General features: G+C 40.8%; 1 protein-coding gene across 1 annotated transcript; it reads right to left on the reverse strand.

Moving 5' to 3' along the window:
• Positions 1-2133: 2133 nt before the first annotated feature.
• Positions 2134-36124, reverse strand: LOC122656499 (outer envelope pore protein 37, chloroplastic). Its single transcript, XM_043851044.1, has 6 exons — positions 35681-36124; positions 33909-33998; positions 33584-33751; positions 33028-33122; positions 17427-17547; positions 2134-2354 (listed from the first exon to the last, which is right to left on the reverse strand). The coding sequence occupies exons 1-6, from the start codon at positions 36071-36073 to the stop codon at positions 2223-2225; spliced, it is 999 nt and encodes a 332-aa protein (XP_043706979.1). The 5' UTR covers positions 36074-36124; the 3' UTR covers positions 2134-2222.
• Between the last annotated feature and the right edge of the window lie 35965 nt (positions 36125-72089).

Consider the following 72089-nt stretch of genomic DNA (forward strand, 5'->3'; position numbering starts at 1 on the left):
TTGTTATGCTCTTGATTTCCTTGTTGTTACATATACCCAAAGTGGTTCGAGTTGATGGATCATTTGTGGCCGTGATGATAGGAAGTTGTATGCCGTATGTTGAGGCATATCTTCTGCTGTCGTTCGACACAAGTGGGCATTAATAGGACCAAAGTACTTTTGAGTGAAAGTGGGATTTTGGCCAATTCCAATAAAAACACATGTATTAATTTTGCCCAAGTGGGAGATTGTTGGGTTATTGGGCTTAATTAACATGGTTTGGCTTTATTGGGCTCATAAGGTGTTTTATTTCACTCCAAGTTAAGTGAGGGTATAACTGACCTTACACATTGTGGGAGTGTGATTAGAGTCAGGGAGAATATTATATATTCAACTCTAAGGTCCCCACAGCCGTCACTTCTTGTTGTTTTTGAATTCCTACTCACGGGAGAAAAAGTGAAAAGATTGTGGAAACCTAAAGGGAAGGAGAAAAGCTTGGGAATCGACTACAACCGTCGTTAAAAGGTAAGTTCTATTATTAGATTCTCTGTTTATGGTGTTCCAAATCTATGTGGGAATATACATGATTGATTGGGGTTTCTAAATCCCTATAGTGTGGAGTCTGTGGAACTTCCAAAGCCAGAAAACCTAGGATTTAAGTGTTTATTGGGATGCAAATAAACAACATTTGTGTTGGAACATTCAAATGTCGATCTTAAGGCAAAAAGCGAAGGCATGGCTAGGATTGCTTCAAAGGTGTGCAGAGGATGGGCATGAGGTGAGAGCTACTGAGGAAGGGCGGGAGGAGGTGGGGCCTATGGGTGGAGGCGGGAGAATGTGAGGGAATTGACAGAAATCGCAGTGGCTGGGACTTTTGGAGGTGATGGGGTGCTAGGTTTTGTTAGGCTGCATGGGAATGCTCTACAGGAAGGGAGATTGGAGGAGGAGCCAGGAGAGGGAGGAGGAGAGGAGGAAATTGAGATTTTAAAAATAACCTCATTTCAAGGGATGTTAAGTGACGTGGCCAAGGATAGAAATAAGGGAGTACAAAAATTTGTTGCAACCGTCTATGTTACAAACATCTTGTCCTTTTTGAAAACCTTTTTTCTTTTAAAGAATAAAAAGAGCAGAAAATGTAAGATAATAATCTTGTTATAACCAATCTTTGAATAGAATCGAAATTATGATCAGCTAGACACAAGGTCCACTATTTCCATGTCGAGATTTAACAAAAAATTAAGTAAATACTGACCAAATGCCAAAAATTAAACCGTCGTAAAAAGAAATGGACCACTCTCTCTCTCTCTCTCTCTCTCTCTCTCTCTCTCTCTATATATATATATATATATATATATATATATATATATATATTTAGTTTTTGGGACTCCTAACTCTCTTATTTTAATAGTCATGCTATCATGGTCTTGTTACAGGTCTATAGTAGTCCTGTTACAATCGCTCTCTTCCTTTAGTCTTGCTTTCATGGTTTTGTCATGGGGCCTATAGTAGTTCTGTTACAATTTCTCTTTTCATGTTTTTTGTATTCACATGTACGCTGAAGAATTAGCCGTTGTCCACCTTTGGGTAGTCACAAATTCGCTATTCCTTTAGTTTTCATATCTTCCTTTTCTGATGGTGAACACACAACACCACCCCAACTATGAAAAACAGAAAGAAAAACAAAGAAGTACAAAAGAGCATCTCTCCTTCCAAGTTTTGGTTGTAGACTACTGTCTATCACCTGAGCAGGATATACAAACCTCCTATTTAAGCCTACATGACGTCTTCAATCTTGATATATCAGGAGTATATACGTTCCAATTTGAATTGGATTTCGCATTTTACCATTGACTTCAATTATTTGCTGCCTTTTATTTTTTTATTTATTTTTGGTTGAGGGGGGGGGGGGGGGGGGAACCTTCAATACAAAAAGAGAACTACCAAATTCTGCAACCAGGGACATGATGAGAAATAAATGAAAGATGTATTGAACTGAATTGTTTTGTTCATATAGAAATGAAAGTAGAGGGCGAAGCTCAGTGCAACAGTAAGGTTGCTCCATTGCGACTTAGTGGTCGCAGGTTCGAGTCTAGAAACAGCCTCTCTGCGAAGCGAGGGTAGATCTGTGTACATTACACCCTTTCTTTATATAGCAATGAACATCAGTACAACAGGCTATCTTGCTTTTCTGAACTGAAAACTGAAGAGTAAGAACATAAATAATGGTTCACCAATGCTAAGTTCTAAAATTCCCACCTCTTCTTTACCCGGAACATGAGGGCTGATGATCCAATGTCATCTTGAGGGACTTGGAGCATGAACTGGACTTTCATCTTCATTGGGGCCAATGTTACTTTGCCCTCTTCATCTCCAACCTGAAACAAGAAAATTCAGAAGCCCAAGTCAACACTTTTCAGTCTCAACTGTTCAGTTCAAGTATATAACAGCATCGCGTAGTAAAAAAACAATTCTGTTTAGCTGCATAATGATACACTACAACTGATCATTGCACACACACATACACACACAAAACTTTCCAATCTCAACTGTTCAGTTCAAGTATATAACACCATTGTCTAGTAAAAAAACAATCTGTTTAGCTGCATAATGATGCAAACACACAACACTTTTCAATCTCAACTGTTCAGTTCAAGTATATAACACCATCGTCTGGTAAAAAAAAAATCTGTTTAGCTGCAACACTTTTCACTGTCAACTGTTCAGTTCAAATATAAAACACCGTCGTCTAGTAAAAAAATTCTGTTTAGCTGCATAATGATACACTACAAGTGATCATTGCACACAAAAAAAAACACCTTTAAACTGGGGTGTAGATCTTTCAAACTTGCACTTTGGTACGGCTCCTGTGGCATGTTAGATGAGCCCAAAATTTTATCGTTGAGTAGGCCCTATTCTCCCCTATTTATATGACAATTTTTTAGTTCAATCAGACACTGTCAAGTGTCAAAATAAACCAAAGAAAATTGATAGGAAAAAAACTCAAATCTTCAAAAGATTTTTGAACCATCAAAGATGCAAGGGAATATGCACAATACAAGGTGGTATTTTTTTTTTCTAAAGGTCAGTAAAAGATTATATTAAAGAATAAACGATGTAAAGAATCAACATCTAGGCATTCTCGGATGGAAAAGATACAGCAAAAGTCTTGTCACTCCACCTACGGCATTGCCATCAGCAGAGCATAAAACCCCCCACTTTTGAATAAGGGCCGAAATTTGACACCTAATAATGCAGGTAACCAAGTCAAGCTAAGCTAAAACAGCCATATCATCGATATCTGCCTCCTCATATGGGTAACTCAGTTGGTGCCCAAATGTTGTGGACTGTAATAGACCAAATTTTGGAAGCCCTAATATGGGGTATGCATGCTAAGATGTATAGATTTTGAAGTGCATGTCATGTGATGACGTGTGAGCATGGATGTGAGCTAAGGATATGTGTGATACATGTCAGTGGACGTGCATACCTGATTTGGTTGTTGCATGCTACGATGGTTGTGTGATGTGGCATGACGCATGAAGGTTTGAGGGATGTGAGGTATGTATGAATGTGCATTATAATTATTATTTGGGTGCATGTATGTAAGGATTAATAGACATATGGATCATGTATGTAAGTATGTAGGTATATATATTAATGGTTGGTTTGGGCTTCATCAAAGGAGGGGGAACCAAGTGGCCCTAAAAGAGAGGGGCGCTATCTAAGTGGACCCCACTTGTGCATGACCAGATAATAAGCAAAAAATAGGGGGAGGGAGGGAAGAAGGGAAACCAGTTATGGATTTTTCACTGAGGAGGAAGATTTCTAGAAGATGGGGGAAGGACTCCCTTGTGCATGGACAACTAGGAGGATAAGTTAGAAAAGCAGAAAATAAAAGAATAGAAAGAAACCTTAGACAAGGTAATTTGGTTATGGGAGGTTAGGGAGGGAAATCCTAGATTCCTTTGGCCATAGCTAGTCAAGGAAATAAGTTAAGAAAGGAATAAAAAGGGGGGAGGGAAAAGGAAACATCGTATTTTGTACTTAGACAAGGGAAGGAGGGGGACTGTTTTGGAAGGAAATTATATAATAGAAGGAGAGAATATATTTTGGGGAGAGTCTAATGATTTAGGAAGACTTCCCCTTTGCTGAAACCATGAGAGAGAGAGAAAGAAGAAGAAGAAGTTTGTTGGGATCTATTGCTGGAGGATTAAAGAAGAAGAGTGAAAGAGACAAGATATAGCTTTTTGCAAGTTCAGTTTTGAATCCTTTCAAACCTAGGTCAATTCTAACAGCATTTTCAGGTTAGGTTTTGTGATTCCTAGTTCATGTTATTGTTGAACACACAGTGCAGGTGGCAGTGACTGTGTGTTGGTTGCCATTGTTGTCAACACAGTGCATGTGTGTTGGTTGTTGTCAACACAGTGCTTATTGGTGCATCATAGTGTTATTAGGAGTGTACAGTGGCAGTGCAGGGTAGTTACATGGGTCGAAACAGTATAGGCAGCATTTAGGATGAGTTGGCAAACTTCTAGCAATGTAGGCAGTGATTGGACAGTGTTCCTAGCATCCCCAGTAGTTCTTATACTGTTCACAGTGGCAGTGAAACCATTACAGGGGTTTGGCAGTGTACACAAAGGTCCCACAATGTTTGGAAGTCATCCAAGGGTAATTTTATCATTTACAGGCATAGACAGCATTACAAGGGTATTTCTATAATTTTACAGAGTACAGATGGCCTAGACAAGTTACAGTCAGCATATAGGGTTGTTTTGGTGATTATGTCAGTCACAGAGGTCAATGGAGTGTTGATACAGCTCACAGGGGTATATTGGTCATTTAGCAGTGATATGACAAATTGGCAGTGATGACAGAGGATCCGGGCTTATTTGGCGGTATGGGACACTTCACCTCAGTGTTTTAGAATGTTTGGCAGCCCTAGGCAGCCTTGGGTGAAGGTCCAGTGTTATGGAAGTGCCAGTTTCATAGGATCATGCATGGGCAGCATGCTCGTCGGCATTTTCAGAGGGTTTAATGGAAGAACTGGGCGTAGAAATCCACATGAGAATTGTAGTTCATCCAGTCTTCTTCGAAACGCAACTGGAATTGTGCAATTCCGAGTTCGGACGGTGAAGTTACAGCGATTTTCATTTGGGCACCTGAAAATGAAGGGCATTTTAGACAATCCGAACTGTTTTTGGCTTTCTAGAGAAAAGCAATAAGGAGTTTGCTGATGTGGCCAATTTAGATTGGTAATGCTCATCGTCACAGACACGAGGCTGCAAACAGCGCTCAAATTGGAGCTAAGACAAACAAGTTATAAGCTAGATACCATTTCGGGCTCATTGGTTGGCTGGGAGGACAGAAACAGTAGTGCTTTCTCAAGCATTGCATCAGAATCCGAACGGTTGAGAACGCGCCACTTGAAGAGATCTGAAATCAACGGCTTCGGAGAAAGCGCACTTGAAAGATTCCACCACAGATCTGACTGCGCAGGCCACCGTACAATCCAACCAATGGGGAGGCAAAACGTTGCCAGCCATGTCGGGGTTGTTACGCTCCGTTCGTCACGAAGTTAGTTCCCGATGTGACACCACGTACGATGCATGTCAACCGAGATGTCTCTTTTCGCGCTTCTATTTGTCAGTTGACTAACCCACTGACGTGGTAAGACTGACATCTGATTGTTGACCTAATGGCATGGTTGTCATTGTTGGCAACTTGGTGACAGTAGTGATATAAGGAGTGTGTTAAGCTTGACTACAAGTTGGAAATAAGGAACACCATGTGAGCCTCAAAGCTAATAAATAAAGTCCCCATGGCATGTGAGCTTCCAATGAAAAGACAGAAAGCATGACCTAAAAAATAAAAGAAAAAAAAAAAATTAAGGCTGTAGAAAGGCAAAAATCATTGGGTGCCTAACTCTTCTTGCAAGCCAAGTGATGCATATGGATAATGCCCATAGCTCTCTAAGAGGTTTCCAACTCATGACAGGTATGCCAATGGTTGCATGATCCTTCTAAGCTTAGTGTGGTAGCATACTATAGGTCAGTATATCATATTTCATCATATTTTAGCCATACGTGTGTGTGTGTGTGTGTGTTCATGTATTTCATTTAAGCCTATGTTTGAGGTGTGGATGTTCCGGCATTCATGCTCATCATTAGGACTGCTTATGACTCCAGCACATGTATTTTAATACTGTTCTAACTTCCATTTTGGAGTTCTGTGAGTTCTAATGGTTTTGTGAACAGTTCATGGAATGCCTATATTGGTTCTACAAGCATGGTGTTTGGTTTGACATTTGACTTTTTTAAGCATAGGTGGTTCTGGCTGTTTGAAGGCTTGACTGTGTTTATTTCAGTATTTTGAGTTTGCTCAAATCAAGTCTCAGCAACAAATCAGCTTGGTGGGACCCACACAAGCTTCCTTGGTAGCCCAAACATGGTTTTTAACCTATTTCAGCAAGTTCAGTAGTACATCAGCTTTTCTGATGTTTTGGAGCCTTTATAGCAGTTGTTTTTGGTGTATGGAGATATTTTGAGGTGTGGTGGGGCCCACACTGTGTTTACATGGAATTCCAGTTACCCAAGTGGCAGTGTGCAACTTGAAATTGTCAAGATTGTTCTATAGCAGATTTTTGGAGTCTTGAAGATATTTTAGAGGAGAATGTGGACCCATGTCCAATCCCATGTGAGAGATGAGATGGAAGTGCCACTTGAGCAAGAGACTAGCCATTTGTGGAAGTGAGGTGCCCAGTTGTGAGTTTTCATGAACAGCAATACTTCCAAGTATAGTGGTGATCATGCATTTTTTAAGGCCTATAAAAGTGTCAAAGAGGGAGAAAATGAAAGGTATTTGTGTAAAACTATAGAGAAATATTTTCTATGTGAATCCCACTGATCCAAATGGAAATAAAGTCCACGTGGAATCCCAAGAGGAGCCCACAATGTGGCTTGAGAGTCACTGAAATGCGAAAATCTGGGTTGGCTGTGATCATGAGTAGTTTTGGAAGTGACATTTAGAGATGATGGTGGGCCACCCCATGTGAGAACACATGGTCATTAGAACCCCCAAGTGATGCTCTATCACGGGGTACAAGTTTATGCTAAGATAGCATCCCAGTTGGTAGGAATACGTGGCTAAATAGGACTTGACAGTCGGCTTGGAAAATAATTTTACGAGTTACATGCAAAGCTGACTCTGGCAGGTATTTGGATCATCGTTTTGAGATATTGGTGGGCCCCACCGGTTGTACTATGGGTGAGTTAGATTCCCGATGTGATGGACTTTCAAATGGTGTCAAATTCTGGCCAAGGAGACATCCCAGGTGGCTTGTACACACGGACAAAGTAATGATGACAGTCAGTCTAACAATAAAATCTGGGTTTTGAGATTCCTTTTTGGGAGATTCTATTAGAGCGGCAGACTGAATTTCCTACACCTGCGCTATACATAGTGGACCTGGGTCGTTACATAAGACAGGTCACTACTTTAAGTAGTGACACACGGCTCATCACGAAATATTTTGCACATGCTAATTTGAGAATTTAAGATTCCAATCTAATGCATCTTGTGTCTCTTGATTAGTCAACATCTGATATGATCCTAAGGGTAAAGTTTTAATCAGATTTCAAAGGCCAATCTGACGGCTCTCAATGAAGTGGTGTTTGAGATCTATGGTACACCAGCGGGGAGTCAGAATGCAGAATAGATTCCTTTTTAAGCCTTTCTAAAGGCCGGAAATCTGACTTAGGGTTTGGAGGGTTTAAAGCTCGATTTTGGGGTTTTGCACAGATACGCTTCCCCCCTTAATTTTTCGAGATCTACACGGTGGTGGTCTCTGTTTTCTGGTTTGAAGCATATGTGCAAAGATATTGCTGTTTTGTGACAAATAATGGAGTTTTGATCAATTTTTTGCATTGGGACTCGTGCAAATCTTCTCCAAAACATGCAAGGTCGTGTCAGAGGTGGTTTGGGCATGGTTTACCTCAATGGGATTGTCAGAAAGGTATTTATTGTTCCAATTCCTAGATTGGTGCATTAGGGCATTATTTTATTATTATTTGCTTATGTAATGAGTGAGGGAATTGGGGATTAATATTTTAATTGTAAAGAGCCTGCAGTACTGACTCTGTGGGTGTGGGGAGTAATTCCTGTGTGTTCCTATGTCATAAGGAACTGTAGACCTGAGTTATATGGTTTTAGTGAAGAGTGTTGAGCAAAGTACGAACCCCGTGAGGGGTATTGCTCCATGGACATAGGCCATTATGCTGAACCACGTATATGCTTGTCTTGTGATGTGTATGCTGCTATATTGAAGTGCTTTGATAGCAGAGTAGGTGTGGATCACTAGTAGACCTCAACTACACTTGTGGTGTGAGGTGGGTGACCATACGTGTGTGTGCTTGCTAAATTTGGCTGTTGAGAAAGGATTTTTAAATATACAAAGATTCACCCCCCTCTCTATGTCCAGTGCCATTCATTACTGATCTGACGCACTTCTGACGAATCTTGCGACCAAAAATTAAAGTGCTTTTGGAGATCTAAATCCAACGGCTTCTGAAGCTGCCGATGATGCACATGTGCAACACTAAATCAAGTGCCACTTCACTTTTTCGCGTGCATGCTAAATGAACTCCCGAGATTCCATTTTGAGCCCTGACATAGGCCAAACTTCAAAATGGAATATCTCCCTCATCCTAGCTCCGTTTATGGTGTTCCAAGTTGGAGATTTCTCATCTCTCCGAGCTCTACCCACTAGAATGAACAAAACACACAGGTGGTAACCTCTATGGAGCAAAAATCGCAGAAAACCTCCTTCCCCTTTGATTGAATGTATGAATCGATCCTCCACTTGATTGATTGCATCCATAGGGCTTCATTGAGGGTATTAGCAAGGATAGAGAGGGTTTATTGTTGATTTTTGTGAGGTTTATTGCATAAAGAGAAAGAAAAAGAAAGGAGAAGAAGAATAATGATGAACCAGATTTACATGCTTATCCCCCATCCAATGATGATGACATGGCTGGTTACTATGAAGATTTGGGTAATGATACTCGAGGTATTCATGTTCTTACTCAAGTATTGATGGCTGACACGGCAGAAGATGAAGAGGTGGTTGAGAGCATTCCACAGGAAGACAATAACATTCAAGATGCTGTTCTTGAAGAGGTGGAGCTCGATGAGAAGGTTACTACCACTGAAGACTCTATGGAGGTTGAACACATAGAGTTTGTTATGCCACATTGGTTCTTTCAAGAGAAGGCTCCACGAATTGAAGACTTTATTCATACTGCTCCAGCCTCACCAGAACTTTGTTCGGGAAGTATTAAAGCTGCTGCTCACATGTTGTTTCCCTCTCATTATTCCAAAATTCGAGGACGAGTTTCTTCAAACTAAAACAATACCTGGAGTCATACTAATGATGTCAAGAAGCTTAGCCCCGAGTCGCAGGAGCGTTTCATAGACTTCACCCGTTCATCGGAGATGAATGTTTTTAAGTCGGGGAGAGCTGATGCAGATCCAAGCATCCACGAGCCAAAGAAGCCACCCTAATCATAGGGCCATAGCTAGGAGCCTTAGTTATTTTAGCCTTAGTTTATTTTCTGCATTCTATACTTAGTTTTTTTTTAGTTTAATTGTAAACTCAAATTGAACCAGTTCATAGTTGGTTCAATTTAAGTGAAACGATCCAATTATTGGTAGATTAGGGAATCTTGCTTTCAAGTATTTTAATTCCATCCCTCCATGATTTTTAGAGGGAAAGTTATTTAGATTTGTATTAGGAATTGGCCTATGGCCATATTATATATTAATAAATCGTGGGAGGTTCCCCCACACAATATTCAGATTTTAAAAAATTCTTCGTTTGCTGCTGCCATTGCTGTTGCTGTTTAGCTCCACGTGAGTGTGCCTTGTAAGTAATATCCAGATGAAGGGATTGGTGGACTCCGATCGACTCCTTGCATCTTGTAGATCGGAAGGTCCTTCTTCTAGTTCTTCGAAGCTGCTGCCTTTGAAGATCTTCAAATACAAATAAGTAATTTACAGCTTCAGCATCCTCCTCCTTCTAATCCTCCAACCTACACCCTCCATTAATCCAATCGATCCACCCAAACCCTAGGTTGTCTAGATTCTGCCCAGCCCAATTCCACCATCCGAATCCTTTCATATTTCAACCACAGCCCCTTTACATCATTCCCCTCACTCGACCTTACCCTCAGACCCAACCTAGCACATAAACCCTAATCCCCCTTCATCTCTGTTAAAACCCAAAACCCTAAAATCTACCTAAACCTAACCAGACATCAGAATTCACTCAAAGCACAGCCGAACCATCCCCTTACTCCCTCTAACACTCGGCAAGAAAACCATCCCTGATTTCCCACCCTAAACTCAAATTTCTTCCTTGTCCTATTTCCCAAAACCCGAAACCCTAATCCTAATTTTCTGATTTTTAAATCTTCACTCAAACCTCACCAAACCTACATCATTAGGCTTCTAAAAACCTGCCTAGCTTTACTAAATAAGATCCCACCCTATTACCCTAAGTCTAACCCTAGTTTTGACCTAATTTCCTCAAATCTGCCCCAATCGGCCAGCTGTTTTAAGAAGGTCCTGGTTATTGGCTCCTAGTGAATTCATCATCTATCTAGGACTACATTACTTTTGACCAAAAAACCAGGTTGGCCCAGTTGCGTCTCGGCTTGGGTCTCCAAAGTGGATCGTTTTGCTCCAACCATGCTAACGCAACTGCATCTGGCTTAGGTGGCTACCGAGCCTAGTTATCTTCCTTTCCTTCTTTCTCTCAATCACAGGACAGAATTTTCTGTTCGCTGTATCCTCAGCATATCTGATTTTGTTCAAGGTTCAATTCTGTTCTGTTGCAAATAGCACATGTTAGAAGTTGTCGATGTAAGGGGGAGGAAGTCATCAATTAGCGCTAGAGCTAATTCACGATTTCCCTCTTAGGGGCGTTTTTGTCTTTTGCTTTACCCTATTGATTAAATTATTAATATTGAATGTTTTGGGGGCAGTTAAAGATACAGCTGTGACTCCCAACCTGTTGCAGCAATTCTTCTTCTCTTCCTCTCTTTTCCTTTCTTTCTTCTTCTTTCTCTTTAATATTATTACATGGTATCAAAGCTGGATCGATAGGGACTGGTTCACGCTTCCAGGAATCACTTGTTCTCGTTTGATCAAGGTTTTACAGTGGCTGAAGCCTTCTTCTACAAACCAATCAAGTTGTAGACTCTTCAGCTTTTTGTTTGAAGGGGTGCAGCACCCTATGCTGTATTTGGTTTTTTTCTAGAGACTAGTTCGCGATTATATGAAGAACTAGGCCGATTTTTTGGTGATTTTGATGAGTTGTTTTGGGAAGTGAAGATTGATGGAGTAATAACCTGAAGTCAGCAATATTGGGATTATTCACGATTTTTTTTTTTTAATCGTGATTTTGTGTATTGAGTTGCCTTTATGCTTTAGAGGTGATTCACGATATATATTTTTTTTATTCATGATTATTTGGTGGAGCGCTCTTTGGCTGTTTCTGCAATTTGAAGGTCCTTTGGATTAGGGAGATGTTTGAGATCAAGACTACGGTGACTGAACTTTCATCTTCTCAACGTATTCCTGACCGGAAGTTAGAGGGACTATCGAATTTCCAGCAATGGAAGGTGGTCAGATTGACTTTGACTGGCCGTGATGAACAGGATCACTTGACAAAAACGAAACCTGTTGATGATACATCATGGGGCACTATGGATACAAGGATATTGAGCCAGATGCTGAATTCAATGGAAAATAGATTGCAGACTTGGTGACTCATATTGATACAGTTAAGGAATTACGGGAATATTTGAATGTCCTGTACTCTGGCCAGGACAACTTTTCACGTATATATGATCTGTCCCAGGCTTTCTATAAAGTGGATCAAAAGAATCTCAATGTTACCCAATATTTGCTGACTTCAAACGGTTGTATGAGGAGCTGAATTCCGTCCTTCCTATTACATCGGATGTGTAAGCAATGCAAAACCAGCGAGAGCAGCTTACTGTTATGGTATTTTTGGGTGGACTTCGTAAGGAATTTGAGTCGTTGAGGTCTCAGATTCTTGGTGGAGATAAGGTCACCACTCTTTCAGAAACCTTTTCTAGGGTTTTATGTGCTTCCGTGAGAGCAGCTACGATTCCACCAACGCTGAAAATTCTGCCCTTGCTTCCTTTCCACCAAACAGTGGTCCTAATGGTGGGACAGGTAATAGTGGTGGTGGTCGTGGTCGTGGGACTGGTACTGGTAAAGCTCCCACTTCTGGTGCTCCAGAGAATTCAGGACAGGTGAGGACTTGTCATCATTGTGGTAAGCCTGGTCACATTCAACGCTTTTGCTGGAAATTGCATGGTAAACCACCACAATTTGCCAATTCAGCTAGTAGTGATTCAGTTGTCCCTTCTCCCTCCAAGTCTGAGGATAAGACTGTGACGATGTCTGATGAAGATTATGAGCGTGTTACACAGTTTCAAAATTCTCAGTCATCTCAGTTCTCCGCTGCTACTCTTGTTCAGACAGGTATACCATTGCGTGCCTTTCATCCACTTCTCGTCCTTGGATCATTGATTCAGGTGCTTCGGATCATATGACTGGGGTTTCAGGTATTTTTTATTCATTTCGTGAGTCTTCTTCGAATGTTGTGTTAGCTGATGGGTCTTTAGCTAAAGTTTGAGGTACAGGCACTATGCATGCTACCTCATCTCTGTCATTATCCTCTGTTTCTTATTTGCCCAAATTTCCTTTTAATTTATTGTCTGTTCACAAGTTCACCAAAGCGCACAATTGTTCTGTCACTTTTTTCCCTGGCTATTGTGTGTTTCAGGATCACCAATTGAAGAAGACAATTGGTAGAGGTCGTGAATCTGGGGGACCGTATCTACTTGAAGACACATCAACAGTGGCATGTTCGAGTGTGGTGCTTCCTCATCAGATTCATTGTCGTTTGGGTCATCCTTCCTTGGAGAGTTTGAAAATTCTGGATAGTCGTTGTAAGTCTTTTTCTAGTCTTAATTGTGAGTCATGTCAATTTAGGAAACTTCAGTGTGTAAGTTATCCCCGTTATCCCCCTAGAGTCAATAAACAGGCTGCCCACCCTTTTTATTTATTTTCATTCTGATGCATGGGGCCCTTGTCCAGTTATTTCTCAGTTGGACTTTCGTTACTTTGTAACTTTTGTTGATGATTATTCCAGATTTACCATTTATTTAATCAAGAATCGTTCTGAGTTATTCTCCATTTTTTGTGCCTTTGTTCTTGAAATTCAGAATCAGTTTACTATTTCATTAAAAGTTCTTTGTAGTGATAATGCAAAAGAGTACTTTTCTGCTCCTTTTAATGCATTTATGGTCCAGCATGGCATAATTCATCAGTCCTCTTGTACGAACACACCTCAACAAAATGGTGTGGCCGAAAGGAAAAACAGACATTTGATGGAAGTCACTCGATCTCTTTTGTTTAAGATGAAAGCGGCTAAAATTTTTTGGGCCGATGCCGTTTTGACATGTTATCTTATTAACCGTATGCCATCTTCAGTTTTACGTGGGGGTATTCCATTATGCTTTGTTGTTTCCTTCTCAACCTTTGTTTGTTTTACCACCTCATGTATTTGAGAGTGTTTGTTTTATTCGGGATCATCATCCTGGTCGCTCTAAGTTGGATCCTAGGGCTCTTAAATGTCTTTTTGTGGGGTATTCTAAAACTCAAAAGGGTTGTTACTCTTTTGATTTAAAGAAATACTTTGTTACAACCGATGTCTCCTTTGAACCTACTCAGTTTGTTGAGTCTTCGCAGCCTTATTCAGCTTTGGATGATGATCTGCCCGTCTATGTTGTCAAACATTCTTCTCCTTTACAGGATCCTCTGCCAGCAGCGCCACCTCCTACAGAACCACTTGTGTCTCAACGTCACTCATCCAATGAGCCGACACCTCGCATTACACTTACACCTATGGAGAGATATAGCACCCAGTTAGATACCTCTACCTTGTCTTCTTCACCTCCGAATCCTCCAATAGATACTTCCTCTTTATCTACCATTCCTATTGTTTCTGATTTAGATGTCCATATTGCTATTCGTAAGGGTGTTCGGAGTTGTACCAAACATCCTATATCTAACTTTGTGTCCTATGTTAGTTTGCCCTCTACTTTTGTTGCTAGTTTGTCTACTGTTGAGCGTTATCCTATTCCTAAGTCTGTTGCAGAGGCCTTGTCTAACCCAAGGTGGAGGGTTGCTATGACTGAAGAATTATCTACATTGAAGGAAAATCAAACATGGGACCTTGTTTCTTTACCCTCTGGTAAATCTGTCATTGATTGCCGGTGGATATTTGTGGTGAAGGTCAATCCTAATGGGTCTGTGGCTCGGGTAAAGGCCCGTCTTGTTGCTAAAGGATATGCCCAGGTCTATGGTATCGATTATCTGGATACCTTTTCTCCTGTTGCGAAACTTGCTTTTGTTCGCATTTTAATTTCTTTGGCTGCTACACACCATTGGCCTTTGTTTCAGTTGGACGTGAAGAATGCATTCTTGCATGGTGATCTCTATGAGGAAGTGTATATGGAGCAACCTCCTGGGTTTGTTGCTCAGGGGGAGTCTGGAAAGGTGTGTAGGTTAAAGAAATCGTTGTATGGGCTGAAACAGTCGCCACGAGCGTGGTTTGGCCGGTTTACAAATCTTGTGTTGGAGTTTGGACTGACTCGGTCTGAGAGTAATCATTCGGTGTTTTTCCGGCATTCTGATGCAAGGAGGATAGTTTGGTAGTTTATGTAGATGACATTGTTATCACAGAAGATGATTCTCCAGGTATTGAGAGCTTGAAGACACATTTGGGACAGCAGTTTCAGACTAAGGACCTAGGACGACTGAAATAATTCTTGGGTACTGAGGTAGCTCAATCACGGAAAGGAATTTTGCTATCAAAGCGAAAGTATGTTCTTGACTTGCTTTCAAAGACAGGGTTACTGGGATCTAAACTTTTGGATACTCCTATAGATCCTAATTTGAAACTTATGGCAAATGATGGTGATGTCCATGATGATCCAGAGAAGTATCAGAGGCTTGTAGGGAAACTTAACTATTTGACTGTCACTAGACCTGACATCTCCTTTCCTGTCAATGTACTGAATCAGTTATGTCCGCTCCTCGGACATCTCATTGGGATGCAGTTATAAGGGTTTTACACTATATCAAGAAAGCTCTGGGACGTGGTCTTCTATATGTTGATCACGGTCATGGGAGGATTGACGGTTTTACTGATGCTGACTGGGCAAGATCTCCAATTGGTCGAAGGTCTACTTCAGGTTATTGTGTTTTTGTTGGAGGAAATCTTGTTTCATGCAAGAGCAAGAAACAGACCATTGTAGTTTGGTTCAGTGCAGAGTCAGAGTATCCGGCTATGGCGTATGGCACTTGTGAGCTGATGTGAGTTAAACAGTTGATGGCAAAGCTTGGGTTTGGTGATGATTCTTCTATTTTATTATGGTGTGATAGTCATGCTGTCATTCATATTTCTACTAATCCTGTGTTTCATGAGAGAACGAAACACATTGAGATTGACTGTCATTTTGTTCATGAGAAGCTGCAACAAGGAATTATTTCTCCTCGTCATGTTCGAATAGGGGAGCAGCTTGCTGATTTGTTTACAAAGTCTTTGGGGAGTGTGAGAGTAGATTATATTTGCAATAAGCTGGGCATGATTAACATATATGCTCCAGCTTGAGGGGGAATATTAGAAGTTGTCGATGTAAGGGAGAGGAAGTCGTGAATTAGCGCTAGAGCTAATTCACGATTTCCCTCTTAGGGGTGTTTTCGTCTTCTGCTTTACCTATTGATTAACTTATTAATATTGACTGTTTTGGGGCAGTTAAAGATATGGCTGTGACTCCCAACCTGTTGCAGCAATTATTCTTCTCTTCTTCCTCTCTTCTCCTTTCTTTCTTCTTCTTTCTCTTTAATATTATTACAGCACACAAGTTAGTATTCTGTTTTGGCTCTAAGCTTAAGTTTGAGATTCTAAGATTTCTAGTCAATTGGCACTAGTTCTAGACTTCTAGTTCTGCTAGTCTCTCCCCTAGTGGTACTAGGATTCTTTTAGATTTCTCTATTCTGTTATCAGACTTGCCTAAATTCTTGAGGCTGATTCTATTAGTCGAATAAACCATTGAGCTGAAGTTATGGTCTATCTTGAGATTCCTGAGCTTTATTATTAAAGTTCTCCAAATTTTGGTTTTGCTTCTGTTTTTGATTCTGTTGTGAGCTAGTTTTCTGGTTTGGAAACTGTTTTGCAATAGATGAGGAAGAGGAAGAACCCCTGTACGAGCGGGTGGAGCAAAGGTGCCTCTGTATTGAACAGGCAAAGGATGCCATGGTCAGCATTTTTCATAGAGTCTGAGCATTCATAGTGTCAACCCCAGCAGTAGCATCAATCTACCAGTTACGTATTTGACCCTCCCCGGAATTCTATGTAGTATGGACATAGGATTGGTTTAGTGTCTATGATGAGACATTTTGACAATGGAAGCAACTTTATGTATGATTGACTATTATATGTTTCATACTTTGATATAAGCTTGATAATTTTTATAGCTCTTCACTTTTAGAGCATATTTCTATTGGTTTTGATTGAATGTTGTTTGTTCTAGGCTTAAATTATGTGAAGAATATGTTATATAAGTGAGAGGATATTGTAGGCCACGCTATACACTAGCAAAATAGTAGGCTACAGTATACACTAGCACCATAGGATCTAACGCCAAATTGCCACTTTGTGTTTTTTTTTCATCTAATGATTAAAATGTGTATTTATGCTCAAAATCACTCCCTGAAGCTTTATGAAAAAATATTTCACCATATAGGGCACATTTCAGGCATTTCTGTAAATGTTGACAGATTTCACCATCATTTCGGTAATTTCACCGAAATATTTCAGTGTCAACAAGAAGCGAAATCACCTACCCAGAGGAATTCTTGAATCTTGGCAACCAAGTCAACAACAATGAAACATCAAAAAGTTGGAAAACTTTTTCTTTGTTGAAATTTTTTTGTCAAGGTTCAGCCTCCAAAAATGGGCAACTTTTTCTTTGTCGTAATTTTTTTGTCCAGGTTCAGCCTCCAAAAATGGGCAATTGATTGGAGCAATGGTAAAAGGTTTGGACTACAAGAGCATATGCCCAGGATCAAGTCTTGAGAGTGGTCACTTAGTGCAAAAAAAATTGATGAAAGTTAGGACCATCTCCAATCTCCACCTAGGAACCCCGCAAGTGGGACCGGCACTGGATAATGGCCCTTGATGAATAACCTCTAAGAGTTCACTTCTATATAAATTAAAAGAGAAGGCCACTAATGTCAGTGACAAATTCATAATTAAAAGAAACTAGATATGAGATTTAGTGAATTACCCATAGAGATGCCCAACCAAGTCGGACCTCTGAATCATAGCCAGCCTTAAACTTGAGGTCCTTCCCAACTGTATGCTTATATACCGTACTCCAGTAATTGGAATCAAAATTGTACCAGTAGCTGTGCAAAAAACCATTAAATAAATAAGAAACCACATAACGTTGCAAATAAGATTCATAGCAAATGGCACTGCAAAAGGAAGAACTACTACAGATAAAAGATGATTCCAATTGAAAAGTTCATAGAAGGAAAAAAAAAAAAAATTCAGTAACACTAGCTAATAGTCTAATGAGGATACTTCTACGTCATAGTTATCAAGGCGGCAAGGCGACCATGGTGTTGGAAGAGGGTCCAAAATCAAGGTGACACTAACAAGGCAGCAAGGCGACCAAGGAGCCTGGACGCCTTGAAAATTATGTTCTACGTTGTCTCAGCTTGCAATCTTTCTAAAAGCAAACATGTGTCAGCATGACCAACAGAAGTATGCATTTGAATACACATGTATAATTGCTTAAGAACATATGTTAAAATGCAACATGAACGTATAGGATTTTCTGACGTTCATCATGAGTAAATTAACCAATTCTTTTCCATCTATGTTTCCAACATTTTTCAATCAAATACTTCCAATGTAGTAGTAGGTGTTCTATGGTTTATATTACTTGCTTCCCCTGTGTGTCTAGCAGTCAGATCATAGCAGATTCTAAAAACTACTTTAACCTATGTTATATGCCGATGAGAGACCAAGGCATAGTTCAAAAACTCATCTCGTTTTGGTGTCTCGACCAGGTCTAGACAACCAAAATCTCGGCGAGACAATGCTTTTTTTTCGTTTGTTTCAATTTTATGTTTTGGTGGGTAAATGGCCATAGTTGGCTCTGTAACTTTAGGGAAAGCTTATTTTAGGCTTAATAAACAAATTTAAATCTTCCAATTGTTAAAAAAAAAAAACAAAAAAAAGAGGCAGAGAGAAGCACCCAATTTGGTGTTTTGGATTTGCACCCTTGGTTGGTAGTAAAAGTCAAACCCTTATGGAATATTGTCTATTCTACACATTGTTTGAGTGCTATGAGACATATTTAGGAAGTAAATTAAGCAATAATGGATGAAGACGCATATACTGAATAATTATTGAAGAAATAGTTAAAAAGACTTCGAAACTACAGAGTATAGTGGACAATGCATATTAAATGGACACCCAACCCAAGTACAGTGAACAATACATGTGTCATAGACACCCTAGTCAAGATCTCGGAAAACTCAATTGAAGCAATGCAGGTTTGATATTTTGTATGCAGTTTCGTCTCGATGATTTTTGAACTATGGACCAAGGTGAGGGTAGTCTACAAAAAGACTATCAACGATTTAGTAGCCATCCAACAGGTACACTTCCAGCTGCTCTTGTTCTTCTTCTCCTTCCCCCCCCCCCCCACCTTCTTCTTCTTCTTCTTCTTCTTCTTCTTCTTCTTCAACCTCTATCTCCCCTTCTTTTTTCATGAAATAATAATTTCTTCACAATTTTTCATCGTCTCCTTCAGCAGAGCATGCTGTTGATTCCACTTTCTTTTTCGTTCTTTTTTTTTTCAATAAAGAAAATTATACTACTAAGTAATGGGTAAATATATCTAATGTGTATCCCATAACAGTACCAATGTGCATGTAAAAACAGTTATAAAGGCAATTGAAATGATTTCTAGGAACCATTTCTAGAGAAGCCAATAAATTTTATCTTAAACAAAAAGTTACCAAGTAATTACCAGCTATAAATTGTAGGAAATCATTTTTGAGTAAGTAAATAACATGTTACAAGTAATTATAAGCTATCAAAACAACTCAAAACATATCATTGGCAAAACAGTTTTTGATATTTCGACAAAAATTGCGAAACTGTGGGGAATTGTTTTGGCTTGGCCAAGGATCGAAATGTGTTAAATTTAGGGAAATATTTTGGTATTGCGAAGGGGTGAAATCACTACCCCTAGCAAAACTTGACACATTGGTGCACTACATTATCCAATTTTAACAACTTTGAAATCCGATGAAATTCAGCTAATATCTTCAAGGAAGACTGAGCTAAAAGATTTTCTTGCAGGTATTTTGGCCATTTTCGTAAAGGAAAGAATACACATGCATCCATGTATCATATAATTGTACCATTACTTTCTAACTCAAAAGATGTTTTCACTGCTGCCAAACCCAAAGGAAAGTAGCATCCGCCCAATACCAACATCCCAACTCTGACTACCAAGGATTTAGTACTTAAACTGGGGATTGGATCTACCACTGCAGACCCAATCCAATCCCAAGTAAACTTAGTCAAGATTGGACATAAAAGGGGGTAAAAAGGGGTATAACACCCTCCTGTATCACCTTAAACTGAGATCGGGACCGGCCAATCCAATACCAAGTCCTAAATTCAATGCCTACAAAATCATTTTTTGGAACCCCTTAAATCGTGGAAAAGATATAAAGAAAAACAATTCACATCTATACTGAATTTTCATATATTTTTAAGAGTGACCAACATACCCATCTTGAGAAGTCCGCTTTTGCTCTCTATAGATGGCCCCATTTTGGGTTGGCATTAGAGGTGACTGTTAGCAGCCCTTAGAACTGAACGCTTGAGTGATCAGAATCGATCACCCAGCCTCTTTATTTATAATAACTAGAAAAATACAAATCATAATCAAAGTAGGAATGTCCCCCTTGCCTATTCCTATTAGGAATTCCCACTCCAACTAGGAATCCCAAATAGAAATCGGCTAGAGGGAAAAAAAACAGAAAAAGAACTCAAAATAAAAGATAAAACAAATAAAACAAAAGGACTACATTACCCCTATTGAGTAAAGTAGCCTATCTCAACACTCCCCCTCAAGTTGGAGCAAAGATGTCGATCATGCCCAACTTGACTAGATTGGGATGAAACAATTTCCCAGACAATATATCAGCAAGTTGATCAGCAGATGTCACAAAGGGAATACAAATCAACCCATCTTCTAACTTCTCCTTGATGAAATGCCTATCCACCTCATCATGCTTGGTACGACCATGCTGTACTGGGTTGTGTGCTATGCTGATTGCAGCCTTGTTGTCGTAGTACAACATTATAGGAAGATGAATAAGGACACCAAGATCTTGTAGCAAACCTTTAAGCCAGAGTAACTCACAAATACCTTGTGTCAGTTTGCTTCTTCCTACGCCATGTGACAAGATTTCCACCTACAAAAGAGCAATACCCAGAAATAGACTTGCGATCCCCAGAACCAGCCCAATCAGCATCAGTGTAAGCTTCTATCCGTAGGTGATCATGTGCAGACAAAAGAATTCCTTTTCCAAGAGCTGCCTTCAAATAGTGCAAGATACGAAGAACAGCCTCCATATGAGAAAAGTAGGGATCATGCATAAACTGACTCACAGTACTCACGGCGACAGCAATGTCAGGACGAGTGTGTGAGAGATAAATCAGCTTCCCTACAAGTCTTTAGTACAGGCCTTTATCAACAGGCTCACCCTCTTTTTCCTTGAGCCGAATAGTAGGGTCCATAGGAGCATCTAAAGGATGGCAGCCTAACAACACGGGTTCAGCCAATAAGTCTAGGACATACTTCCTTTGGGAGAGAAAAATGCCTTTAGAAGATTTGGCCACTTCAATCCCAAAAAAGTATCGTAGATTCCCTAGATCTTTAATCTCAAATTCTTGTCCAAGGAAGGTCTTCAACCGTCTGATCTCATCACCATCATTGCCAGTAACTACTATGTCATCAACGTAGATTATAAGAACAGTGAGTTTTTCACCAACCCTCTTTATAAAGAGTGTGTGATCAGCATTACTCTGCTTATAGCCCACAGAAATCATGGCCTTATGGAACCGGCCAAACCATGCTCGAGGTGACTGCTTCAGCCCATTTAGTACACGCTTCAGCCTACACACTTTTCCTTGGTTTCTGTCACAATAGAACCCTGGTGGAATGTCCATATACACCTCCTCATCCAGTGCACCATTTAGGAAGGCATTTTTTACATCTAGCTGCTGCAAATCCTATCCAAGGTTGACTGCACAAGATAATAACACACGAACAGTATTTAACTTCGCAATAGGTGCAAAAGTTTCCTGGTAATCAATGCCGTATGTCTAAGTGAACCCCTTGGCCACGAGTCGTGCCCTATACCTATCCGCAGTGCCATCCACCTTCTGTTTCACCACAAACACCCATTTACATCCAACGGTTTTCTTCCCAGGTGGAAGAACCACAAGCTCCCATGTGTTATTTTTCTTCAAGGCCTCCATTTCTTCCATCATAGCTGCCTTCCACTTTCCATCTGATAGAGCTTCCTGCCAATTGTTAGGAATACGAACAGAAGAAAGAGAGGAAACAAAAGCACGAAAGGATGGGGAAAAGGAGTCATAAGAAACAACATGAGATATGGGATGCTGAGTGTAAGTCCTGACACCTTTGCGAAGAGCAATAGATAATTCAGGAGAAGGGACATTACCAGGTGGAAAGGCAGGTTCTGGATCCGGTTTCGGCAATTGGATGGGTACTGGAGCAACAGTTGATTGAACCTGCTTATGTTTCCTTCCATAGGTCTTCACAGTACTGTCATCAATCCTCCTCTGAAATTCACTAATAGTCCTCTGGACAGGAGTCTGGACTGGGGTAGTTTGATCCCCCTGAGTAGAGATAGTGTCCCCCTGTAGAGGGACCTATCCCCTTGACTCAGGGGGAGTACTAGGAGCAGGCCGAACAGGTTTAGACTCATTGTAAACAGACTGAAGTGGAAGTGGAGAGTCACTAGCAAGCACATCTTCACTGACACTCTCCCCCTGAAGAGGTGGGGACATATAATATGAAATACTCTCATGAAAGACAACATCCATGCTGACAAAAGTCCGGCGGGATGGAAAGTAATAACATTTGTACCCCTTCTGTGTAGCAGAGTAACCTAAGAAAATGCAGCGGAGACTACAAGGTTCAAGTTTACCAGGGGACCTTATATCCCTGGCATAACAAACGCAGCCAAAGACCTTAGGTGGGACTATAAAGGTAGAAGAGCCAAGTAATAGCTCAATAGGGGTTCTAAAATGAAGAACTCGACTAAGCAGCCTATTAATTAAATAAGCCGTAGTAAGGACAGCATCCCCCCAATAAAGGGAAGGGAGATTTCGAGCAAACAGAAGAGCTCTGGCTACCTCCAGGAGGTGGCGGTTTTTCCTCTCAGCCACACCATTTTGGGCTGGAGTGTCAACACAGCTAATCTAATGAAGGATTCCATGGGCAGCAAGGTATTTTTGGAACTGACCTTCCATATACTCTGTCCCATTGTCACTCCTCAAAATTTGAAGAGTGGCATTAAATTGGGTCTTAACCAGCTGGTGAAAATGCTGAAAACATGAAAAAACTTCACTTTTTGTGTGCATAAGGTAGACCCAAATGAACCTAGAATAGCAGTCAATAAAAGTGACATACCACCGATGACCAGAAAGGGAAACTTTCCTACTAGGACCCCACACATCAGTATGAACAACATGAAATAAGGAAGAAAATCTTTTATTAGAAATGGGGTAATTTGAACGTGTCTGTGTAGCCAAGACACAAGGCTCACAAAAAAAATCTTCCTTATTACAATCTTTAACTAATGCTGGAAATAAAGTGGATAAAGTACCTAAAGGGGGATATCCTAGCCTAGAGTGCCATTTGTGTAATTCAGAAGAGAAAGATGCCGGGTGACAGAGCTTAGAAGGTAAAGCCTGGGTAGATGTAGGGTCTTCATCAAGCAGGTACAATCCGCCATGCACTTTACCCAATGGAATTGTCTTCCCTGAGTCCAATTCCTGAAAAACACAATGAGTGGAAAAAAATGTCACTTTACAATTCAGGGATTTGGTGATACTACTAATGGAAAGAAGGATAGTGGTAAATTTGGGAACATACAACACAGATGACAGTGTAAGAGTAGGAAACAACCAATGGATCCTTTCCCTGAGATGGAGGAGAGGGACCTATCAGCAATTTTGACTTTATCTTTACCAGAAGCAGGAGAATATGTATTAAAAAGGCTGGAAGAACCTATCATGTGATCAGTAGCACCGGAGTCTATGATCCAAGGAGTGGAGACTACTAATGCACAATGACCAGCAAAGGAAATACCTGTACGCGCAAAGAAGGAACCTGAATTGGCAACAGATGTAGTAGAGGCAGCGGATGTGTTCAACAGATGCCGGAGAGCCTGGAGTTCTTCCTGGGAGAAACCAATGTCAACAGTGGAAGTTGGAGCTACACTTTCAGTGTGATTTGCTTTGTTTTTAGACTTAGCACGACCATGTTTGGCCTTAAAATCAGCAGGCTTCCCATCTAATTTCCAACACTGAGCCTTAGTGTGATATGGTTTGTGACAATGATCACACTTCACAAGCTCTTTGGCAGTAGTAGTAGCAGCAACACTGTCAGAAGAAGTATCTAGGGTGGAGCCAGTAGTCTGTAAGGCTGATCTCTCAACTTTGGGAGTAATCATCATGGCAGCCCTTCGTGTCTCTTCATTGTGAACATAAGAAAAGGTCTCCTCTAAACTGGGGAAAGGAACTCGACCAAGAACTAGCACCCGAATAGGATCATAATCATCATTAAGGCCAGCCAGGAAATCATAGACCCGAAACTGATCAACATAAGAGTGATAGGCAGTAATGTCAGCAGTAGTAGTAGGTTGAAACCGAGCATAGTGATCCAATTGCTGCCATAAACACTTGAGGGCAGCATAGTATTTAGTAACAGACATCTCCTTCTGAGTAGTATTTTGGAGTGTCTTCCTTATTTCATAAACCAGAGCACCACTGCCTGAACGACCATAAGTTCCCTTGACAGCAGTCCATATCTGGGTAGCAGTGTCAAGGAGGAGATACTGACTAGAGAGGTCAGTGGTCATAGAATTCAGAACAAATGACATCACCATAGCATCGTTGGCAGCCCATTTAGTACGGGCAGCACCTTCTTCAGTAGGCTGTTTGGTGGTGCCAGTAAGATGGCCAGTGAGTCCCCTACCAACCACGGTCAAGGATAATGATCTGGCCCAAATTAAATAATTCGTACCATCAAGCTTAATGGCAGCAACATAGGGAAGAAAGTCATTCCTAGTCTAACCAACTACTCCAGCAGTAGCAGTAGTCATCTCTGAGTCACCCATCGATCCACTAATTTGACAAAATCAGATCTTCAAAAATACTGAATCAAGTGTGGCGGATGGGTTTTGAAGTTGCAACACTTTCAGCCGTCAGAATAGGCTGAAAAATAGATCGAGTGATCCTCTAGTAGTGGGGAAGAAGTCCTCCAAAAATTAGCCCTTTCTGATGAGCCAATAAGAAACCCTAATTTGATCAAAAATTAGGAAAAAAAACTGTGTTTGGAGAAATCACAGATCTGGATCTGTATTGTACTTGATCCAATTCTGCAGCCTTCAAATAGGGAAGGTATGCACCAATAATAGCAGAAAATAATCTCCAAAAAAAAGGAAAGATCAATCTTCAAGTGTAGGAAGAACTCGATCTTCAAGAATGGAGGAGATCTGCCGGCAGAATTAGGTCATACCAATAGCCTTCAATCTTCAATGAGGTAAGATTGAGGGCAGCATCTAAATCTTCATCAGATCACCTCATAGTTGCTGCCCTGAGTGAGAGAGAGGAGCCGAGAGTGGTGGAGAAGAGAAAACCAGAAATTGTGGAGAGGGGAAAGTGAAAAACAAAAAAAAAAAACTGAGAAAGCTGCTCTTTAGATCAGAATTGGCTCTGATACCATGTTAGCAGCCCTTAGAACTGAATGCTAGAGTGATTAGAATCGATCACCCAGCCTCTTTATTTATAATAACCAGAAAAATACAAATCATAATCAAAGAAGGAATGCCCCCCTTGCTTATTCCTATTAGGAATTCCCACTCCAACTAGGAATCCCAAATAGAGATCGGCTAGAGGGAAAAAAACAGAAAAAGAATTCAAAATAAAAGATAAAACAAATAAAACAAAAGGACTACATTACCCCTATCGGGTAAAGTAGCCTATCTCAACAGTGACAGACAAGCTGGAAGGGTGTTCTGAGCCCAAATCATGACTAAAAGGGAAGGCCCAACCCAACCTCATGTTTGGGCTTGCCCAGCCTTGATCCAACATTTTCAAGCCCACAGCCGGGCCAGGTTTTCTTTGGTTGGGCTTGGGTTGGTTCAGACTTGGGCAAAGCCAGGTTCATAGCTTTATTCATCAATCATTACCAGTTGATTAGAATCTGATCGCAGCTCTATTTCCTCAGAAAACAGAGCACACAAGGCAGCAGATAAAGGAGAAGAAAAGAGGACCTGTTAGGCAAAATTGATAGATCATACATACCTAACTGGAGTAAGGTTTTTATGGGAAAACCTGTTAACATAGATTCATATGCAAGGGGGGAAGTTCTGTGAGTAGTTCTAGACCAACTAGTTCCGCCAGTTGGTGATTTACTTCAGTTTTATTTGTTTTGTTTTAAGACATTTAAGGTCTGTTTTAATTACTTTAGGTACCCCTGGTCAGGTAGGACAAAACATGAAGAAGAAAAGACCAAAACACTGTTCACGCACTGTTCATGTGAACAGTGTCGCAACCCCATATTTAACTTGGAGGGAATATTACTAGGAGATCCTGTGGGGCCCAAGACAAGATTACATGAAGGCTCTATTAGAGGAGTCAATTTTGTCTATGCAAGGGGGCATAATTGTCTACTATTTCAAGTCTTTTAAGTGGGAGCATAATTGTCTTTTGCCTTCTGTCTTGAAGTCTTTTAAGCCTACTTGCTGGGATGATGGAGCTATTTTAAAAGGTGGGGACCACAAGTAAAGAGAGCCGGCAGCAACACTTAACTCGCTTAAGAAGTGGGGTGATGCAGATTTATCACCAAACTGGGTTTCTTTGCTTAGGAATAAGTTTAGGGTTAGGTTGTATACATGTTGGGCCTTTGATCCCATGGGTTTCCAAAGTAATAGGTCACTTTTATGGACCTAAAGTATGGGTATTAGGGCTGCATACGGGATTAATTGTTTTAGTTCCATAGTTTTATTTTGGTGCTTTTTATCAGTTTTATTTTGGTGTTTTTTCTCATAAATTGAACTGGTTCAACCAATGGTTCAATTTCAATGATTTTAGTAGTTTTCTTTTAAGTGTTTAGTGGGGCAAGTTTAGGAGTCTGTTTAGAGTCTATTTCAGTTTCCTAGTCAGTTTACGTTACCTAATATGTTAAGAATTGGGTTAGGCCTTTCTTTTTTAGTGTAGAAGTCTATTTTTGAGCGTTTTATATAAGGCTGTAAGGGGGCAAGTATTGATTACGAATTTTGATATCAATGAAAATCTTTGCTGCTCTTCTTCTCCATTGAAGATTTTAATGATGCAATTTGAAAATCCAGATTAAGGATCTCAAATGCAAGCAGGCCCAATAATCAAATCTGAGATAAAAGGAGCAACTGCGTTGTCAAGGAAAGAAATAAGATTGATGGAAGAGGAGGGAAGAGAAATGAGATTGATATTCTTGGGAGAAAGAAGAGAAGAAATCAGATTCGGGACACCAATCCCGTATGCACTGCTCAACAGCACCAAAACTCTTTAAAAATTCATATTCTTTACTCAAATCATCTCTAATTGATAGGGGATGTATTACATATATATAGATCTTCTAAAATTCCTAATTTGACTCATAAAAGGACTCCAAATCACTCTAATACACTCAATAAAGTAAATAAACTGAAAACAGAATTCAATCTAGCTATTAAGTATCCTAATCAAACTCAAACACTCAATTTAGCTACTAATCCCGTGTAATAAAACTATCCCCACTTTATAGGCTTATAAATTAGGCTCATTACATCAATAAATCCAAAAATAAGAAGCCTAAGGTCTATAGAACCCAACCATGGGCCAAAATAAAGTTTTATGAGGCCTAATTGACCCCATTGGACAATCTTAACCGCATTATTTTGTCTTGTCTTTGATCAAGGCTGGTGGGATCGGCATTTGATCCGATTGACACCTTGAGGTGGGAAGCCCGGGTGGTTTGTTGGTGCGATTGCTGTTTGATCCAATCAACACCTTGCTTTGTTGGTGAGATTGCTGTTTGTTCATTCAAACTCTCTTTGTTCAAGTTCTGTTTTTTTTTCAAGGATCTTCATTCAAACAAGCTGGCTGTCCAAATACTTCTTCAACAACAGTAAGTCTAAATCATCCCAAACCCTAACCTATCTTCTTCTAATCCTCTCACAGCCCAACCCTAACATTCCCCTTTTTTTGTTTTCACTTTTCCCATTACTCAAATTCTGTCCAGACCTAACCAGCCAGCCACGAAATCTCAAACTGGGATCGAATACTCCCCTGCCCTATTGGGAAACTCGATCCAAAGATCAGTCTCATCCTCCCACTAAAACCCTATCAAACCCTACCGCCATTAATTCCCCAAAAACCTTATTTTATGGCCAGCATATTCTGACCATCAGAAACCCTCCATATTCTGACCGAATGTCCCATTTCCCATTAGGGAAGCTCGATCCAAACCCCTGCCCTAGGTGACCATCCTAAACCCTATTCCCTCATCTTTTATTTTTCAAAACCCAAAAACCCTAAACCTAAATTGCTGCCAATCCAAGTTTACAATCTTAAACCTATTAAAACTTAACAAGACCTTCACTGATAGACTCCCCTACATCAACTTAACCTAATCCTACCTTCAAACCCTAGGTCCCATCAAACCCTAACCCTAATTTCACAATTTACACATATTTTGACCTAGTCGATTCACCTAGTTCATAGCAGATCCTGGTTATTGGCTTCTAGCTGGTCTCCTACCAATCTAGAACTACATTAGTTTACCTTCTAATTCTGATTTGCTTCTATTACTGATGATCTGCTGCAACTATTATCAATCTTACCATAGAGTGGTTCTTACTTGAACCCCTTCTACATTACCTGGTTAGTAGTTAGTACCTTTTAAGTGGGATAAAGTTGTCTTTTACTTCTGTTTAACTGGTAGGGTTATTGGAAAGAACCGTAGCCTATAAAAGACTTAAGAAACAGAGCACGTCCTTCTCTTTTCCAAATTTAATTTCAAGCAGCATAGTTAGCTAGCTTTCTCCCCTAAATTGATCTAGGGTTGCATTTGGGTTGCTGTATTGCTTAACTTAATTTGCAATAACAGTAGTTTCACTTTTCCTTGTTAGTTCCACTCTATTGCTTCCAGATTGCATCACCAGAGAGCCTAAGAAGTAAGAACAACTAAAAACTGTCAAAGTGAACTTCAAACCAGATTAAGACTTGTCATAGCATGTTAAAAATTGTTTAAGAAAAAGGGTAATAAAACTTGAGGCATCACAATATCTGCTTAGTATAATAAAAAAAAACACCTAAACTGTATGACTCATCCCATAATCTAATGTAAACAAAAGGTTCAGGTATAGGATCAGGTTTTGGGACGATCCAGGTAACCCAATACTGTAATCAAGCCTAACCCAACCCAATCATGTGTTTGATCTGTCAACCCATCACCCAGGCCTAACCCAAAATCTGAAAAGTCCAGCCCAAGCTCAGGCTTTGGTGAAAACTGTCCAAATCCCACCCCTAACCCCAGTGAAGGATGAAAATGAGGGATCACAAGGTTCTTCCATCCACCCCAGTATCTTCATGAACCATTGGATCAGGTGGTTGGTTGCTATGGTTCAAGGTTCTAGAACATAATTCTATTAACACTCGAGTGCTGGAGCCACACTTAAGGGCCAGGATCATATTGAACTCAAGGTGACAGATTGTAGGAATTTCACAAAACTTCAAATTATAAACTACAAATCTGATAATGCAGTCCCGGGTTAGAATTGGGCCTGGTTTCAGTATTAGTTTGGGTTGACCTTACGGTTTTTTTTTCCGGGGTGGGGATGTTAATGGCCTAAAATATAAAGCCCAAAATTTAGGTGCAAGGAGATGCACAACAATTATTTTTTACTTAAGTAATTAGTTAGTTGTGGATTGCAATGCTAGAGTCCAAATTTAGAACATTATCTTAGCTCTTCAAGAATCCTATTGTTAGACATATCAGACTAGTAAGAGTTTATTTTGAGTTTATAAATAATGTAGGACAGGATTGAAGTCTCAACCAGGATCAGAGAAAATTGGTTCAGTTCGATGGGCTAAGGATGGGATGGTTTAATAGGGTATGGTTTAGTTCAAGGGTGAGGGTAATGTGGACGGATAGGCCTGGGACAGTAGGAAAGACAAGGAGTTAGGCAAACAAATCTGAAGAAGGGGTTTCTTCTCTGCCGATTTGGATAGGCTAAGAAAATAGGGATTTAAGGGGTTTGGGGAGATTTCTTATGGAGGTCAATCAATAAGTCAGAAGGGGCTGAAAGGGGAATCAAGTGGAGCTCTAGGATGGGGGAAGGAATGCTCAAAAGATGGAAGGAAGGTGATGGTTGGATTAAGCAGGGGAAGGGTGTAATGGAATTAGGTTAGGCAGAAATTAGAAAGTAACCCGAGAATGAAGGTCTGGGCAGCAGCAATGGAACTCGGTTGAAGGGGAGAGACTTCAGAAGGCTTGAAGACCTGCAGGGAATGAAAATCAGCAACAAGAAAGAACCTCCTGGGCTTCCCACCGCAAGGAGTCAGCAGGATCCAACACCAGCTCCTCTCTCCAAAGATTGAACACCAAGGAACAGCTTTATGGAAGCAAAACTTGCATAACAGCAGAGTTTTTTTTTTAATCAAATCATGGGCTTCTTGCCCTCCTGGGTTGCTTTTATTAAGTGAGGAAAACGGGAAAGGGTTCAAAATTGGAAAGTCTCAAAATTAGAAACTTCCAATTTTGGACCTTACTTGAGTTACAACTTACAAGACACTACCAGCCCAATTAAATAGAGGCTGATGTGAGACTGACTATTCTAATAACAACTAAGACTCAACTAACTAATAACTATGGGACCACCACTTAAATTAGACCAGCTGAACCAACCGATTCACTGGTTTATTACAGGACTCAAAAAATAAAAACATAGGCAACCCAATAGCAGCTTTCTCAAAATCGTGTTATTCTTCTTCTTTTTCCTTGAATACACCCTTGGTTCTGCATCAATTAAATTTAGAATAAGAGAGTGATTATGAATCCTTATCAGATAGGTAATTGGATTTCCTATGGAATTTGCAAGTATCAATGCAGGGTGGTTCAGCTAGTAATTTGAGAGAGATGAGACGTGCTGAAGATAAGCATAAAAATGGCAGGATTGAGAATTCTAAGGTGGGAAATCATTTTGCTGCCTTAATGAGAATCGAGGAAGACTTGAGGGAGACTACAAATCCGGTAGATAGATATTTGAATAGTGTTTTACTTCCTAATTCTAAGGAGGTTTTGGAGGAATCAGCTTGGAGATGTTTAGAGATAAAGGGGCATTACCTTCGAATTCTAAATTTGCTGAGGTGGCAAGGAAAGAGGAGGGGGATAAGATTTTGTTAAGAGAAGAAGAGTCATTACTTAAGTGGCCAGCTGTTCTTGATGGAGTTCAAATTCGTACTTTGAATTTCAATTCTAGTAACGGAGATTATCTTGGATTTTATAAGAATTAAGGGTAATGTTGCTTCCTTGTTGGGACTTGAGAATTATTAGGAAAGATGGTAATAGCTTTGATGCATTAGAGGATTTTGAGGGGGATTTTGTTCCTGAAATCTGGTTTCTCAACCTGTAACTATGAATCTGGTTTTATTGGATTTCTGAACGTAGTGACCTTAGGTTTCCAGGAACACCCCCCCACCATCAGACTGATGCAGAATGATCACCAAATAGGGCTTATTTCTTTAGAAATAGGCCTAGGGTTGGGTTATATCCATGTTGGGCCTTTGTTCCCAAGGGTTTTTTATGTAATAGGCCACTTTAATGGGCCTAAACTAGGGGTACTTAGGTTGCATACGGGATTAGCCCAATACTTAGTTATTTTTATGTTTTTAGATTGAACCGGTTTAGATTTGGTTACATCCAATTAGTTCAATGGGTCTAATTTAAGTGAAGTGTTCCTATTGGTTAATAGGTTCTTTTATCCTATTGGCTAATATGGAATCTTCTTTTAATTAATTGTTTTTAAGTTAGATTCTTTTATTTTAAGTTAGTAGGGGTAGTTAGGACATTTTAGTATTTTAAATTAGTAATTTGAATTTGATTAGATCCCTTCCACGATTTAAGTGAGGAGGAGATTAGATTGTATTAGGATTTGGCTTAGGCCTTTAATTATAAATAAAGGAATCGTGGGAGGCTCCCCCATAACAGATTTGAATTTAAAAAAAGAGATTTTCGTGGCTGCTTGCTGCTCCTTGCTCTCCAAGAGTGTGTGCATCCTTGTGGGCTTATCAAGGTGAAAGGGTGGGTGGAATCCTGCGACTCCTTACGCCGTGACGGCTGGGAGGATCCCTATTTCGAAAGTGGTTTCATCCTTCAACAATCCAAGCTGCTGCCGGAGGAATCCAGTGTAAGTTTGGGTTTTAATTTTCTGTTTTATCCTTTCTTTCCTTCCCCAATCGATCCCCTTTCTTTTCTGTCCTATTTCTCATAAACCCTAGACTGCTGCATTCTGCCCAGATCTGAATCTCAGTTCTATCCAGATCTGCTTACCTATCAGAAGCCATCCAAATTCTGACCATAGCCTCCCCTCAACACCATCCCTACTCGACCCAAGTTGCCGCCCCTTCCCATCACTCCAACCCTAATTTCTGTAAAAAGTTCCATTAGCCATTAAACCCTAAAATTACAAATCTCCCACTTCGGACCATCAAAACAGGCCCATATTAGGATCGAACCTCCCTCCCACAGTGCCCTAAACTCGATCCCAAGCCTAGCCCTAAACCCCCATTAAAAACCCTAGTTTTGGCTATTTTCCTTAGTTTTAGAACCCGAAACCCTAACCCTAATTTCTGCAGGAAATTAAAACTGATTCAAATTCAGATATTTTTATACCATAATGACCCTCTAAACCTGCAGATTAAAACCCTATAAACCCCATTCCCAAATTCCCATCCTAAACCCTAATTTTGCCCTAAAACAGCCCAAAATCAGCCCTAAACAGCAGGCTTGACCAAAGCTTGATTCCAATTGGCTCCTAGTAGGATTATCACCTATTCTAGGACTACATTACAGACCTCATCTAAAAAGTATTGAGTCATGTGGCCAAAGACAAAGAAAAGAGGTTACACTGACTGTTGCAACCAACTTGGATACTGTTGTAATATGGGTTCAAGGGTATTTCTGTCCTTGCACAGTTGCACCTAATCTAGAATGTTCTCTTCATTATTATAAATAAAGGCAGGCTGGTGTCTAAGGACATAAGCCATTATTCCCAAAATCCACATGCAAAAAGATTTGGTGATCGTTAAATGTTCATTGAAACAAGATAGCATGGCAGAGTTAAAGGATGCATCCATATTTAAATTGCAAACAAATCAGAAATAGAACACCTTTCCCACAAACAACTTGAATCGGACTCATAAGTTTATCAACTCCTACCTAATATTAAACCACTAAGCTAGTGATCACCAAAAGTAGAGAGCATATTACAGGAGTAAATGAAAAAGGCACACACCTCAACTTGTCTGAAGGACCAAACCGCCGCTTGAAGGCAAAAGAAGCCACATTTGATGGCAGTGAAAAGCTTGGGATGAATGACATCTCCTCATCCTGTCATATTTTAAACTCTTAAAAGCCAGCTTATGACGACAGCAAACTCTTAAATTGGGATGGGATAATGAGAATTTGTATAGCATCATTTTTCACCCATCCACCATACAAATCCACATATTGAGGAGGTAGCGGACTCCAAATTTGATTTCCTAGGCAAAAGTCACATAAAAAGATGACCAAAGCCATGTCCATTCTGAATCCTAAAAAGATAAGACCAAACCAACAGAATGATGGTTACATTCTTCTTCACATTTTGACCAATAAGATATCCAAGGTAGATCGGCCAATCCATGTTTCCACTAAAACATTGGATAGTTAGCAGTTTATCAGAGAGGGCAGACAGCTTCTCCCCACTTCCAACTATACATTATTCAACTTTCCTCCCTCTCATTTTTTAGCACAGAAAAGATGAATAGTTAAGATGCATTTCATGGAAGAAGCAAGTAGAAGAGAACCACCTTGTAGGAGTATCGCAGATTCAAATCATCATCTTTGTACCGAGCAGTGCAAGCCCCATTCAAAAGTTGACCCTTCAGAATCCCATTTATTGACAACACTCTCTTAACTTCCTCGTCTTTTTCTTCCAATGAAACTTCACCAAGTGGGAATCTAAAGGTTGCTTTTGGCTGCAATGATATACTAGACTAATAAACAAAAGAGCATGACCTTGTTTGTAATGTAAAAAAGAAGAAAAAGAAAGGGTCATTTAATAAATAAATAAATACTGCAGACCTAGCTGACCAATCACCGGCTGAATAATTCAACTCTTTGAGTTTGACTCACCAAACCAATAGATGGAACAGCAGAAGACAATTCGAGTTTATAGGAAGGATCAGCGAGGCTTGTAATCATTGCCACCTCCCCTTGTTGTGCCTAATAATAGAAGAAAACCCATAAGAAATTCCAAATCTTAAATGCCTTTAAGCCAGAATTCTATAGTGAAGCAAACACAAGACATGTAGTTCAAGTAAATGAGAAACATCGTCAATAATTCACTCTAGAGTTCCAAATTGCCGAGCCACTGCCATCACCACCCCTCATGGAATCAATATAGCGAGTATTAATACCAATAAGTCAAATTGTTAAATCTTAGATTAATAATTGAATACAAAGAAATTGACACAGATACTTCTCTAGGGCTGTTGCATAGTAGTCATATGTTCAACTACTCAAACAAGAAAACATAAATCAGATCCCATGTTTTAACAGATTATCATGCAACTATATATCATACATAGGAAAAATAATCAATGTAACAAACTTTGTCATATGCATAATAGCACCAGGCCACACATGTGTACAGTATCTTCCATGTTTTTAAATAATTTAGAGGAAATGAGTTGCATGACAAAAGAAACACACATCTTTCCAGGTCAATCTTGAATATGAACAAATTTACCCATGTCAAAGTTAAACATAATAGATTTTCTTTCGTGAGCACATGACATACAAAAATGCTTTTTACTATATGGAATTTTTTTTGGCTCCACAGGCTGCAAACTAGAATTCCTATCAATAATAAATAAATACTAATATAATAAATAAAAATAAAGTAGTAGAAATTTCGCATTACACACAAATAAAATAGGACAAGAGAAAATTCAAGAGGCTTGATCAACATAAATATGAATACCCCGACTTGATATTTTGGCATTATATCACAACACAAAGAAGAACTTCCGGACTTCTGTTCCTTCGTAAGGGAACTGAAACAGGACTTTATCTTAGGTGCTGACTTCACATGTAAACTATTCTAGAATAGGAAAGACACAAAATATAAAAAATTTAACCAGCATTGACTATCCTAGAAAGACAATAAGGAGAGGAGGATAGTGATATAATAAGATAAAAGGGCCATCGTTCAAATCTTTCAACGTTGAGGGTGTATTTGCACTTCCGCTTTCTACATGTAAAAGAAAATGATAACTATTTGCTAATACAACATGTTAAAGATCTTGAATATCCAAATATTATACTTCCTTTTTTTTTTTTCCTTTTCTAAATTATACTTCAACCGTATTCATCCCAATGACAGAAGGACTTTGTTGGAAACAAACTGTGGACTGGTACTTATAACGACTGAGTTTTCAAATACCATCATACAATTATATCACAGAAGGATGTGTTCGATTGCTATGTTGTCCATTATACAGTTCTAACTATAACCCCACCCACCCCCCCACCCCCAAAAAAAAAAAGCCTAATCTCTTTATTTTGTGTAACAATATGTGAGCAACACTTCCCATGAAGCCCAGATTTGCTGTCATCAACTAAACAATTCAGAAACAATGAATGCTCCCTTTTTTTTTCAACGGTCACAGTAAAAACACACACATTAGTATACTCTAGGCTTCACTAATTAAGCAAAACAAATATCCAATAACAATTTAAAGGATCATCCAAATGATACGTAATAAAATGGATTCACCAATAAAAAAAAATCAAGAAATAGAAAATTATCTCAAACATAAAGAGCGGTCTTTTAAGTAAACAAACCAATAAAATGTACAAACTTGTGAGAAAGCAACGATAGGGTTTTGAGGCAAATGCAAAACCTTGACATCTTGAACAGCTTTAAACTGCAATCTGCCACCGACGTCGAAAGAACCCTTGACCAATGCATTGTGCTCTTCGAGATCGTAATCAAGAGAGAGGTACTTGGTTACCAAATGCAGCTGAGGATCAGAAACCTCACCCTTGTGGTTGTTCTGGAAGGAAAGCTTGAGCTTGGCGAGATTATCGAAGAGCTTGCATGTGACCTTGTGAAGGAAGATGGAACTATCACTGTCGAACTCAGAGGTCAGTCTTAAGGCCGGACGCGGGAAAGAGAATCGAGGGCTTGAGCTTTGAGGTGGAGGTGGTGGTGGCGATGGTACACCTGACGCTGCTTCTGGTTGTATTAATGGTTGTTGCAGGGAATTAGGGTTTGGAGGGGAAGTTTCCACCATTGGTCTCCGCTCTTCAAAGTTCAAACCCAGTGAAGAGAGAGAGAGAGAGAGAGAGAAAATCTGGGCTTAACTTTTTCCCGAATGGAGGATATGAAAATAGAGGCCGAAATATGACGGGATGGTCCTCAAATATATGGCAGGGGACGGATTACGATATCGTAACTAACCTGCGAACGGGATTAATGGGAGAGTGAGGGAGAGAAACTGTTGTTTTTGTTTTTGTTTTTTTTCTTTTGTTGAAACTTGAAACCTTTTGGACTCTGACAAAAGAGACAAGGGCATTAATGGCATATCATTCCATCACATGAACAGTGATATATGAAGTTGGATGTGCAGTTTATTTTTAAGCCATTGCATAAAACCTTGTCCTATAAAACAAAAATACCATTAACTAATTGGAGAGGGTGTTAATATCACACCACCTACAATGACCTCATCTATGATGGACTCATTGTTTTGTGGATCTTTTACATCATATTCTAGTTTTACTACTAACCCTATAATGAACCTGCCAGGTTTAATTGTCAGGAGTATCTGAATCCACTCTTAAATTAGCACAGTGGAATTTTAACATTTTAATAGGTGGATCGAGTTTTCTAACAAATGCAAGTAGCATCCGCGTGTAATATTCAAAAGAAGTGGAGCTTTTTGGTCTTTTACAAGGATGGGAAAGATCAAAAAAAGAAAAGATTTCTATCAAACATATTTGGCTATACAACAAAGAACTCTATTAGTTTTTTATTTATATCAACAATCAACCTATACCTTGGAACCTTATACATAATATTTTTGCTTTAGCAGAAAAAATTGATAACATTATGTTACCGAAAAAAAAAAAAAACCTAATAACTTTGACAATATTATCTTTCACTACTGTAAAGACGTTGCATGGTCCAACGTATCCCCAATGTACTTGTTTTCTTTTGCACAATACCAGTTTAATTTCAAAATTGCATCCGAGCACCCTTCATAAGACTCAGATAAGTGTAGCACCACCCTTCTAAAATTTCTCATATACTCTCCCTATTTAAGTATTTTTTCCATAATGCCCCTCCTCCAAGTCATGAAACTACATATTGTCCGTGTAGCAAACCCTCTCCCATAAAAATAACAGTTTTCAATACATCCCCCTCCACCTCAAAGTTCCGCTGCTTTTCCTTGTAAGGCTAAGAAATGAGCAAGTTTCACCAAACCATTGTTATAATACTGAAAAGTAAAATTTTGAAAATTATACAACCCACATAAATATCGAGTAAAGTTTAAAAGCATCCACATGGCCACGATGCTCCATTGAACTTACAGAACAGAGATACTACTTCATCAAACCTTATCCATACTTCAAGTTCCTAATATCCTTACTTTACTCCTGTTGTAATTCCTTGCAAAAACCCTAGCTTCTGCCTTGACCTCATCACTTATCATGCCACAACCAAATTTTGCATATGCAAACTATTTTTGAAACCCAAGGAGGGTGGCTCAACCAGCTTCTCTCATATTATAGTCAAAGCAACTAGCAAAGCATAACACTAGTGTTCTCTACAAGTTGATATATGATGGCCCAGATATTAACACCATGTTGATTATCAAATTCACATATTGAGGTTTTAAAACAATATGGGTATAGTAAAAGTAGGGTTATTGTTACAAAGAATGGATCGACATCACTCAATAAGAGAGTTGCCAACAAGGTGCTCAGTCCTTAATCCAAGGTTCCTTGCAATCCAAATTCATTCCCGTTTGTTTAGAGGGATTTCTAGGGGGGTGGGAGAGTTGTTTAGGTGGGACCCATATGTTGGTGAGGGTGACTAACAGGGGTGGGAAAGTGAAAAACCGATTGGGATTTTATAGCTTTCCCAATTTTTTATGCATGTTTGGTTAATCGGGGGTGGGGATACGCTGGATAGAGAGAGAGAGAGAGAGAGGGCAAAGGTTCTATCAAATCGAAGATTGGATTCACAGAGAAATGATGGAGAGAATAGAAGGTTGGATTCACAGCGTGGTCAGAGAGACTGGGTTTGATCACTTTTTGTTACGAATGTGAATCAAGGTGCACAAATGACTCATAGGAGAAGCAAGAGGAAGGTCAAAGCTCCAACTAGGATGGATGATTACATGGTGGGCTAATGTTGAGTACCAATAAGGCAACAGTTGGAGGGTTGAAATAGAGTAACAGATTGTTAGCAAGAGGGAGTTCAGTTGTAGCCTATAAAAGGCAGGGGTAGGATTGGTAGGGAAAGTAAGACTTTTGTAAGAAGTCTTGTATTTCCTTAGGATTCTTTCACGTAGGTTACTAGCGCCTCGAAGCCAGAGTGTTACCCTATTTTTCAATAAAATACCAATATCATTTTCTACATCTTCTTCATCGATTTCAAAACCCTAACATTGGTGCTTTCATTGAGATCTTCCCTCATCGTTCATGGTAGAGAATACGAGACTCAAGGGCTTGTTTGATGCGATCAAGAAGTTGAACGATGCAACTCAGAGGCTGAGCGCTTCTGATGCAAGAAACGAATCACATATACAGGAGTAACAGAATGTGATTTTGGAGCAGCAAGCGGTTTTGCATGAGATTTTCATTAAACTCACTGCCTTGGATGGACAGGTTAATCAATGGACAAGGAGGAATGATAATGGCAATGTTGGTGGTCGCGTTGGAGTTCTTGGCGCCAAGCTGCTTAGGTTAGATTTTCCTCGTTTTGAAGGTATCGATCCAATTTCTTGGATTTTGAAAGTACAAAGAATTTTTCAATTTCATCGTACACCTGAAGATAGCACACTTGAAATGGCTTCTTTCCATATGGATAGGAAAGCCTATGATTGGTTGCAAGCTGTGGAGAGAGAGAGAGGTTATTTGATACATGGTAGAGATTTGTTACGACTCTAATATAGAGGTTTGGCCCTTCAATTTATGATAATCCATTTGGTAAATTAGCTAAATTGGCTCAAACTACCACGATTGCAGAATATCAGGCTGAGTTTGATGCATTAGCTGATAGAATTGTAAATTTGCCTCCTCAATTTATGGTGGATTGCTTCGTTTATGGGTTAAAAACATAAATAAAAGATGAAGTATTGCTTTTTGTACCGACTTCTTTAATCCAAGCAGTTGGATTAGCTCATAGAATTGAAGCTAAATTTAATGATGCTAAGTGATTTACTTTTTGAGGTAACTATAAAACAGCTTTGTTGTCAACACCAAGTTCTGGTAATGGTACTGCTCTGGTGAGTAGTTCTACAGGATATAATGCAGAGAATTATACAAAGTTGCCTTATAAAGATTATCACTTGCGGAGTTACAAGCAAAATGAGATAAAGACTTGTGCTATACTTGTGATGAAAAATATAATCCTGGTCATAAGTGTAAAGGTAAGAACCTTTTCTTGTTTTATACTGAAGAAGATTTGACCGAAGAGGTACAACAAGAAGTTGGGAGCAGTGGGCACAAGCAGCTACAGATTTGTGCGCAAGAAGAGGAGTGTCCTGAGATTTCCTATTATGCCTTAACAAGGAAGGGTTGTCCAAAAACTTTAAGGGTCAAAGCCACTATCGGAGGTGAATCAATTATTATTTTGATTGATGGGGGAAGTTTAAATAATTTCATTCAGGAATGATTGATCCAACACATGATATTGCCTATACTGGGGGAGTTACAGTTTCAGGTGATAGTGGGCAATGGGGAAAAGTTGTATTGCTCAGGAATTTGAAAGAAGGTGGCCCTAGTGTTGCAAGGGTATAATCTGGATGTGGATTTGTTTGTAGTTCCAATCAAAGGTGCTAATATAGTCCTTGGTGTGCAGTGGTTGGAATTACTTGGTCCAATTCTTTTTTACTACAAGAGATTGATCATGGATTTCTATTGGAATGGACACCCGATTCATCTACAAGGGGAGAACAGAATAGTGGAGGAACTGATGCAACTACATAGCATTAGATGGTTGGTTGTAACTTATTCTGTTTGTTAGGTAATCATGGGATCATCTCCATGGTTGCCCAAGAGAAACCAAAACGAAACAATATTATTAACTAAAGGGTTTGGTATAAATTATTTATCAAACCCTTTTCTTTCCTGTCCTATAAAAATTAGGGTTTCACAAGAGAAGAAAAGATCATCTCTTTTCCATCCCATGGAAAGAGGGAACCATCCAATACCTGAATGCGCAACGGAAAGAGATCGATTTGGATGTTCTTTCGCATCCCATGAGTATCAAATAAAAGAAACTCAATGCATAAAATAAAAACATCAAGATTCGCTAACCTGTAGAGCCTCAAGTGTTGCTCCTCCTCTAGATAATCGTTGTTCTCCCAACGTGCACTTTAAGAAACCCTTTATTGAACCTTCTTGATGCAACCAAAGATTCCCAAGTCAAATACACAGCTTCTCCAAAGAACAGAAAGATCCAATCTTTCACAAAAACCAGGGTTTTCCAAAACCCTATCTGGTTCTCTACTAAAAGAGGACAAGAGCACAATAGAGAAGAGAGGAGAGAGAAAAATCGTGTGGGGGGGGGGGGGAAGCAGGGAAATTCGGCCAAGCCTAGTGAAGTCATCTCCCCTCCCTATGTTTATATAGATGGGCTCTAAAGAGCTCATGCCAATTCTCAGTGAGAGTCTGACACTCTCTCTCCTTCAAATTTAACTTGATCTAATGGGCTTTCTTGATGGGCTTGTAATTGGTGAAGAAGCATAATCTAAAAGGAAAATATAATAATTAAAATATTTAATTTTTAATGAACTTTTAATTAAATGCATTCGGCACAATTAAAATTAAATAGATTAATTATTAATTAGCAAATCTCATAAAAACCCCGCATAATAACAATATATTACGCTCCAATCCTCCACTAAACAACATCATCGTTATGGAATCTAGGGTATGTATCTAAATATTGGCAAACCCCATTTCGTAGTACATGTCCATATTAGAATGTCTGTGTATGTGGTCGGAATCAGCAAAACACGATTAAAAGATTTAATCAAATACATAAAAATAATTTATCATTTTATGTGAAAATAAGTTTTTTCAAACCATTGCTTAAATCGTACAGGATACTGATTCTTATCCAACCATCCACAGACAAACTTTCCTTGATGTTCCCCAATCGGGCAATGGAGACCATGTTGAGTAACTCTTTCACTCACAAAATGTTCTCGCATTCTAGAACACCAGCTTCGGTTCTCTTTAACTTTGGTCATTGATGAACCAAAGAATGCGTTCACATCTTGCAGTGACAAGGCCCTCTCAGGTACTGGGTCTCAATGACACATGTCTATCCCATACCTACATTCGACAATGATAAATGAGGGAATCGACACAAGTAGATTCTTCGCCAACACACACTAGTATGTGTACTCACATTCACACCCTACCATCACCATGTCTAGGCATACCCAATGCAACGACCATATGATAAGGGTGTCCAGCCCAAATCCTAGTCGTGACTACCATTTTAAGTGTAAACTTACGGATATACATTGCTTAAAAAGTTTATATCGCATGTGATAATATTAGATCAAAATGTATAAAAGGTTCAATACAAAGTAAATCGGGTTGAACCGAAACGACCCGAATTTGAGGGACATACATATCCAACACTGTTGATATGTGCTTTCAATTGCATTTGTTAATTCTAGATTTAAAGCCAAAGAAGCAACTTCCTAATCCAAAGTTGGCTGAAATATTGAACCAATATTATGAGATGTTTGAAGAACCTACATAATTACCTCCTTCTAGATCTCATGATCAAGCTACTATGTTGAAATTTGGTGTAGAAGCTATCAAAGTCAAACCCTAGAGGTATCCACATTTTAAAAAGTCAGAGATTGAAAAGTTGGTTAAGGAAATGCTCCACAATGGTATCATTCGAAGCTGTATCCATCTTTTCTCTTCACCAGTGCTTTTGGTCAAGAAGAAAGATGGTTCATGGCATTTTTTCATGGATACAAGGCCTTGAACATTGTGACTGTACATGACCAATACCCACAGTGGATGAGCTGCTGGATGAATTACATAGCTCAAGGTACTTTTCTAAGCTTGATCTCAAATCTTCGATGATATTCTTATATATAGTCCATATTGGGAAGAGCATTTGACCCATTTAACTGTTGCATTATTGTTAGATCTGTTAGAACTGTAGGGGTATTTTGGAGCCTCTTTTTGTTTCTTTTATTTTTCTGTTATGTGGGCTTTAGTCCCACATTGCTTATTTGTATTTCTGTCCTCTATTATCAAGGATATAAATAAAGTGCTTGGGGTGATCATTAATCATCCAAGCCTTACTCTAATTCTAAATCTATCAACATGGCATCACAACAAATTTTGAATTAGGGTCCTCTACCTTCTAATTTCATCTCCTTCTTTCTCTTCTCTCTCTCTCTCGATCTCCTCTTCTCTTCTCTCTTTTCTTCTTTTGTTTTTTATTCTTCAATAGGGCAACACTGATGAGGTGATCCATAGATCCAGCTGCTGCCCTTTCTCACCTCATTCCATGGTTAAATAAATTTTTTCGATATCAACAACACCTTGGCTGCGATATTTGAAGATTCACATATTTGATTGATTCCACCTCAAGTGTAAGGAACCAATCTCCCTTATTGAAGATCAAGAATTTCAGCAGGTTCCTTTGTTGAATACTTTTTCTATCTCAGATCTGCCTTGAAGACCTCTTAGATCGATTTCTCCAAAAATAGAGTTTTTTTCAAAACCCTCACAAATATCAATCTAGGACATGTTGTCCTCTGTTGGGGCTAATATTTGGAGGGGTGCTCAACCGCCATACTCGTGAACTGGCCAATGATCTTATAACTTGCCTTAACGACCGTTGCAAACAACTCACCAGCATACATGCCAGCTCCATCTACACGTCACAAGGATAACATTATTATAATAGGATCTCGGGTGTGGGTCTAACATTCCCCCAACCTTACAAGAAATTTCATCCTCAAAATTTGGCGTACCTTGTAATTCGAAAAGAGAGAGGTACTTCACCGGCATTTCCACTTTGGCTTCCCGAAACGCTTCTTCTTCTGTGTGATTGCACCACTTTATCTTCACATAGAAGATAGGACAGTTGCGAAGTTGAAAAATCTTACTGTCCAAAATCATCTTGGGTTGCTCATTGTAAGACATGTCAGTTGTGAGCTCCGATGGTTTATGTGTCAGAATATGACTCGGGTCATGAACGTACTTCCACAACATGGACACGTGGAATACGTCATGCCCGCCTTCCAATGATGGAGGGAGAACCAACCGATATGCCACTGACCCGATCCTAGCCAAATCTCATACAGACCGATAAACCTTGAGCTCAGTTTACCCTTCTTGCTGAAACGCATCACCCCTTTGGGGGGTGACTCCTTTACGAAAACCTTGTCGCCGACGACAAACTCCAAGTCCTTCTATCTTAGGCCCACATAACCTTTTTGCCTGGACTGGCCTGCCTTGATTCGCTCCCGAATCTGGTCCACCTTCTCATAGATTGCCTGAATCAGCTCGGGACCCAGAATACGACGTTCGCCAACTTCGCCCCAATACAACGGCGTCCGGCCTTTCTTCCCATACTGCACTTCGAACAGTGCCATACCAATTGTGGCTTGGTCATTGTTGTTGTATGCGAACTTGACGAGCGAGATGTGCTCATCCCAGCTACCTTGCATGTCAATGGCACATGCTCGAAGCATATCTTCCAAGGTCTGTATGGTCCTTACCGACTGTCTGTCCGTCTGAGGGTGGAAAGTTGTATTAAAATTTAACTGTGTACCCATGGCCTTTTGGATGCCACCCCAAAACTTAGAAGTAAACTTGGGATCTCTGTCGGAAATGATGCTAATAGGGACTCCGTGCAAGCGGACCATATTATCAACATATAATCGGGCCAGCTTGTCCATCAAGTAGGTGACCTTTATAGGAATGACATGGGCCATTTTGGTTAACTGATCCACAATGACCCAGATGGCATCAACACCCCTAGGTGTTCAGGGCAAACCAGTAACAAAGTCCATGGTAATGTTCTCCCACTTCCATTCCGGAACAGGTAGTGACTGTAGTAGACCGTGAGGTCACTACCTATCTGCCTTCACCTGCTGGCAAGTAAGGCACCTTACCACATGTTTAGCTGCATCCTTCTTCATTCCACTCCACCAGTAATAATTCTTCAAATCTTTATACATCTTCGTGCTGCCTGGATAGACTGAATGAGGAGAATTGTGAGCATCAGTCAACACTTCCTTCCTTAACTGCTCATCGTTGGGGACACATGTACAGCCGGTTTCTGAACAGGAGGATACCCTCCTCTATCAATGAGAAGTCTAACTCACACTGTGTTCCTTCACGAATTACTCCAATCATCTTTTGCAAATCTTCATCAGAGGATTGAGCTAACTAAATCTTCCCCACAAGAGATGTTTGAATTGACAAGGTTGGTAGGGATATAGCAGTACCCTCTATCAGCAACTCCAAATCCATCCTCCTTACTTCTTCAATAAGTTCCTCACTGACAGATAGTAATACAAGTGATAGTGACTGTGACTTCCGACTCAATGCATCTGCCACAACGTTAGCCTTACCAGGGTGGTAATGGATGGTGCAATCAGAATCCTTCATCAACTCCAACCATCGCCATTGTCTCATATTAAGCTCTTTTTATGTGAAGAAGTACTTGAGGCTCTTATGATCACTGTATATCTCACTCTTCTCCCCATAGAGATAATGCCGCCAAATTTTCATAGCAAAGACCACAGCTGTAAGCTCCAAGTCATGAGTTAGGTAGTTCTTTTCATAATCGTTCAATTACCGAGAGGTGTAGGCAACCACCTTCCCGTCTTGCATTAGTACACAACCCAGACCCATCTTTGACGCATCACTATAGACAACCATTCCCCCAGTGCCATTAGGAATGGTAAACACTGGAGCAAAAACCAGCCTTTGCTTCAACTTTTGGAAGCTCTTCTCACAATCGTCGGGCCACTCGAACTTCACTCCCTTTCGGGTCAGTCGAGTCATCGAGGCTGAGATTCTTGAGAAATTCTCGATAAACCTCATGTAGTAGCCGGCTAAACCTAAGAAACTATGGATATCAGCCACATTCTTAGGAGTCTCCCAATCAACTACCGACTTCACCTTGCCGGGGTCGACTTCTATACCCTTGTCTGAGATGATGTGTCCCAAGAAAGCTACTTGGTGCATCCAAAACTCACATTTACTGAACTTAGCGTACAACTGCTTCTCTCTCAAGTGCTGCAACACAAGTCAGAGGTGCTCGGCATGCTCCACCTCATTCTTCGAGTATATCAAGATATCATCAATGAAGACGATGACATACTCGTATAGTACATCGTGAAACACCCCGTTCATCAACTCCATGAAAGTGGCCGGGGCATTGGTCAATCCGAAGGATATGACCAAGAATTCATAATGACCGTAGCGAGATCTAAAGGCTGTCTTGCTAATGTTACCATCTCTAATTTTTAACTGGTGATAACCCGACCTGAGATCAATCTTTGAGAACACTTTAGCACCCTGTAGTTGATTAAACAAGTCATCGATCCTGGACAATGGGTACCGATTCTTGATTGTCAATTTATTGAGTTCAGGTCAATGCACATCCTCATACTATCATCCTTCTTTACAAATAGTATCGGTGCTCCCCAAAGAGAAACACTTGGTCTTATGAACCCTTTCTTCAATAAGTCCTTGAGCTATTCTTGTAACTCTTTCAACTCTATAGGTGCCATCCTATAGGGTGCCTTGGACACTGAGGCAGCACCTGGGATCAAGTCAATCATGAACTTGGTCTCACGATCTGGTGGTAACCGTGTCAGGTCTTCCGAAAAAACATCTGAAATTCCTTAACCACATTGATCTCTTCAAGTGGCCTGACCTTTGCTTCAACATCCATCACTGAGGCTAGGTCACACTGACATGGTCCAGGGCTTCACAGAGATTAGAGGAGAATTGACCAAGCACCATGCGCGCTTCGACATCTTAGAAGGGAAGGTGAAAGACTTGGACACTTATGTCCATCAACATCTCTATAAGGATAGTGGTAATGACAATATGGAGACCTAGGCTTAGGATCCATGGCTACAATGATTATGAATTTCTTTTTGGTGTTTGAACACCTCACTAGACTTTTAATCAAGGTTGTTATTATTTAGTCCAGTATCTAATGTAGAACTCTAGTAGAACTGACTTTTGACATTACTCTTTTGTAATAGCCTCCAGAGGGGGGTTAGTGTTCTTACAACTGAACATAATAGAATGGATCTATGTTTTTCTTCACTGCCGCCTTATCTTGTCTATTATCATTCTTACCGGCTTTCACACCTAGCTAGTCTTCTCCCTAGGTCTTTGCACACGATATTTTATTCTCTTGAAAGCTTTTAAATCTTTAAAACCTACTTGTGTGGAGTAAATCAAGTTTCCACAAGACAGTGATTCAATGCAGAGCATCGCGCACTGATACCACACTGTCATGCCCCCATCCCAAAAAGAGATAAAAATACAATAAAAGGGGGTATGACTAGGATGACACGTGTCACCCCACACTGCCTAGACCTCGAATGCAGTGTATGAATCACAGTCAGAGGCTAATATAATCATCACAAGAATACTAGGAAGCAGAAACAAAGGAATATTGCATTTCCAAGATGAACTACGAAAGCGTATAAGTAATAGTTACATAATGTTCATCTGTCTAGTGATAGGTATTTCAATAATCCAGTGTTAAATCAAATGACCATTACATAACTATCAAAATAAAGTTTATACAATGCACGGTATAAACTAAAAAAGAATCAGAAGTAAATTCTCTGAAGCAATATGCCCCATAGGCACAGTCATCACATGGACACCATCGTTGTGTTTCTCAATCACCGGTTCTGGGTCCTCCATGCCAACAAAATCATAATCAGATGAGTGAACCTCTAGGTTCTCCACAAATCCATCATCTGCAGCTATATTTAAAAAGGTGTACACAAAGTGGGTAAGCTCCACTGAGCCCAACGAGGGGATGGAGAACGCACAAGCAATAACATATAGTCCATGATGTATGAAATTATTAACCAGTTAACCACCTAGCAAGCATGTTTAGGTCACTAGGTACTTGCTACTGCAACAACTCGGGTAACATCACGGATCACTTATCTTATCACCGAAATGTAACCTCAATTGTTATAATGGGGCTCGCACCAGTAGAAGCCACTCGCCACCCGGAGGCAAACTCTGATAACCAATGGTCATCCCTGACCTGGCATCGAATCACTCCTCAAGCACACAGGGAGCCTCGATTATCCAATACCTAAACCTCTGCTGGTAAGGATTGTAGCAAGGGGATTGAAAACCCTAACCGTAGTAACACTATAAGAAGCTATCGTGTCGAGAGGTATCCCAGGTACATTGATGTCCCATACCATCTAGTACCCGGGTACCAGCACGACACGACACATGATAGGCAAGGAATAACATTTCATTGGCATCCAATGTCAGCATACCTGACACCATATCCCAAACCAAGCATTTCTAATAAATCACCACAACTACACAATCCACATCACTAACGTATCCACAAATCATAGTTATAAATATGGAATTATGAGGGATGCATGCTAGTTGGCATTCAAATCATAAGCAATATATATAAACATTCCCAAAATCAAGTCAAATCCTAATCCCACTCACTTATTAGTTTGCGATTCGTCTACTACGATTCGTCGTCGATCAACATATGATAAGCCTCACCATAAGAGTAATGTTGCCTAAAGAAACGTGACAAAGTAAGTTAGGTAAGGTAGGAGGGGTCCCAAAGGGTCTCCAAAGGTTAAGCCTTAAGGAAGGATATCAGAGTCCAGGTGGACTCTTAAGTGGAGGCACAGTGCCTGGGGCCAACCGGGGCAAAATGCTCAAAAAACCAGGACCGGACTCTTAGGTGGATTCTGGTCTGAGTCCACCTCTAGGTCCACCTGCAAACAGAGAAGGGGTGGACTCATATGCGGATTATGGCTTGAGTCTACCTCTGGGTCCACCTGCAAATAGAGAAGGGGTAGACTCATATGCGGATCCTAACCTGAGTCCATCTCTGGGTCCAATTGCAAACAGCAAGGTGGTGGATTCATATGTGGATTCTAGCTTGAGTCCACCTCTAGGTCCACCTCTCTGCTCAACCTAAATTTCCTAGGGTTTGAGTTTCTCAACTCGATTTCACTCGGGTTTTAAGCCACAAGGACTTGGAGAAAGGGTCTTTAAGTCACCTAGGGTCATAATACCCTACTCTTATCAAGGGATTGTTGGGTTCAATGAATAAATCACTCAAAATGACCCAAATCTAGGGTTTTTCCATCAAGAACCCTAAATCCAAGAGAGAGATCCAATACAAGGTCATGAGAAGGTGAGCAGCAAGCCCCCAATAAGGTAAGATACCAGATTCATAAACATCCTTGGGTTCCAAGTGGAACCCTAGGTCAAAACCGCCAACCTCAATGGCTTCTTCCCCAAACCCAAAAGAAATAAAGAAGAGAAAGAGAGAGACTCAAGGGCCTACCTGAGCCAAAGCAGCAAGACATACCTTAGGTTGAGCTCCACGAGCCCTAGCCTTCCTCCAAACCTCTTCCTTCTCTTTCCTCTCTTTACTCCCACGATTCTTGGTAGGTTTAGAGAAGTTATGACCATTAAATGGTCATGACTTCTATTTATAGTTGGTTTTAAGTGAGGGCATGTTTGGTTTGACCTCATGACCCCAAACCCATTTTTTATTTTTAAGTGGGTCCTTAGGCTCACTTTTAAGGCCTAACACAAAATATAAGAGAAGAGGGTGGGATCCACTATGTCCGGGGACACCACGATGAAATCTGAGACATGAGACAAGTGGGTCCCACAACACTTTACTCAAAAATAAACCTAACAGCAAGTGTGGACTCACCCCTATGAGTCCAGTCTAGGGTCCAGTCCAGCTAAAAAAGGGTAAACCAAGGGTAATAAACCCCGATCTTTGGCCCACCTTTCGAGGGTTACACAGGAAGTAAGTACCAGCGTAAACAAGTTTAGAATGTACCCAAAATAGTTCCTTTCCCATCAAGGATTGATTTCTGGGATCCCGAAGAGTTTCCCTATTTTGACGTTTACTTCACCAGGGCACATTGTATCAATGTGACAAGACACTGGGTGCTCTCTTCGGTATTCCTTGCTCTTGGGACTTGTGCTAGGAGGGTAGTCCATGAAGTCATCATCCACGAACTTCCCCAATTCCCGATTGAGAAATCTTTCCTCAGCCGCCATACACGTGAACTAGTCAATAATCTTATAACTTGGCTTGACGACCATTACGAACAACTCACCAGCATACATGCTAGCTCCATCTACACGTCACAAGGATAACATTATTATAATAGGATCTCGAGTGCGGGTCTAACACATATGGCCGGCTTGGTAATGATGCATAGGTGTATGAACTTCGAAAGAAGTCCAATAATACTACTCAGGGGGAGTCATCTCTCCTAATACTATGCTACCTTGCGTAGTCTCTGGCAGTAACTGGACCACTCTTCTGATTACCATCCCACTACAGCGGCTGATATCACCGCTTATAAGAAGCATCTGGACAAAACCAGGGTGTATGATTTTTTGGATGGTTTGAACATGGAGTATGACTAGATTTGTGTTTAAGTATTGGGTCATTCCCCTTGTCCCACACTTGAACAATCATATGCTTTAGTCTCCTTTGAAGAGAACCGTCGGGCTGCTATGCTTCATCCTCCTGTTACTGACAAATCAGCCCTCCAGTCTGCTACCCAGGCTACCCTTGCACCTATCAGACATGTTTCTCTTGGTGATTCTACTACAGGGACTATTACTTGTGAGCATTGTCACAAGCCTTACCACACCGAAGAGAAGTGCTGGAAGCTTCACGGGAAACCAACTAACTTTGAGGCTAAACGGGCTGCCAAGAAGAAGACAAAAAATAAGGCAAACCACTCTGAATCTGTTCCTACAGCCTCGACTACTGACACTGGTCTATCCCAGGATGATCTATAGGCTTTCTTACGAATGATAAGGTCTTCCGCTGCTGCTGCCTCTACTACATCAGCTCCTGTCAACTCTTCTACTCCTTCAGGTTCACACTTTGCTCGATCAGGTATTCTATTTGGTGGTCATTGTACTTTTGTAGTTTCCCATCCTTGGATCTTCGATTCTGGGGCTACGGATCATATGACCGGTTCCTCTAGCCTATTCCATCGGTATTCTCCCAATTCTGGGAAAGACAAGGTTAAAGTGGTTGATGGTTCCCTTTCCTCTATATTTGGAAAAGGAATTATCAATTGCATTTCCTCCTTTACTTTGTCTTCGATTTTGCATATTCCTAATTTTACTACTAACCTTCTTTCCATTAGTAGTCTTACTCGTGATCTTAACTGTATAGTGATTTTTTTCCTTCCCATTGTGTATTTCAAGATCTGGCCTCTAGGAAGACGATGGGATTGGGTAAAGTGCATGGTGGCTTGTACCTGCTTGATGATGGTCGTCTCACTCCACCCCCGTTACCATCTCCACATCAGAACTCCTTAGTCTCTTATGAAATTCACCAATGGCACTCTAGATTAGGTCATCCTCCATTAGGAATATTAGCATCTTGATTTCCTACTTTAGTCAAAACATATGATAAGATCAATTTTTTTTGTGAGGCTTGTGTTCTGGCTAAACAAACACATTATACTTATTCAATTTCCAATAAAAAGAGTTCTTTAATTTTTCAATTGGTGCATTCTGATGTTTGGGGCCCTAGTCATAAAGCTTTCCTTTCTGGTCATCATTGATTTGTTTCTTTTATTGATTGTCATTCTAGGCATACATGGGTTTATCTTATGCACACAAAGAGGTAAGTTTTTTCCTGTTTTCAGCATTTTCATAAAATGATCCAAACTGAGTTCCAGGCTGATCTCAAGGTTTTGAGAAGTGATAATGGCACTGAGTATAAGGAAAATCAATTTCAAAAGTATTTGGCTGATAATGGGATTATTCAACAGACTAGTTGTGTCAATACCCTAGCCCAAAATGATGTGGCTGAAAGGAAGAATCGACATTTGTTGGAAGTGACCAGGGCGTTGATGTTTTTGCGCCATGCTTCCTCCCAATATTGGGGGGATGCTATCCTCACTGCAACCTATCTCATTAATCGGTTCCCGTCTCGTGTTTTTTACTCCCGCAGTCTGGCCAAACTTTTACATGGGAATTCCACCTTTGTGGTTCCTCCCAAGGTGTTTGGTTGTGTATGCTATGCCAGAGACATGAAATCTCATGGTAAACTTGATCCTCGTGGGTTGCGGTGTGTTTTCTTAGGTTACTATCCAACCCAGAAAGGTTATAAGTGTTATCATCCCCCTTCCTATCGTACTCTGGTTAGTATGAATGTCGTTTTTCATAAAAGTCTTTCCTACTATCCATCCCCACATCTTTAGGGGGAGAATTCTAGATCTTGTGAAGATGTGTTTGTGCTTCCTCCCCTTGAGGCTTCTACTCTCCCATCCACTTTGGAGCCTATTTTGGCTGCTACCCAACCTCCTTTGGAGCCTATTTTGGCTACTATCCAGCCTACTTTGGAGCCCACTTTGGCTGCTGCCCCTTCTTTCGTAGGGATTCCTTTACAAGGGGAGCTTGTAGAAAACAATGATGGTCATGTTCCTAGTTAGAGGGAGTTGACTCCAATCCAGAAGACCATCAATAAATTTCAGAAGAGAATTGACAACTTGAATGTTATCACCTACCAAAAGAGATGCTCCAAAAGAGGGCAGCATCAATCCACTGTGGCACCAATACCTATCCAATTGCTGGCTTAGGATCCAGATCCTCATCCTCCTCCTCCTGGTGAGACTTCTCCTTCTGAACTACCTATTGCTCATTGCAAAGGTACTAGGACTTGCACATTGTATCCTATTTCTCGCTTTGTTTCTTATAGTTCTCTTTCTCCATCTTTTCGTGCATTTGTGTCTTCTCTTTCTTTTGTCTCTGTTCCTAAAAATTGGCAAAAAGCTTATGCAGATGGAAAGTGGAAGGCAACTATGTTAGAAGAAATGAGAGCCTTGAAAAAAAATAATACTTGGGATCTTGTAGATCTTCCTCCAGGGGAAAAATCAGTGGGATGTAAATGGGTGTTTGTGGTCAAACAGAAGGTTGATGGCACTGTGGATCGATATAAGGCACGTCTGGTTGCAAGAGGATTCACTCAGACATATGGGATTGATTACCAGAAGACCTTTGCTCCTATTACAAAGTTGAATACAGTTCGGGTTTTGCTATCTTGTGCTATTACACCCTCACTCGAAATACATCCTAATACCCCAGGGTTAAATTAGACATTTACTAGCTGGTAATGCCACGATGGCAATGGTCAAACACCAGTGACCTTGAACTTTAAGTTCTATTATAAGTATCCCCTTGAAGTCCTGAAAGAACGGGTCAAAGCCCCGCAGCTTTCTTTAAGATTTGGGCCCTGACAATAGCAACGGAGTCACAAACGGACTCACTAAACTGGTTTCATTCATGGATCCATCTGTATTGTTTCTTGCCCTTTTGATGTATTTTCCTATGGGACCCACATTCCCGTGTCCCGTACACCCTTACTAGGTCCTCGGACAAGGTGGACTCCCACCCTTATTTCTTTTGGTTGATTGGGCCATGAAAGTGGGCCCATAAGACTTAACATGAATGATTAATGGGTTCCTTTAATTAGCTTGAGCCAAACAAGCCCTAAAACTAATATGCCCTTATAAGACCATAGGCTAAGCTAAGTATGTCCTAACCAATTAGACTTGATAGGTTGTGACCCTAGCCAAACAGGCCTTAAGGCCCATTTAGACCTAAAGGACCATCTTTAGTCTTAAGGACACCTAGGCAAACAAGCCCTAAGGCCTCTTTTGGTCTTTAAAAGATAGGGCTCAGCCCAAGATTCTCTCATCTCTCCCCCTCCAAGCCAAACCGTGGAGGAGAAGAGGAAAGCAAGAAGAAGAAGAAGTAAGGAAGAGGAATGGGAGGGGAAAGGAAGAAGATGGAAGGCATGCCGAAGGGGTTTGGCTGCCCTACCTTCCCTCCTCTTGCTGTCCAAACAAGAACTAAAAAAAAGAAGAAAAATGGGAGAAGGAGAAAGGAGGAGGTGGGTCTTCAAGGCTGGCTAGGGCTGGGATTGGAGCTCCACTCACCAAGGTATGTTCTATCTCTTAGTACCTCCCTCTTCACCATTTACACTCTTGAGTTGGATAGTTTTCTTGAGTTTTAGGTAACCTAGGGTTCCATTTGGGACTTAAGGTGAGGCTTAGCCTTTATTTGGGGCTTTAATAGTGAAGACCAAGTTCTATTGAGGACATCTATCAGCTGCCTTACAACCTTGTTGCTGATTCCTTGGTTTTCAAACCCCAAACCTCATGTTGGACCAAAATAGGAGTTAGATCCTTATGTGATCTTTGATCCATGAGGTAGGCCTAGGTTCTAATGACCCTAGGGAGACCTAGGACACCCCTCCATGACCCTGAGGACCATCTGAACTCCAAGTTCCATGATGGAGGAGAAAACCTTAAGAAATCTCAGAAAGAACTCCGATGGACGCACGAACGGAGTCATTGTCGTGGTTCCGTACGTAGGTCCATCCAATGTATTATGGTAGCTGGTTCGAATGGATTTACTCGGTTGCCTTCGTTCGTAGTTCCATTCCCTCTCGAGAATGTCTCAGGGTCCGAACGGATGATGGACGGATTCATAAAGAGGTTTCGTCTGTAGTTCCGTTCACTCTCAGGTATGTCTCAGGCTTTGGATAGATACAGGAACGGATTTAGGTGGAAGTTTCGTCTGTGGATCCATCCCTCATATTTTGAACTGTTGGCCTGAACGGAGTCAGGAACGGACTCACCCTATTGCTTCCGTCCATAAGTCCGTCCGTGCTGTCTTGGCTGAAACTCAACTTTAACCTTGGGGGCACGACATAGGACCCCTCTATACATCTTTTAACTTTTGCTCTTGCATTCTTAGGTTACCCAACTCGATGGATAGAAGGTGCACTGGTGAGATTCATGTCAACCACACCGGGTGATACCCGAGTTTGGTGAGTGTGTTTTGGGTGAGTTGTTTGGGCTTGAATATCTATTAAACAATCATTATCATGCTATTATATGAATTATAAGCATCTTGTGCATTGCATTATTTATCTTAATTGTGAACTGCTATGAATGTGATGTGATCATGTTTTCATTATTGTATCGGATCATGGTGTCGTGTGTACCGGTACCAAAACCCCATAAATAATTATAAAACTTATTGATTGTCATCTTGACCTGTATGTGTCGTGCCGTGCTGGTACCCGGGTACTAGATGAAATGGGACGTTGATGCACTCGGAATACCTCTCGAGACGATAGGACTTGTATGTAGTATATCTGTGGCTAGGATTCTTGTCCCCTTATGCTACGACTCTTACCAACAGGGGTTTATGTATTGGATAGTCTGAGCACCTGTTGTCTATGGGGGAGAGAGGCCAGGTCAGGGGTAGTGATGGCTATCGGGGTCTACCATTGGGTGGTCTGATGACTTCTATCGGTGGAGGTTCCCTCGTGATAACTGAGGTTTCGTTGTGACGATAACTTAAGTGACCCATAATGTCTCTCGAGTTATCATAGTAGCATACACTTAACTTAGAATTTGTGTGCTAGGTGAAAAATGAATCTAACATTTGCATGCATCATGAACTATTTGAAATTGCGTGTTTATGTGTATGTGCATTCCCCTTTGCTCTCTCACTAGCTTGTGGAGCTAACCCCGTTGCACAACCTCTTTTTAGTTGATATGCAAGTAATATTTTAATGAGCACCTATGGATGCGAATCAAGTGGAGCCAGTGGCTTGGACTTGGATGTCGAAGTATACCCAAGAATGGTGCCCTTGTGGCGTGATTTAAGTATTTATTTCTGTATTCATCTTAATTCATGTATGAACTCCATGTGTAAATGTACGAAAATTACTGGTTGGATATGGGATATTGTAACTATATTATAGAACTGATGCTCTGTATTTATATGATTTAAAATGATTTACGCTTTCGCTAACCTCAACCTCTGTATTTGGAACGATTTATTCCATTTGGTTATGTTCCCTGAAATTAGCATGCACTGATAATTGGGTAGACTGTGGCTCGGGACACTGTATCTGTGATCCTGGTAGTATTGGGATGACACATGTCATCCCAGTCACCCCTTTTTTGTAAAATACCCTTTATTGGGATGGGGGCGTGACATGTGCAGTCAATCCTGGATCGGATCTACAACAGTTGGATGTCAAGAATGCCTTCCTAAATGGAGAACTTGGTGAGGAGGTGTACATGGATATTCCACCAAGGTTTTCTTGTGACAGTAATCAAGGTAAAGTGTGCAAATTGAAGCGAGCACTTTATGGGCTGAAGCAGTCAGCTAGAGCTTGTTTTGGTCTATTTCACAAGGACATGATTTCTGTGGACTATAAGCAGAGTAATGCTGCTCACACTCTCTTTATAAAGAGGGCTGAAAAAAACCTCACTGTTCTTATAGTCTATGTGAATGACATTGTGGTTACTGACAATGATGGTGATGAGATCAACCAGTTGAAGAAGTTTCTTGGGTAGGAGTTTGAGATTAAAGATATAGGGAAGCTACAGTACTTTCTAGGGATTGAGGTTGCCAGGTCTTCTAAAGGCATCTTTCTCTCATAAAGGAAGTATGTCCTAGACTTGTTGTCTGAAATTGGTTTGTTAGGATGTCACCTTTCAGATACTCCTATGGAGGCTATTGTTTGTCTCGAAGAAAAGGAGGGTGAACTTGTTGATAAAGGCCGGTACCAAAGACTAGTGAGGAAGTTGATTTATCTCTCACACACACGTCCAAACATTGCTGTTGATGTGAGTACTGTGAGTCAGTTTATGCATGACCTCTATTCTTCTCATATGGAGGTTGTTCTTCGGATTCTTCACTACTTGAAGTCAACTCCTGAAAAAGGCATTCTTCTATCTCCTCATGGTCACCTACGAGTAGAGGCATATACCAATGCTGACTGGGCCAGTTCTACAAATCGAAAATCAATCTCTGGGTATTAAGAAGTAGAATGTTATCATTTGGCGTAGCAAGAAGTAGAATGTGGTGGCTTGTTCTAGTGCTGAAGCAGAGTATTGTGCTATGGCACAAGGCATTTGTGAGTTACTTTGGCTGAAAGGCTTGCTACAAGACCTTGGTATTCCTGTTCATCTTCCTATGACAACAAAGTTGCAATCAACATTGCTCAAAATGCAGTACAGCATGATCATACCAAACAAGTTGAAGTGGACATGCATTTTATCAAGGAGAAGTTGGAAGACGGATTGATTTGTGTTCCCTTTGTGAAGTCTACTGATCAAGTTGCTGATATTTTCACCAAGGGATTGTCTGGGAAATTGTTCCATCCTAATCTAGTCAAGTTGGACATGATTGACATATTTGCTCCAACTTGAGTGGGAGTGTTAGAACAGTAAGAACCGTAGGGGTATTTGGGACCCTCTTTTTGTTTCTTTTATTTTTTTGTTATGTGGGCCTTAGTCCCACATTGCTTATTTGTATTTATATCCTCTATTCTCAAGGATATAAATAAAGAGCTTAGGGTGATCATTAATCATCCAAGCCTTACTCTAATTCTATATCTGTCAACAATTATAAACTTGGAAGTCTAATATATTGTATGCCAAGATGAGCAAGTGTGCATTTGGAGAGTTATCAGTCAAATATTTGGGGCATGTAGTGTCATTTGAAGGGTTGGCGAAGCAGTTCTCAAGTGGCCAATTCCCAATTCTGTCAAACAGTTGCAGGGTTTCTTAGGTCTTATCAGGATATTACCTAAAGTTCATTTGGGGTTTTGCACATATAGCCGCTCCATTGACTGAGTTGCTTAAGAAGCACAGTTTTGCATGGGACGAGAAGGCTCAACAATCCTTTGAGGCACTCAAACATGCAGCTACTACAACAGTTGTGCTGGCATTACCAAATTACGATAAGCAAATTGTTTAGAAACAAATGCTTCTGGTTTGGGCATAGGGGGAAGTGGCAACAATACTTATTGGGACAAAAATTTATCATTCAAACTGATCACAAAAGTTTGAAAGCTCTCATGGATCAAACGGTTCAAATGCCTAAGCATCAGGTGTGATTAACGAAGCTCGTGGGATTTTACTATGATATTTAGTACAAACTTGACAAAGATAATGGTGCAACTGATACTCTTTCACGACAAACTGAAGAGATGATGCATTTCATGACTCTTATTGCACCTTTGTTTGATGTTTTACATCAAATTAAGCTTGAACATGCAGTTATTACAACAATGCAGTGAAGAGTGCATGGACTACTCCATGAGACATGGTTTACTGATGTACAAAGGCAAAATTGTGATTCCTACTGATTCAGAGTAGAAACAAAAATCTGGTGGCTAGTGGAATACCATTCATCCCCTATCGGTGGTCATGTAGGTGTGGCTAGAACTGCAACATGTTTGACTCTAAATTTTTTCTAGCCTGGGTTGAAGAAGGATGTGTAAGTTTTTGTGGGTCAATATTTAATTTGTCAACAAACCAAAGCTCAACAAGTCACTCCAGTTAGGCTGTTACAGCCATTACCAATACCACCATAGGTGTAGGAAGACTTGGCTATGGATTTAATTACCAGGTTACCGAATTCAAAAGGAAAAATTGTGATCATGGTGTTTATTGATCATTTGAGCAAGTATGCTCATTTTAGTATTTTGTCTCATCCTTTTATGACTAGAAAAGTTGCTCAAGTCTTTGCTACAGATGTTTGCAAGCTTCATGGCATTCCAAAATCCATTGTCAGTGATCGAGATATGGTGTTTTTGAGCAAATTTTGGTTGGAACTTTTTCAGTAACAAAATAATAGAGTGTTAGTAAGAGGGAGTTCATTTGTAGACTATAAAAGCCAGGGATAGGGAAGTAAGTCTTTTGTAATGAGTCTTGTATTTCCTTAGAATTCTTTCACTGAGGTTACTAGCGCCCCGAAGCCAGAGTGTTACCCTATTTTTCAATAAAATACCAATAACATTTTCTACATATTCTTCTTTGATTTCCAAACCCTAACATTTTTCTTCTCCAAGCCCCACAATATTCACAAAGAGGGCAGATAGAACAGGTCAGGATGTCATCGTCAACCATTGTTAGACTGGAAGAACCCCTCTTACCCAACTAAGTAATCTGTAACCTTTGACACCAAAAAATTTGCAACTTGAAGTGCTCTACTTCCTCCCCAGTTTCTGCAAAATCCCCCCAACAAATCGATGGGATTTTTTTTGCTTCTTTGTTGTTCTTTTTTATGATTTTCTTAGACCAATTTTTTTTTCTTTCTAATTACATAATCCATTTATCTTTATGTAGCTTCAGTTTTCTTCTGTTTTATGATTTTCCTATGTAATGAGAAGAACATGGCTTCTTACTTTAACTTCTAAGCTCAGAATCATTATCTGTTGGATAATAATCAATTGCTCCTTGATACTATGATTGTTGTACGCACAGAGAGAGAGAGAGAGAGAGAGAGAGAGAGAGATGAAGAACATCCCTTGCATTTCCCCTTTCCCATGAACAGTGCAATTCCTACTGATTTGGTGGGACTTTGGTAAGGGTGGGGTGGGAGAACACTCAAGCAGCTAAGGAAATCCTATTTTGCAGGATTGTGGGGTAACTCTTCCACCTCGGTGAACCATACGACTCAAAATTCCATATTTTTTGGAAAAGTTCGTACAACTTTTCCACCCTATAAGTCCCACCCCGTCAGAATCCCACTAAACAAACGAAGCCTTAGGGGCCATTTGTTCGATGTGGAGGATGTGGTGGGATTGTTGTGGGACTAGGTCCCATAGTGTTGTGGGTTAAGGAATGGGGGTGGGACTTTTACTTTTCCCATTAATAGTAACCAAATTCCAACCAATTTGGTGGGACTTTGGATAGGATAGGGGTGAGATATTCAAGTAACACATAGTAGATGTTGTTTCGTGAGATTCTGTGAGTTCACCACCCAAGATTAATCGAACAACGTTGGGGTGGGATTTTGAAACACCACATCAGCACTTTCTCACCCCAATTCTCCCACCCACCTAAGTTCTCGTCAAACAAACAGCCCCATAGGCCAAGTGAGTGTGGGGTGGGAAAGTTGGGGGATGGGGTCCCACATGTTTTAGGGGTTTGTGACAAGGAAAGTAAAGTAGTTGAAAATTTGAATTTTCCCACCTTTGGTCTATTTGGTTGCCATTTTTTAATAGGGTGGGATAATATTTTATTAGACAACAATATTTTTTCATTTTTTTTAATTTAATATCCAAGAATAGTCTCTTTTTCTTTAAATTTACATTTGAATGCCATCCAAGAAGAACGAGAAAGAGGGCGGAGATGCACAACGTAGAAAATAATATATCGATCTTGTTCTTGATGAGATAACAAGAGCTTATGAATCACCAACTGGATTCATACGTGGGTTTAGCGAGGACCTACAACGAGTAGAAATCTAAACGGGAGCAATAAATTTGGGAAATCAAGGTAAAGAAAAACAAGATAAATAGGTTCTTCCTCGTATTGTAGCACAACCATATTAAATGCATCCATTCCGGAGTGGCACATGCCTTTCTTCCCATCTTATATTCTTAAAAAAAATTACTAATCATCTATAAAAAGAAAAAATGGGGGAAATCAGGTTTATTCGCAAGCGGGTCTCACTCGCAACTCGTCCCAACCAGAGGTCTTGGGCAAAGATTGTAGGATTTATTGGGATCATAGTTCTGTCGTCTCCTTCCTCGTCAACCACTACCATGGTTGGATCCAACGATGTGTATTTGATAGCTGTAGACACTGATTTTTGTCACCCCCTGATCGACAATGATGACAACGGGACATGGACGATGGATAATGCACTTTCCCTCTTTCTGGACCTAAGATACCTGACCCATAAACCCGAGAACCATTCTAAACACAAAATGACCCATTTTTGGCCCAAAAACAAGGAAAAATGGCACTGCGCCCCCACGGCGCCGTGGACTCCTTCCCACGGCGCCGTAAGCTCCTTCCCACGACACCATGGGGATGTGTACCGGATTTCCACGGTGCCATGAGGGGGTGTGACATCAGCTTGCTGACGTCACCCACGGCGCCGTGGAAAAGTCCCCCACGGTGCCGTGGACGACTTATCTGGCCAGGAGAGAGAGGGGACCCCTCCCTATAAATAGGAGGGTCCCCCTACCCCAAAAAAAAAAGGAATTCCAGGTAGAAAGACCCTCCCCAAGTGATTTCCACATTCTTTTCCTCATTTTTCACCTTCCTTTCTCCCCTTTCCCCTATGAGAGTGTGAGTGAGTGAAATTTTTTTGGTCGTGGATAGATCCTTTGATTATCCCTTCAAGCATAGAGCACTTCTGCTCCTAAGCATTGTTATCCCGTCAGTGTACGGATAGCAATCAAAACCCCTTTATTCCAGACGTTATTTTGTCTGTTTGCTCCTCTTCAAACCATCTAAAAGAGCCGTTACTCTACCCAGAAAGAATTGGCGTCAGTCCATTTGTCTATCTCCCCTGAGCCAAGGGAATACAACCGTACAGGTATAATTACTGCACTCTTATTGATTCAATGTAGTCCTTTCATATTTCATCATTTTGGTTTGTATTTTTCGTATATGTAATGTAGTTTATTATGTTCTAGTTCAATTTATAACATTTGAATGTAGTTCATAATATCTCCCATCCCCGCAATAAAAGAGAGAGAACATTCGTCCTTATGTAGCATTTAAGACAGAGAGACCTGCTTCGGCCGGGCGAGGTGGGTACTTAACACCTTCTCACACTCGTAACCTGACCCCTTACCCGAACCTCTGGTCAGATCATATGGAGTCATGTAGTCCGATTCCGTTCACAAAGGGTAGAGCTACACCTAATGGGTCCTAGGCCCTAACCCTAGGTGGCAACTTCACATTATGTTAGCATATTTTAATGCATGATCCCAATCCTCATTTATCAACATTATACATTGACATTATTATCCGTATTAATAAGATACGGTCTTCAAGAAGAGGCTGAGGAAACCCTCGCCGGAGCTTGGGAGGACCATGGTACTTATAGTGGCGACTTCACTGGGGATATGTGGACAAACGTCCACTCGAGGTCAAACTTTCTAAATAGATGCTACCAATAAATGACAAAATGTTCTCTCCAAACTCTTGTGTGAAAATAAAAATAAATAAATAAATACCATAATATGTTTGTCTGGCTAACCCTTATGTGTGTACTAACCGCATCATGCATAGTGCTCAAAGTGAAATCAAACGGCGAGGGTACTCCCTGTCGTGCCTTTACCCCCGGGGAGGTGAGGCACGTCATACTAAATACTCTGAGATCAGATGATAGCCGCTTCCTGTACCACTCTCTTGCACACACACACTGCATGGGAACCCCTCTTACCCCCGTAGTTAGCCGTTGGACCTCATGAGTAGTCATGGGCAATTCACGGCTAAGCAATAGCCCTTGATATTTACTGTACGAGTGTAGAATCACCAGCGAGGGTATTCACTAGTGTAATGTGGAGTGCTTTCGCCACTCAAAAAAGGCACTAGCTCGATTACTCTGAGTTTGTGTGACATATTCTCTAGGTATATCAAAAGAACCACATGCCTACAATTCGCGGTCACGAGCGATAAGTATATCGGTTCTGTCAAGGGTGACCTTATTTTGTCCTATGGAAGCCTACCCATTGCATGCATCATGTAGGAAAATAGACCATATACGATTAGGGTACGACACAAACTAACCTTGTTAGCTGTAAGAAAGACCGAGTTTAGGGTCACTTGACGATTAACCGAGATTCAATACGAGATGCCACCAAAGGTAAGGAATTCCATAGTCTCGCGATGGTCCCTCGAAGAAATATGGAAGTCCACTTCCGTATAATGGAACCTTACATGTCCCTCAAAATAAGGGCATCTCATGTTGATCCCAGGCACAATCGTCAGTAACCCGATAACTAGGATTTTTCTTTTGTTTGTTTTTTATGTTGTGTTCAAAAATGCTTGGGCAATGACGGCATTCGAAGTCCACATTTAGAGAGGTCCAATTAAAACTCTGATGACAACTTCGATTACTTGAGCCAAATAAAAAAAAATAATAATAATAATAATAAAAAATGTATATATATATATGATAAAAAAAAAAGAAAGAGAGAAATAAAAAAAAAAATCTTTTTGCTAAATAAGATTTTTCCTCTTCTTAGGACCTGAACTAGATCTTCTTCTCTTTTTCGTAGAAGCACAATTCCGTCCTTGCCCATCTGGATCCGACGCGGTGGAAGGCTGACTCGGGCCAGCCCACCATTCTTCTCAAGATCCCCGACCTCTTCTTATTCCTCTAGTTCATCAACTAAGATATCACTTGTGAGTAACATGGATCCTACGGAGGACCAGTTGTCTGAAAGTCACGTAAAAAATCAAGTGGATAAGCTGCAGGCAGACATGGCTGAAATGCGGCAACACATGGCACAACTAGTGTAGTCAGTCAACGAACTGTTTAAAGGCGGATCCATATCTGGGCCAATGGAGCAGGAAGTCGGAAGACCAACTCCACGACCCCTAAAACTCCAATCACCATACTGGTAGAAGAAGGGGAGGACAGTCACCCTTCGGACCCTCCTGAGACTGAAAGGGAGAAGAAGATGAGAGAAAAAGTAGCTGAACTGGAAGTGGTTGTCAAGGGCAAAGCCAAAGAAAAAGATGAGGAAGACTTGGTGTTCTTTCCCGAAGGAAAAATCCCGAAAGATTTCAAGTGGAAATTGGACAAGTTCGATGGATCAGGAGATCCTAGGGCACACCTTAAGATTTTTACCACTATTGCCAGATCATGGGGACTTTTTGAAAACCAAATGGGACAGGCGTTCTTGTATTCTTTGGTCGGATCTGCTTTGAGGTGGTTAACACAGCTTGATCACACTCAAACCCAATCATGGGCCTCTGTGGTTAAAGCGTTCTCGAAGCAGTATTCATACAATACTGAGATGGATATTACTCGAAGAGAATTGGAGACCTTGATGCAAGAACCAAGTGAAGAGTTTTCAAACTACATCATGAGGTTTCGAGAGAAGGCCGCGAAGATGTGGAACCGCCCCACTGAAGAGGAACAGGTTGAGATATTGTTAGAAAATCTATACGAGGAGTACCGTGAGAAGATATACTACCAACATATCAAGATATTTGATGCTCTTATGACGATTGGGAAGAAGATTGAAGACAAGATCTTCAAAGAAAGGCAGAATCAGGGTATGACTCGTGAAGCCTCAGGAAGCTATTTGGCAAGGAAGAGTCCAAGAGCCAGAGGAGGAAATGCAGCAGGAACAAGCAACCAAGCGGCAGAAGTGCAGGTGGTAACCACGGGATGTTAGGGAAAATGTTGATCCTACACTCTATCCCCTCCAAGTCATCCCTATGATGATGTTTTGATGATAACAAATAAGACTTGGACTAATGCTTGTGTTCTAAGTGTTTTAGAGTCAAAGCATAGCATCAAGTGAGGGGGAGCATATACAAGTGTTCAAAGACTATTCTCAAAGAAGATTGAAGCTTTGAAGTCAAAGTTTTACATTTGAAAGCTTAAAGTCTTGAAGAATTGAAGACTTTCTATTGAAGACTTTCTAAGAATTACAAACATGTATTTTTGTTGTCTCTTGAGTCGCATTCGATGTAATGCACACACACACGCATACATCCATGTCGAATGTCCCTAGGAGGTAGTTTGACCCCTAAGACATATGCCCTTTTGGGTAAGAAGACCCCAAAGTTAAGCCTTAAAGGAATTGGAGAAAATTACACTGTAATTGCCCAATCCGGCATACCAGATTAATGGGTGTCTCAGAGAAACACCTCCAATAACCCCTTTACCCATGCTGGATAAGGATCCAGCATACCTGATCCTCTCTTGGCTATATTTTGCCCTGATCCGGCATACCGGATCCCAATCCAGCGTACTGGATTAGTGCTTGACTAATTAAATATGACCGTTATTCTCCTGTTTCTTAAGGAAAGCAGGTAATCCGGCATACCGGATTCCCATCCAGCATACCGGATTACTTATAGAATGTGGGATTCTTTTCTTAATTGGATTCCTAATTGGTTCTAAGCCTCTAACCTGTAAATAGCCTCTTGATTAGTATTCTATACACTACAACAATCATCAATCAAGAGCTCTAAGCAATTAAGCACTCCCTTGTGAGATTATTCTTTCAAGATCAAAGAAGATCGAAGAAAATTCAATCTCATTCTTGCTTCCTCATTGCATACTTGCATCCAAGCTACATTGACTAAGAGGTAGCACTCATTCTACTAAGTTTTAAGGTAATCCTAAACTACTTAGCACTTTACTTAAAAATTGTTGTTGAGTCCTCTTGCTCCAAATCAAGAGAAGGAGTCCTCTTGCTCATTTCTTAAGAGTAGTCATTTCAGTCCTCTTGCTCATATTTTCAAGAGTAGTTGTACGAGTTCTCTTGCTCACTCAAGATTCGTTATAGTGAATTCTCTCTAAAGTGAGAGGAGTGGACGTAGGCACATATTGGCCGAACCACTATAAATTGTTTGTGTCTTTTTACATTGCTTGTCTTTACTCTTCTCTATCTTTATTGTTTGATTTTATTTTCGCATAGTTATTTTAATTTTTGAACCTACACCTATTCACCCCCCTCTAGGTGAATTCACATAGGATCCACCCCTCTTGTGATCCAAACTGAACCCGAAGCACCCAAGAGCACTTTCAACTTTGGAGGAATGACACCATCGTTGTTTTTCACCAAGCTCAAGAAGCAGGGAATGATCAATTCAATTCCCCCTAGGCCTGTGGATTTGAGCAACCCACCTGCCTGGTATAAGCCCAATCAGTACTGTCATTATCATGACCAACAAGGCCATCACACTGATAGATGCCTATTTCTTAAGCATGCGATCTAGGACTTGATTGACGAGGGCAAAATTGAACTTCTGAAGAAGCAGCCACCAAATGTCACCATAAATCCTTTGCCCAATCATGAGGTAAATATGCTTTAAGAAGATGCTAAGCATATAGATCGTACTGCTTTGATTCACCCAGTCGGGAAGAGGAAGCTAATGAAGGCACATATCTATATAGCAATGTTGACTAAAAAACTCAAAGGAGAAAAGAAGCAACAGACTCCGCCAGAGAGGTCTCAGGAAGTGGATCGACTCGATTCCCCTTTTTATCATCCAAAGTCAGAAGGTGCCACCTGGGTGGATTACCTGATGCCTGCATGGAAAGTCTCACAACCACTGGTGAAAGGGACCTATTCTCCGGAATCATCTACAGGTTCAGTAAACATGTTGCAGGAAGAAGCACCATTCCAAGATCCTACTACACTGATCCAGCCCATTCCACGGTATTTAGGGAAAGATGAGCAATCACAGCAAGTACGGGCAGAGAAGATGTAGGTCTGCATACATTGTGCCAGAACTAACTGTGACGGGAATGTCCGAACAGGAGGATAACCATGTGATCGTGGCAGAGGCATAGCATCCATCAATCGACTCTGAAAATTGGATTTCTTGGAGTTTGGACTAGAAGGTCTCGAGTCAATGACGCCATTGTGCAAATATGGCTTCTCACCATCCGAAGTATGCTACCTGGTCCCTGAAGAAGAAGAAGGAAATAAATTACCAGAGTTACACCCCAACTCCTCAAAGCATCCTCAGCACTGGCTATTGGCCAAGCTCTGTCAGAAGAAGTCTCTCTTATCCATATAGGGGGAGATACTGACGATAGCTCAGATGAGGTGGACGACCAAGAAATCCATGAGGAATGGATAGAGTATGCCGAGCAGAGTCCGACGACGATGGATGATGAAGGAGTGGTTGTAATGGATTTGGTGAATAACATCGGGAGCGATGATAACAGCAACCCAACCAATCTCATCCAGCCCGTATCATCAGATGAGGACGAAAGCAGGGATGATGAGGAGATATCCTCACCAGAAGTCCCCAGAAGTGTTTGGACTGTGTCTAGAGAAGATTTTGATCATTGGAGCATGAGCGTATTCTACCAGGTGGCAAATATATTGGATGTTTCCATCAATACTCAAGAGATCCTTTACAAGGCCACTTCTTTATTCCCAGACCTCATGTGCAGCAATTTCGCAACACGATGTGAGAAATTGGTGGTGCCAAATGAGAGTGATGTACTCGCTCAGACCCTCCACGAGCTGTAAAACATGACTTGGTTAGCCAATGCTTTGGCTTGGGACCTGTTTGGAACCCCTCCTGAAGATCTGGCCCTGTATTCGGATTCATTCTCCTATCCGGACCCACCTCGAAGAAGTGAGACATGGGACGCATAGATCAATGATATCAGTCTCGGGGAATTTTAGAATGACCCCACCAGAGGCATCTTTCCTATGGACATAGATGATGAAAGGGAAGAGCAGGTAGAAGAAGAACAATCATCTGAAGAAGATGAAAGTGAGCAAGAATCTACATCAGAAGAATCCGATGATGAAGAATCCGAAGGGGAAGAAGAAACAGAGGATGAGGAACCTTGGCAACCAAGGACGCGTCTAGAAAAGTATGAAAACATCTGTGGACCTGCACCATGGGCTTTATCATTCCAGGTGAACAAGATCCATCAGGATGTAGATATGATCCAGGAAATGCTTATGAGAATGGTGGTCTTAGATGATAAGTACCAAGAAGAGCTTCAACAGCTAGAACCCGTCAAAGAGTAGTGGTCACTCCCTCAAGCAATCCATCATTTGGAGAACTCTGTAAAGCTAACTTTAGCTCTAGCACAAGACCTATGTGGGACTCCTCCTTTGTCCCCAAATCAGGGCAATAGAGAATACCGTGCGTGGGCAAGAGCGTATGACGATTTCCATATATGTCATGTCAATGAGGAAGGAACGGTTAATGACCCAACAGGGAACATCCACCCAGTTATTTCAAGCCCTAAAGAGAGTTCCGAAAGTTCAGGTTCTCAAGAGGAAAGGAAGGATCGCAACTTCTATAAGTCATTGGCAGAAGCAAGAAAGATGTACCAAGCGGCTTTGGAAGCTTTTCACTCCATTAGCCAATTCATACCGAAAGATTCTCACACAATCCAATAAGTGGCTAAGAAGCAAGAAACCCTATCGGGAATCCTAGATCAGGCCCAGAAGTCTATTGTGGCCTTGTCCGATGAGGGAGCTGAAACCCGAACTTGTCCCAAGGGTCCCCTTGTCATCACTGATAGTGACGAAGAGGATGGTGACTTTTGTCAAGTCAAGTTGGTCATCAAAGGAAGAGAGTCAGAAGTTGCGAAAACTAGGAGTGGCCGAAACTTCAAGAATAAGGATTTGACAGTGGAAAAATATTAGTCTAGCCAATCAACGGTGGTCGTTGAGCCAGAAAACCGAGTACTAGACCAATTAAAGAAGGCCCAAGCCAACATCTGAATCTGGGGATTACTAATGGCGTCACCAACCCACTGAGAAGCTATTTTGAAAGCTCTCACCAAGGTTTAAGTGCCCATAGAAATGGGACCTGAAGAATTATCTCACATAGTGGGGGCCATCTATGCCATTCAGTCGCTCTCTTTCTCAGAAGAGGACTTACCCCCGGGAGGAAAGAATCACAACCTGGCACTCTACATTACTGTGGAATGTAACAAGAATCAGGTCCCCCAGTATCTGATAGACAATGGGTCTGCCCTCAATGTAATGCCTCTCAAAGTAGCAAGATGCATGGGGTTATCTCTAGACAAGATGAAGTCATTCAGTCAAACCATCAGGGCATACGACAATTCCAGGAGGGAGGTAATTAGGATTCTTACCACCAATGTCAAGATCGGGCTAGTTCACTTTATCATAGACTTCCAAGTCATTGACATTCAAGCATCCTTCAATATGTTGCTTGGAAGGCCATGGTTGCATTCAACAGGAGCCTTAACATCAAGTCTTCATCAGAAGTTGAAGTTCATACATGACCAGAAAGCGATTACCATCTTCGGAGACCCAAAAATGGTGCACACGTTGGCCAACATTGAAGTAGGTGGTTCACCCTCACAGGAAGTACAGTTGGGTGGGTTTGAAATTGGCCACATTCGCACTACCTCTGCAAATGGAGAAAATTGGAGTCTAGAGAAATTCCCGACGATATGGAGCAAGGCCTCTATAAAGATCATGAAAAAGATGAAGTACTTTCCGGGACTGAGGTTAGGAAAGAACCAACAAGGGATACCAGCATTCTTAGGAATACAGGCCAATCCTAATCATTGTGGATTAGGGTTTAACCTGAAGGACCCAAAGAAGAAAGCCGTAGGACAGAAGAACAATGGAGCGAATGGTACACCGTACTTTAAGACTTTGAATGGGTACTTCGTGAAAGAGGGAGAAGACTTCCCTTACTTTGGAAATCAAGAACCATGGTTCAATCAAGAGCAGGGCAAACATCTACCAAGGCTTAAAGTATTCTTCGAGAATGAAGTGGATTGGGTAGCCATGGAATTGGATCAAGCCAGCAAGAAAGAAGCTCAAGAAGATCATGGGATCGGCGAGCTATTCGAAATGGCAGTGATCATTGAAGAAGAGGAAGAAGGATCAGCACCACATCTTCTCATACAACCCCTCCAAGGATCCATAGCAAATTGGGCAAGAATGATGGAAGATTTCTGTATTAATGAATCTGAAGTTATAACCAGCTCTAGCATAGTTCTGTCTAAGTCTATATCTGAGTCCTGTGGCAATGTTCAGTCTGTTGGGTCTATCTGTACCTTTCCCCTTATCATGAATGAAATTGTTGATTCTGAGCATGCTTCTTCTTCTTCTTCTTCTTCTTCTAATGATGATAATGTCCTAGAACATCGTCACCTGTTAGAACAATTGGAGCAAAGAAGAGCCCAACCTGTCCGAGAGGACACCAATCTCATAAATATAGGGACCGACCAATGCCCTCGAATGATAAAAATTGGTTCTTCTCTCAATAATGATGAAATGCCCAAAATGATCTCTCTCCTCAAGGAATTTGAGGAAGTTTTCGCCTGGTCTTACAAGGATATGCCCGTTATCGATCCAAGGATCGTACAACATAAACTGCCGACATATCCCGATGCTCGTCCAGTCAAGTAGAAGCTGAGAAGAATGCGGCCAAAATGGAGTGAGAAGATCAGAGAAGAGGTCATCAAGCAATGGAATGCAGGATTTCTCCAAGTAACTCAGTACCCTCAATGGTTGTCCAATATTATCCCAGTTCCTAAGAAAGATGGGAAAGTCAGGATGTGTGTGGATTTTCGTGATCTGAACAGGGTTAACCCTAAGAATGATTTCCCGTTGCCCCACATCGACATCTTAGTGGATAATACTGTAGGCCATGCTTTGCTATCCTTCATGGATGATTTCTCAGGATATAACCAAATCAGCATGTGCCCAAAGGATAGGGAGAAGGCTGCCTTTACCACACCATGGGGAACATTTTGCTACAAGATGATGCCTTTTGGGTTAAAAAATGCAGGGGCAACATATCAAAGAGCGGCCACGGCAATCCTCCATGACATGATACACAAAGAAGTGGAGGTGTATGCTGATGATATGATAGTCAAATCTGTTGATCGACAGGGCCACTTTGTAGTCCTCAGGAAGTTCTTTGAAAGAATAAAAGAATACAAGCTGAGGTTGAATCCTCAAAAGTGTGTATTTGAGGCGAGAGCAGGAAAGCTACTAGGTTTCCTCGTCAGTGAGAGAGGGATAGAAGTGGACCCTGACAAAATAAAGGCCATCACAGAAATGCTACCACCCCAGACAAAAAAAGAGGTACGAGGTTTCTTAGGCCGCATTCAATACATTAGTAGGTTCATAACTTGGTTGACATCCACTTGTGAACCTATCTTCAAACTCCTAAGGGAGAAAGAGCCGAAAGAGTGGAATGAGAAATGCCAAGATGCCTTTATGAAAATCAAATAGTATCTACTCTCTCCCCCTATACTTGTCCCTCCAGTGCTCGGTGAACCTTTACTCCTATATTTGTCAGTAGGAGAAATAGCGGTCAGATCAATGATGATCCAAATTGGCAAGACGGATGGAGAAGAACACGTAATTTACTATGTGAGCAGGAAATTGTTGGAGTATGAAACTCGATATGCTCCTGTGGAGAAAACCTGCACATCCCTGGTTTGGGTAACTAAGTTTCTAAGGCATTAAATCCCGTCAAGTTGATCTCGTGAATGGATCCAATTAAGTACCTTTTCGAGAAACTAGCATTGACAGGGAGAATGGCTAGGTGGTTGTTGCTATTATCAGAATTTGACATAACTTATGTCAATCAAAAATCTGTGAAAGGGCGAGCAATTTTTGACCATCTGGCTGCATTTTCCTTAGAAGTTGATTCCTAAGCAACAGAGGACCTTTTCCCAGATGAAGATTTGCACTCCATAGAAGCGGAACCAAATGAAGTGTGGCAATTGTACTTTAATGGAGCCGCCAATTAAAAAGGATTTGGCACAGGGGTATTATTGATAACCCCAGGTGAGTTTTACTTACCGATGGCCTTCTGGTTAGAATTCAGTTGCACCAATAAAATAGCAGAGTATGAAGCTTGTGCTATTGGGTTAGAAATGGCTTTGCCTGTAGGGGTGGACAAAATTAAAGTTTACAGAGATTCCTCCCTTGTGATCTGTCAAACACAAGGAAAGTGGAAGACTAAGGATGAGAAGTTAAAGCCCTACCAAGTTTATTTGGAGTAACTGATCCAATGCTTCAAGGAAGTCTCTTTTGAGTATCTACCCAGGGATAGCAATCGGTTCACTGACGCTTTAGCCACTTTGGCATCCATGGTAGAATGTGATACTCAGGATAAGATCCAACCATTCCTAATAGAAAGGAGGACCCGCCCAGCATATGGAGAACCAGTCAATGCACTCACCGAGGATGGAAGGCCTTGGTATGCTTTCGTGATTGATTACATCAAGGAAAGGAGGTACCCTGAAGAGTTTTCAGAAAAAGAGAAGAGGCATTTGCGAAAATATGCTACTCAATTAATCCTCCAAGGAAACTTGTTGTATAAGAGGTCTTATGATGGTATCCAACTATTATGTGTAGATGAGGATCAGCTCAAACCATTATGGAAGAAATCCATCAAGGAATATGCAGACCACACATGAATGCAAGGATGTTGGCCAAGAAAATTCTCAAGATGGGATATTATTGGGCCACTATGGAAGTTGAGTGTGCCGCCTTCGTCAGGCGATGCCATAAATGCCAGATATTTACGAATATTAGCCACATTCCTCCAATAGAGCTACACTCGTTGAATGCCCCTTGGCCGTTTTCTACTTGGGAAATTAATGTAGTGGGCAAAATAACCCCAAAAGCTTCTAATGGACACCAATTCGTGTTAGTCACCATCAACTATTTCACAAAGTGGGTAGAAGCCCAGTCTTATGCAATCTTGACCTCAGCTAAAGTGGCAAAATTCATAAAAGAGAATATCATCTGCAGATACGGTGTCCCTCAGCAATTGATCTCGGATCAAGGCTTACACTTCAGGGAAAAGTGGAGGAACTCTGCGATAGGTTTGGTATCAAGAGGCATAAGTCTACTACTTACTGTCCACAGACTAATGGAGCGATAGAAGCAGGCAAAAAAAATATGAAGGTCTTACTGCAAAAGATGACAGATACACACAATGACTGGGCAGAGAAGCTTCCACTAGCCCTATGGGCATATTGAACTTCTATCCAAACCTCCACCGGAGCTACCCCATACTCTCTTGTGTATGGAGTAGAAGCTGTGTTGCCTGTAGAAATTCAAGTCCCCTCTCTTCGAGTTTTACTCGATAGTCAGTTACCTGAAGGAGAATGGGTAAGGAACAGATATGAAGAGCTCAATCTCCTAGATGAGAAAAGGATGAAAGCCATGGACAATCTCAAGAAATATCAACAAAGAATGGCTAGGCCGTTCAACAAAGGTGTACGCACTCAAAGCATTGAAGAAGGAGATTTGGTTTT

The sequence above is a fragment of the Telopea speciosissima genome, chromosome 3 (genome assembly GCF_018873765.1).
Source record: "Telopea speciosissima isolate NSW1024214 ecotype Mountain lineage chromosome 3, Tspe_v1, whole genome shotgun sequence".
NCBI lineage: Eukaryota > Viridiplantae > Streptophyta > Magnoliopsida > Proteales > Proteaceae > Telopea > Telopea speciosissima.

Excerpts from the sequence above, each read along its gene's own strand:
- LOC122656499 (XM_043851044.1), bottom strand. The coding sequence starts at position 36,073 with ATGGTGGAAACTTCCCCTCCAAACCCTAATTCCCTGCAACAACCATTA. Across the intron at positions 17,548-33,027 it reads GGTCCTTCAGACAAGTTGAG|CTACTGGTACAATTTTGATT; the intron begins GTGTGTGCCTTT and ends TTTTTTGCACAG. Across the intron at positions 2,355-17,426 it reads TTGGTTGGGCATCTCTATGG|GTTGGAGATGAAGAGGGCAA; the intron begins GTAATTCACTAA and ends TTCTTGTTTCAG.